Source organism: Olea europaea, chromosome 9 (assembly GCF_002742605.1).
Source record: "Olea europaea var. sylvestris chromosome 9, O_europaea_v1, whole genome shotgun sequence".
In the NCBI taxonomy this organism is placed as follows: Eukaryota; Viridiplantae; Streptophyta; class Magnoliopsida; order Lamiales; family Oleaceae; genus Olea; species Olea europaea.
The window spans coordinates 8,939,874-9,011,962 of record NC_036245.1 but is presented as its reverse complement, the minus strand read 5'-3'; the positions used below and the strand labels follow the sequence as shown (position 1 = coordinate 9,011,962).

At 33.2% G+C, this 72,089-nt stretch overlaps 5 protein-coding genes and 1 long non-coding RNA gene across 7 annotated transcripts; 5 read left to right on the top strand and 1 right to left on the bottom strand.

Moving 5' to 3' along the window:
• The first annotated feature begins 5,957 nt into the window (after positions 1-5,957).
• LOC111399578 (protein DETOXIFICATION 24-like) lies at positions 5,958-11,851 on the top strand. Its single transcript, XM_023026971.1, has 9 exons — positions 5,958-6,272; positions 7,271-7,526; positions 8,429-8,970; positions 9,588-9,674; positions 9,755-9,811; positions 9,894-10,133; positions 10,266-10,383; positions 11,366-11,452; positions 11,530-11,851. Exons 1-9 carry the CDS (start codon positions 6,178-6,180, stop codon positions 11,608-11,610), a joined length of 1,563 nt encoding a protein of 520 aa, XP_022882739.1. The 5' UTR covers positions 5,958-6,177; the 3' UTR covers positions 11,611-11,851.
• Positions 11,852-36,505: 24,654 nt separating this feature from the next.
• LOC111399577 (protein DETOXIFICATION 24-like) lies at positions 36,506-44,969 on the top strand. 2 transcript variants are annotated; one of them, XM_023026968.1, is made up of 9 exons: positions 36,506-36,615; positions 37,215-37,500; positions 37,761-38,302; positions 38,577-38,663; positions 38,739-38,795; positions 38,903-39,141; positions 39,271-39,389; positions 44,636-44,722; positions 44,804-44,969. In XM_023026968.1, exons 2-9 carry the CDS (start codon positions 37,249-37,251, stop codon positions 44,882-44,884), a joined length of 1,464 nt encoding a protein of 487 aa, XP_022882736.1. In that variant the 5' UTR covers positions 36,506-36,615; positions 37,215-37,248; the 3' UTR covers positions 44,885-44,969. The 2 variants fall into 2 exon arrangements, with proteins under 2 accessions (XP_022882736.1, XP_022882737.1); XM_023026969.1 differs by lacking the exon at positions 38,739-38,795.
• Positions 44,970-46,256: 1,287 nt separating this feature from the next.
• On the top strand, positions 46,257-46,563 carry LOC111400052. Its single transcript, XR_002703829.1, has 2 exons — positions 46,257-46,316; positions 46,398-46,563. It is a non-coding gene; the product is annotated as an uncharacterized LOC111400052 (long non-coding RNA).
• Positions 46,564-51,675: 5,112 nt separating this feature from the next.
• On the bottom strand, positions 51,676-52,557 carry LOC111399907. Its single transcript, XM_023027391.1, has 3 exons — positions 52,524-52,557; positions 52,238-52,315; positions 51,676-52,025 (listed from the first exon to the last, which is right to left on the bottom strand). Exons 1-3 carry the CDS (start codon positions 52,555-52,557, stop codon positions 51,676-51,678), a joined length of 462 nt encoding a protein of 153 aa, XP_022883159.1.
• A 6,582-nt stretch (positions 52,558-59,139) lies between these two features.
• On the top strand, positions 59,140-60,043 carry LOC111399576 (UBP1-associated protein 2A-like). Its single transcript, XM_023026967.1, has one exon. It carries the CDS (start codon positions 59,194-59,196, stop codon positions 60,040-60,042), a length of 849 nt encoding a protein of 282 aa, XP_022882735.1. The 5' UTR covers positions 59,140-59,193; the 3' UTR covers position 60,043.
• Positions 60,044-68,866: 8,823 nt separating this feature from the next.
• On the top strand, positions 68,867-71,071 carry LOC111399575 (40S ribosomal protein S2-3-like). The gene is made up of 2 exons (XM_023026966.1): positions 68,867-69,649; positions 70,736-71,071. Exons 1-2 carry the CDS (start codon positions 68,984-68,986, stop codon positions 70,892-70,894), a joined length of 825 nt encoding a protein of 274 aa, XP_022882734.1. The 5' UTR covers positions 68,867-68,983; the 3' UTR covers positions 70,895-71,071.
• Positions 71,072-72,089: the final 1,018 nt, after the last annotated feature.

Below are 72,089 nucleotides of genomic sequence, written 5' to 3'. Positions count from 1 at the left end.
AGAGGATTAAGGGTTGATATTGTTATTTTTTTGCCGCCTTTATATGTGATTTTTAAAGATACTATTCTCTATAGTAAGGATTTTCTGACTATTACGAAGTATATGATGCGCTTTATTCCAATGAGAAGATGAAGCATCTGATTGCAGACATGTGGTCATGGAAGGGGTAGAGTCAAGGAAAGCAATAGTGATAAAGTGTGTTGGTATTGCAACAATAAAAGGCACATGAAGAATGATTGCTATGAATGGTGGAGCATGAATAAGTTTGCTACTACAGATCTGAAGGACAACCGGGAGATTCTGGTAATGCCAATCTTGCAGAAGAAAACTGTAGTGATGAAGATCTTTTGGTGATTTCTGATGGTGACTCCAAACCTAATGATGATTGGATTCTTGATACAGTTTGTATTTTTCATGTGTTTTAATCGAAACTAGTATTCTTTATATGAAACAGTTACAAGGGGTTCCATGGTGATGAAAAATAACAAGACCTTGTAAAATAGCTAGTATTGGTAAGGTCAAAATCAAGATGTTTGATGGGACGGTCACGACACTTGGTTTAATGAGACATGTTCTAGGTTTAAACAAAAATATTATCTCCTTGAGTACACTTGATTTAAAAGGGTACCAATATACCGTGGTGGTGAAGTTCTGAAAGTTTGCAAGAGTGCTAGAGGGCCGGAGAAAGTTCCAGTTATATGTTTTGGAAGGTTGACGGTCACTGTAGAAGCAACTACATCTTATGATTTGATAAGCGGTAACTCAGATAGAGTTGGTTATGATGGGGTTGGTCGTGGTGATTTGAGTAGGTTTAGTGACTTTATTGGAGCAGATAGTAAACCGGATGATTCAAGTAGATTTGGCACGCAAAGTAGTTCTACTAGTAAGTAGGGCTTGAATTTTGTTCATAGCTGCTAAATATGCCTAGAAGTAGCATGGTGAAAGAGATGGAGAATGTTTTGAAGAATGAAGACATAGTTCCTTGCTATAGAATTTGTGTCAAGGTAGAGTTTGTTGAGTTGTGGTTCAAATTCAATGCGATTTGAAAGTTTGATTCATAGAGGAAGCCTAGATAATTTTTGTTTGAAAGTCCAGTATCTCCAAATTAATAATGAATCAAGTTTCATCAAGGATTGGGAATTTGATTAGGAAAAGGACTTTGGAATAGATAAAAATGCATCTGGAAATGTCTGGAACAACAGGCTGGTGCGAGGGCATCGCTGTTCAGGAGGAATCGGATTTGGACCACAATTCTTGTATTCTATTTCATTCAACACACCAAAATTGGGCTACTATACATACTCTGCTTGGTGTAGGCTCTTTATAGGCTCAACTAATAATAAGAACGTTGTTATATACAATAGAAACTTGAGATGATTGTTTAGATTTAGATTGAGTATATTAAATCTTGTAAAACAATTTTAGTTTCTTGATATATTGAAATTCTCCCTTTTCAGATAAATCTTGTGTTATTGTGTGATCTACATTTTTCATATTACTCTTATTTTCTCATTTTTATTATTTGACCCAATTCTCGACAAGATTTATGATTTGGAATGTCCATCATCTAAAGAATTTTTATCTTCTACATCATCTAACGATGAGGTTGGGTATTGAATTTCAGATTTTATGACTGAAATGAATATGCTAGATCTACTATTTTAGGTGGGGCAGTTGTTCAATTCTGTACAAGAATTTAGGAAGGCAATTTGAAATTATGGTGCACTAAACATATATAATGTCAAGTGTAAGGCAAATGAAGAAAGAAGAGTTCAAGGTATTTGGAAAGTATAGTGCAAATAGAGAATACAGGCTTCCAAGATGAATAATTCAGATGGTGCAAGTGAAGTCATATACACCTTAATACACATGAAATCGAGATTAGTACAATCGTCATTGCAACTACTATGAGATTTTCATAGTCCATCGATACATTGAGCAGTTCAAGCTCTCAAACTCCCAATAGACTGAGCTGATAAGGAGCTTATTTACTGTTGTTCCAGGGTGAGCATTTATTAAGAAGATTTTTATAGATTATTCTACATCAACAATCAGCATAGAATTATTTGTCTTACCTTGCTTCAAGAGTACACTCTTAACTTCATCATTTGAATTACATCCAAATTCCAAAGGCACCGATGAAGTCTCATACTCACATCCTATACAGTCAATCAAACAAATTACATCAACAAAAAAATGGTGTGCAACATAGACAAATGCCAAATCATTTTTAATCAAAAAATTTAAAACGTTAACATCAACAATATTGGTAAGAACAATTCAAATTGAAGTCTAGTTCTCATTACATAAGCATGAAATTAAAAGTTAATTCTACTTATCAAGTACATAGGAACACATTCACGAATCTTTTTCACTTTGTTTTCCATTCTCCTCTATATCTCTTTTTTCCTTGCGGATGGTTATATTAAGGGATATCTCCATATCTTCTTCTTCGGCAATTTGAGCAACAAGAATGTACGCGACAGATATTCAATTGGATATCTCGGATTTGATTTTCTCAACCAACTGCATCTTAATTCATGTTCTGCTTAACTCCGTTGGTGTGACCTTCATCTTGTAAGGGTTTTTTCAAGCAAAACGACACTCCACTTGAAATACCCGTAATCGCTACTACAACAAAATAATAATCGACCTATGTTTGCAATCTTCTTTTCAACCTCCATCCATTTCACATAGATATCACCACAGCGTGAACATCATTACTTTCTTGGGCATTCCCACAATTGATGCCTTAGCAGTCTACAAATGTGGCAATCCCCTTGTTTTTTCCTACCAAACAAACAAATCAATTGTTGTTGTAACAAAATAAATTTGGGGGTTAGGTTCAAATATAATTTGGACTTCCAGTTTAGATGGCTTGCATTTTGATTTTCACGTCTACAATTGGAAACGAAATAATTATTTACTAAAAATACAAATATACTCAGTGAATCCGTTTCAACATATTCAGAGCCCTGTTTGATTTGAATAAAATTTAGGTTCTGTTTGACCCATATTCTTTTATTAAAAAAATATATTTTTCAACAGTAATTTGATATCTTTCAATCACACATTTTTCAATAAAATAATATTATATGCAAATTCAAATTTTTTTCTTATTTTTTAACCACAAAATTTCCATTAATACACTATTCAAAAATGCATTTTTACGAAAATAATGTAGCTCAAACAAGGGCTTAAATCCTTCGTAATTTTTAATAAAAATTGATGAAAAGTATGGTTGAAAAATTAATAAAGTTGTGAATACTGTTTTAGTGAAAATAAATTTACAAAAAAATTAATTTTAATAAAAACATGGACTTAAACATTTAAACTCGGCTGTTGGAAATTAATTTGATATCATTAAAACCATTAATACCAAAATTATTGGATTCATCATTTAATTGTTGACCATTAAGTTGTAACCTTGTGGTTTGCACCCGAGAAATGTTAAGGAATTTTAATGTTGGACACAAAACGAATTTAAACTAGTGAATACACTATTGCCATCTCATCATTTGTAATGTTTTCTATCATTTTCATTTGTACAAATAGCTTTATTCTTTGCACGGTTGATTTCAGAGACGGATTTAGGGGGCTGGGCTGGGCTGGCTTAGTCCCCCCACTCAGGCCCAATATTTTTTATTTTTTTAGGGTAAAAAATCAGTTTTTTATGTGTAATTTTTTTTCCGCGTAGTAGTCCAGTTTGAAATTTTATAACCCGATTTTGGATTCAATCCTGAATCTGTTCCTGATTGATTTGTTACCTCATTTTTTTTTTTTTTTATGAAAAATGCTAAGTGTATAGAGGTTTTCTTCACATATTTTTAGGTGTGATGTGACAATATCTGTGATTCATTTTTAGTTATTATTTTTTTTCAACCAAAAATTAGCAAGTACCCCTAAATGAATTTTGTGAACCAGCCCCTTTGTAGCAAGGTTCCATTTTTATTCCTTTCTGCAACTGAAGGAATAGTCTACGCGAATAATGTTCCTTCACTATTCAAGTTTTTCTCATAATTATTTTTTATTCCCATAACGCTTTATATATATACTAGTTTAATGCTTTATATATATACTAGTTTAATGCCCGTGCAATGTATGGACTGTGGTATTTTCTAGGTAATGTTAGCATCGAATATTAATGGGAAGTTAAATTATTCTAAAAGTTTATTAAATTTTCACATAAATCTTATAGAAATTGGCATAATGATTAGTGAAATTGTATTAGTATAATATTCAATTAAGATTAACATGAAAAAAACATGTGATTTTATTTAAACATAGTGAACATGCTACAATGAAATGCCAAGCAGATTGTTTGAGGTGCACCGAAGACTAACCTTAATATGTACTTTGCATTGAAATGACTGTAGTTGCCTCAGCATAGGTATTATATTTCTCAAAACTGAATCTCTCATGAAATTGAATCCGAACCTCCTCAATTGTCCCAATTCTGGGGAAAATTTGAAGGGAAGGAGAGAGATTCTGTCTCGTAGTTAAAGAGAAGTTGCGTTTTTGGAAACATTTCGCCTTATTGATCTATTTATTGTTCAAGGCACAAATTCGATATTAATAAGGACAAGAAAATGATGAAATAACAGAGAACTTGGAAGTATCAAACCCAAATTATTTACAGTACCAGTACTGTGAAAAGCTTTAATAAACAAATTAAGAAAAAATTAATTTACCGCCCATCTTGTAGTACATGGTCCAATACATAGTTTGTATCCACAAGTTTACTACAAGGACTGCTAACATTAAATACATGCAAAAAAAAAATGTTTAAATAATATCGATGATCACTTCGAAGAATTTCAATCAAAATATCTCACTATTTCAGTAAACATAAACCACAATGCATCCCAAAAAATTCATAGAAACGCGTCTGCAGGGATAGTTGTGTATTATCAGACCTGATATTAAATGAGAGCATTGAGTGCCAAACAAATACTTCAGCACGACAATTCATTAAATAGCATTTATTATTTTTCAGAAGTGCTGCATTTATTATATGAAAATTGAAAAGAACATGACACCCTAACTTTAATAATCATTTTGTCAAAAATACCCTTAACTTAATGCTTCACATTATTTTCAATCAATTTTGATATTGAGGATAAAGTGTGAATTCATAACATTTATCAGCACCATGTCATAAAAGTCGAATTTGTAACAAATAATTTTCCTACTCATTGACATTGAGAAATGAATGCGGGCCCACAACAATTGTACAAGGGCAAATGTGGAGACAGTAGAAAAGCAGTAGAAGAAGTAGAGTATGTAGTCTAGAGAAGAAAGCGTGTTCCATTTTCTTACATGAATAAATCATTGTAGCAAAATCGGATAAGTTGGATGTAGTGTGAAAAGCAATATGACATAAATAAATAGTAATATTAAAGCTTCTCTCTTAAGAGGTAATAGTAATATTAAGGTAGTAAATATATATTCCACACATACACAGTTAATTCTCTCATCTTTCCTCCGCCCCCACTTACCTCTTTCCCAGCCTGGCTGCTCCAGGAAGCTGCTACAAGGCTGAAACCGCCGGTCATAAAAAAAGAAGAAGAAGAAGACAAAACAATGTACAAATCTCTCTCTCTCACACACACACACACACAAACTAATAGCATGTTAACCTTATTTACGTGAATTAAAATCAGATTTCAAGTAAATTTTGATAAATATTGATGAATATATGATTGAAAATTGTGAGTTCATGACATATGTGATTAAAATTAGTTGTTAATTTTGAATTAAATTAAAATCTTAATTTTAATTTCTACCAAAAAGGGGTTAAGACTAGCTTCTTGGAACAATCAATAAGCCGTGCTTACCAGTTTTATTAAGAGTTGTCTACCTCAAATTTACTTATATTCATTTTTGTTGATATAAAATTTATCTTTTACATGCTTAGCCGAATATGCTATAAATGTATTTCTATATGTACTTATTTATTAATTGAAGTCTCTCTCTTTAGTCTCAAATGGATTGCACTCAACCGCTCGAACGATGGTTCACTGTCGGGCTTGGTTGGACCATCAATTTGTGCTCGCATGTGGAACGAGCCAAGCGTGAGCTAGCTGGTTTTCAAGAATCCCATCTCAGCTCATGAGCCATTCGACAATATTTTAAGTACATTTTTCGTCCAACAATTTCGAGCCGACTTGTGAATTGATGAGTAGCTTGCATGGGATTTTGCTGCTCGGCTCTTTTGTGGGACGAGACAAGTTGATCAGCGGCTCATCCCACCAAACATCCATACCTTTTTCGTATGTATACTTAGAGCCTCTTTGATATATATATTTTTGAGAAAAGATTCAGTGAATAGCGGTTTATATATATATATATATATATTAAAAAGTAAGAAAAAGTTAAAGAATCTCTACCAAATATGCTTAAAAATGAATTTGAAATTAAATGAATTTTAAAGAATCTCTACCAAATATAAACTTAATCTATTATGATTTTTTTTTTTTGGTCCAACTATGTGTGCGCCTTTTTTATGTGCTTGTTGTCTTTTCTTACAAGCAATTGGCATCATCCAAACTTGGAGATGAATGTATATGAACCATGCTTAGCGTACAATCTTAGTTGACAATATTGTTGATGACATGCAACGTGTCATGTTGTCGGATAGGTTGAAAAACTGTTAACATTGTTATCCAATGTTGTCATTCAACATTATACAAATAGCATAATTGAATTTCTATGTAGATACTTGAAACTTGTCAAGTTCCCGATTTAAATTTTCTTACTTTTGATTTGAATGTGGATTCTTTTCGACCTTTTGGTTTAATATGTTAATCTCCTCCTTACAAAAGGTACAAACAGCGCTTTGTCCTATATATTTCTTTCCCATCTATCTATTTTATCGTGCCACAAAAGCCAAAAAGTAAAATAAAAAATATCAAGTCCACCTTTAAAAAAGAAAAGGGAAAAATTTGAAGTCCTAAAAAAGCAAGAAGAATAATGTTATAAGATTGTAAGTTAAGAAAAATGGGAAATTATAGGATAACGTTGAAGAAATTCTTGATCAGTTGATGATTGATCAAGAATAGTGTATTAATTAATTAGTCATTTGAGTTTAAAAATCTAGTAAGAGATGTTAGGTTGAGCTTAAATGCTAGCTTCTTTTCAGCTTTTCTTGACTGAAAACATACTTGAAAATAAAATGTTACTTTGCCTATTTTAAGCTTAGCCAAACATGCTCTTATATAATTTCTGGAAAAGACATATAGCATGCTGATTTTTCAACCCTCATTCACAGTGACAAAGCCATGGACAATTCCATGCAAGAGAGGTTGATTAGTCCAGAATCAGAACAGGCGGGGAATTTCAAAGGGAGGATTTCTGAAGAATCCAAGAAAATATGGAGGGTTGCCTTGCCAAGTATTATATCAAGAGTGACTTCATTTGGAATCATAGTTGTAACTCAGTCATTTGTTGGACACATAAATTCATCTGATCTTGCTGGTTATGCACTTGTTCAAACCTTAAGCGTTCGATTCGTAAATGGAATACTGGTAACTCCATACTTCTGTTGCATTCCTTATCTGTTACTAATAATAGCTTTTCAATAGAACAGAATCACAAATATTCTTCCACTTCTGTAATAAACTTTTGATGATACGGTTCGTTAGGGATTAAGATCTAATCCATTCCTACGAAAGCAATAATAAACAGAATGATAATTGAAAACAAGCATAGATAAACACAATTCTATGCAGGGGCGGAGCTAGAATTGTAGAGTTGCGGAGCAAATTTTACAAAATTTTAACTGTGGGGACAAAATTGAAAACTATTAAGGAATTTTTTTGAAAATCTTTGCAAATATTGTGAAAAATCTTGAATTTAAAATTTAGTGTAGGGGCAGACGACCCCACTTCCCCTACTGTAAATCTGCCCCGGATTCTGTGAGACTTCACCCTCAATCTAAGAGTTATATCCACTTGTCGTTGCAGATTTTCAAATCACAGTAACATGTTTGGTTTTGCTGTGAAAGGTGTGCTGAATATGAAAATAATAGTGAATGACAAAATTTTGGTATTTGAGGATTTCAAAATAGTGAATGGACAAAAATTTCTGTCTATATTATGTTTATGGAGTGGAAAATTAAAGGCGAAATCACTAGACAGACTTCACTCAGTCTCTAGCTCAAGAGATCAATAATAAGGAACATTTTCTTCTCTAATCACCTGAGGGAGCAAAGAACTCTATAGGGCAATTTACACCTCCTCCTCTCCACTACCTTTCAGGTGCACACGATTATGCCCCTCAAGAAACTGTCGGCATGAGACTTTCCCTTGATGATTAGACACAAACATACAGTTTTTTTGACATTCGACATGGTAGAATAGACAAGACTAAAAAGTTTTCGATTCAAACACTATTGTTGTTTTACTTTTTGTAGTATTTCTTTTTGCAGATAGGAATGTCAAGTGCAACTGAAACTCTCTGTGGGCAAGCGTTTGGAGCAAAACAGTACCATATGATGGGGGTTTTCTTGCAAAGATCATGGCTTGTGGATCTCATCACACTAACAATATTACTTCCTGTTTTTCTATTCGCAACACCAATATTTAAACTACTAGGCGAGGAAGAATCTATTGCAAAATCTGCTGGCTATATTTCTCTGTGGTTCATCCCATTTGTTTACAGTATCGTTTTCTCTATGACGATCCAAATGTATCTACAAGCACAACAAAAGAATATGGTTATTGCATGGCTATCCATTATATCATTTGTAATCCACATTCCCTTATCTTGGCTTTTTGTCTACAAACTGAATTGGGCAATTTCTGGGGCCATGGGGGCGCTCTGCATATCTTCGTGGTTTCTAGTCATTGGAGAATTTGTATACATCTTCGGAGGTTGGTGCCGTGACACGTGGAAGGGATTCACTACAGCTGCATTCAAGGACATATTGCCAGTGGTGAAACTTTCAATATCCTCTGGTGTTATGATTTGGTAAATTTTCCCTAACTATCATTTATTCCCATCAAATGCCAATCACCCAAAATAATTCTCAAGATGGCATGTTTGTGTTTTATTACAAGCTCCTTATAGGTCGAATTCAAACTTTAATTTGTTCACCACTCATTTCTATGACATTATAATTTCAGCAAATTATTCTGTACTGATTAGGACAGTAGCTAGACAGATTGTAATGCTAGTTTAGTATCCAAATTTTAATAGAAAACAAGGATATTATATATACATATAGATTCCCTGATCAGGTTTTACATCCCATTTCAGTACCAAAGTATGCGCTTATTCTCTTAGGATCGGTATTAAGTTCTATTCTGTTTATTTGGACTTTGTTTAAACACTTCTTCTATGGCGCATCTCGATTAAACTTACCACTTTTATGTATGATTTTATCCATTAGCAGCATATCCATGTAGACATTTTCTTGACTTTACAGAATTGACATGTTTGGTATGTCGACTAGAAAAAAATATTGTCCATGCCCAGTTCTGGCCATTATTGAGTGCCCAAGATGTTTAAGCAACAGCTTATATAATCGTTAAGAATTTGCATCTACTAAGGAATCTTCACTATTTGCATTCTTGATTGTTTTACAGCTTGGAGTTGTGGTATTATGCCATTCTGGTTTTACTGGCAGGATACATGAAAAATGCAAAGGTAGCCATATCTGCCTTTTCTATTTGGTAAGGTTTCATTATAATCCTGTCTCATTTTCTGCTACATTATGAAGATAGCTACTAAGTAAATCTAATTTTTTTTGCAGCCTTAATATAGTGGCATGGGAAACTATGATTAGTGTTGGCATGATGGGTGCTGCATGGTATAAAGGCAAAACTCCTCTTTCTCATTACATTTCTTTTATGTTTTTAAAAACTATTTCTCATTGTTTGGCCGGATTTTAGCGTTCGAGTTGCAAACGAGCTTGGGAGAGGAGACGCGAAGGCTGTTAAGTTTTCGATTAAAGTCCTAACCAGTACTTCTGTATCGATAGGGCTATTCTTTTGGATTCTTTGCTTAGTATTTGGCAATAAAATCGGATATTTATTCACGAATGATGAAGAAGTTGCACATAGTGTTGCTGATCTTTCTATGCTACTTGCTTTCTCGGTGTTGCTGAATAGCATCTATCCAATATTCTCAGGTTAGTCATTTATTCTTCGGATTATTTTTGTTTTATTTTCTTGTCTATCCCACCAAATTGTTGAACTATATGGAGTCTAATCGTAGTGTTACAACGTTTTCTTTCCTTACTCTATAACTTGTTTGCTATCAAGGGTGGCAATTGGAGCAGGTTTACAGACAACAGTTGCAATTATTAATATTGTTTGCTTCTATATAATTGGGATACCAGTTGGAGCTTTACTTGGATATGTGACTCATCTTCAAGTTAAGGTAATATTTTGCCTTTTCATTTTGGTAAAAAGGAAACTGATGATAAGGTTCTTCTTGCACCTGAATGCTCTTTGGTTGGTAAAATAACATGTAGCCCCTGTTTGACTTACATTTTCAAAATTTTATTTTTCTTTAAACTTATTTTTTACCACATATTTCATAGGATTCACAATTTTTATCGACTTTTAAATTGTACATCCTGTCCCCGTTTGGTAGGGATTAAAATCAGATTTTTTTAGTAGATTTTGATAAAAGTTAATGAAATGTTATAGATTCTATGAAATTACTTGTTAACTTTGACTTAAACCAAATATGGGTTTCATCAACTTTTATTAAAATCTACTAAAAATTTAATTGTTAACTAAACCAAATAGGGGTGTAGTTTGGTGACATGAATCTCTTACATTAGAGTATGAATGCTCTTGAAACCATGATTAAATATTCAATTGCAAATCTTACACCATATTCGTTACAAGAATCAAGTAGTATTGTGAATAATAAACAGACGAATTTTGTCATGCGTCTCTCTTCTTTAATCCGTGCAATATTTGAGGGTTAGCGAATGAAATATTGTCCATCATAGTCCTCAAATACTGTCCATACGGTCATGTTAAATCCAGAGCCGGTCCTGGACACAGGCAAATGAGGTCTGTGCCTCTGGTCCAAAACCACAAAGGGCCTATTTTGGCCCAAAGTAGTTTTTTTTTTTTTTTGGTTTGAAAGAAGGAAAATAGTTTTTTCATTAATTGTGAGATGATTTAGATATTTGTTTGTTGTTTTAATCTTAAGTTTTAAGTTAACAATATATTGCATAATATATCGTTGAATTTTGTATTTACGTTCATTTTGGGGGCCTAATTTTTGGACTTCGCCTTGGGCCCTGACAATCACAGGACCGGCCCTGGTTAAATCTTATGCATATTTTTCTTCATGAGTCAATAAATATATGTTGTCCTCTTTGAAATTAATAATGAATTCACAGGGCATATGGATTGGGATGTTGTGTGGAGTGGTCGCAGAGACACTTGCATTGAGCTTCATGATATGGAGAACCAATTGGGATCACGAGGTAAATTTGGACAAATTTTTAAATATAAAAGAGAATAAACCAGTTGAATAATTTATTGCTAAATGTTTTTATTACAGGTAGCTAAAGCTTCAACACGCCTCAAAAAGTGGTACTTAAAGTCTCCTGATGAGACTGATCAAAAGTCTGACCATGCTTGAACTTAAAATGCTAAGGATTTTGCTGGCAGCTCGGTGTACATCCCTCTCAAAAAAGAGAGGGCGCTTGCGTCAAATAAAAAAAAATCGCACAAGAGGGGGGCTGGATGTACGAGTAGCAATACCCAAATGTTAAATTCTACAAATTATTTGCACAAAATCTCATGCCTTCTATGTTTATTTAGAGCTTATCAATCTAGTAGTTTTGTATGCATATTGCATAATAGATTGCTGTCAACTACAATTCCCAGTTTTTCGAGCCTTGATTTTTTATTTCAATAATTTCACCCCAACTTTTTAATATGTTTTACCCTGGTAAAAAATTTGATGACCCCAAACTTGACAAGTTGTTCGAGTAATTTTTCTGAACAAATTTCGTTGTTGAAAATTAAAATTTACCAAATAAATATGGTTTCTTGACACGAATCTCATCTTCTCACTCCCAAATTGCCTCTTCCACAACATGACTCCTCCAAGTATCTTTGCTAGAACTATTCTTTTTCTTTTGAGTTCCTTGTCTATTCTCTCTAAGATTTTAGTGGTAACACTTCACAAGTTAAATATTCATGGAGATCAAATTGACTCGTGACTAAGAATATGAGAAGTGTCTGAAATATAATTTCTCAACATACGAACATAAAATACATTGTGCACCCCTTGGCAATGCTAGTGGTAAAGCGATCTGATAGATCAAGTCACCTACTCTTTCTTAATATCTCCAAAGATCCATGTAACGTGCTGAAAATTTGTAACTATTAAAATAAGGTTTTCAAAGTTAGTCAAGTGAGATGAAAAGTCTCGTTATTTCTAATCTATTTTAAATCGAAAATAAAAGGGTAAATTAGAATAGTATAAATCATTTAGGGACTAAAATGAATTCAATTAAGAAGTAATAAATTCATTTTAGGACCCAAAACGTATGTAAAAAGTTGGTTATGGACCGAAATTTTTTGAACGTAAAGTAGGAAGCCGATTTCAATCAAATCGAGCAGCCACGTTTGAGGCAGCCGTACGATCTCTGTGGTTGTCCATAGTTTTCGCCTCAAATTGCATTGTGTAGACCATAGTGAGACATTCAAAATGTTACCAAACATGGATACAATATATATATATAAACCATTTATTTCTACAACACCCTATAACATTATTGTCCAGATTTTGACCAATAGAGGAAATGCTAAAGAGAACGTAAACAACAATGTACACATAGGTTAATTCATACAGATATACATGATCAAGAATCAAGCGTGAAAAATGAGTGCAAAGTTAAGGCCTCGAAACTAAAACGTGGGAAATTTTTGCAAGTTTCAAGCTCCTATTGTTGGAGCAGCCATTTTTGGAACAGTCTTACAATGCTGCATTCATCCTTTTTCGACAAGGAAAGATGTCTTCAAAACAGTATAAAGGACAATAAAACAATCGAGAATCAACTCTCAAAAATCATTGCAAATTTTCACCTTGTTGGAATGTTTTATAAAGGGTAATTAGCACAAAACATCCCTACCTTTCGATGTTTTTGTGGATAACGTCCCTACCTTTCATTTTTTGGTGGATTACACCCTTACCTTTACATTTTTTTGCGCAAAACGTCCTTCTGTCAACTTTCCGTTAAAATGCTCCGTTAAATCAAAAAGGTAATTAGCAGAAAAGGTCCCTACCTTTCAAAATTATTGTGAAAAATGTCCCTACCTTTTATTTTTTAGCATAATTAGCAGAAAAGATCCCTACCTTTCAATATTATTGTGCAAAACGTCCCTACCTTTCACCTTTCATTGCAAAAAGGTCATTTTCATCCATTTTTTCAATAAAATGACGATTTTACCCTCCTATTCAAATAAAACAAAAAGAAAAGATGAATTACCAACTGCAACCATAATCCTTAAATTTTTAAAAAATTACAAAAAATCATAAATTCTCAACCACCACCATTTTCACAACCTATCAAGCTGCCAACTATAAATCCACATAATACCACCTTTCGACCACCATGCCCACTGGACTCCATCACCGTAAATGTGGTTGTTTCGGACAGATTGGTGACCAATACTATGGAGGAGGTTATTGGAGAGAGTGAGGCGACGCTGGTGGTGGTAGAGTCCTATGTGTTGTGGTCGAAAAGTGGTGCTATATGAATCTATAGGTGGTGGCTTGGTGGGGTTGTGAAAGTGGCGGTAGTGGAGAATTTAGGATTTATCTGTAATGTTTTGAAAGATTTAGAACTATGATTGCAATTAATTAATTATTTTTTTCTTTTCTTTTTGTTTTATTTCAATAGAAGGGTAAAATCGTCATTTTATTGAAAAAATGGATGAAAATGACCTTTTGCGCAATGAAATGTGAAATGTAGGGGTAAAAATGCTAAAGATGAAAGGTAGGGATGTTTTGCACAATAATATTGAAAGGTAAGGACCTTTTCTGCTAATTATGCTAAAAAATAAAAGGTAGGGACGTTTTGCACAATAACTTTGAAAGGTGGGGACCTTTTATGCTAATTACCTTTTTGATTTAACGGAGCATTTTAACGGAGAGTTGACAGAAGGATGTTCTGCGCAAAAAAATGTAAAGGTAAGGGTGTAATCAACCAAAAAATGAAAGGTAGGGACGTTTTCCACAAAAACATCTAAAGGTAGGGATGTTTTGTGCTAATTACCCTTTTATAAAATTCCTTTTGTGTTGATCTTCTTGATTTTACCTTCAAATCCTGTGACATTCTCAATGTTCTTCAAGAATCCAAGAAAAAAAAATTGTGGAGATTTTATGTGAGCGCACACAACAAAAAGTTATATTAATTGAACATCAACGAAAATATATATTTATAATATGAACATGCCCTCCCGGAGTATAATCCAGTGGTGTAAAGGATAGGAATAGGGTAATCTCAGCCTTGCTAACAACCGTAGTGTGAGGGTTCGATTCCTGAGATATGGAATTGGATTCTTTGTGAATATCAGTGTACGGGCAAATTCTTGTCCCTTGGCTTGCTGTGACATATTCTACGATTTACATCCCTCACGATATTTCAGAGACGGGACGATTAGAGCCCTCAAGGTTAGAGTTCAACCTTTATAATATGAACATAACTTGGGAAAATGTTCATATCCTTAAAGGAATCTTAGTTTGGATATGGAAACATTCCAGAACCCAATTTACTCTTCTTTTTAGTTCTCATCCAAATCTAACTCTTTCCATGTATGAATGGAACATGAGTAGCACACGTGCACGTCTCAATTTAATTAATTAATTAATTAATTCCACTACAATCAATAATAAGTTATAATTCTTATAATTTATTTCGATTTTATTCTATAGTCATTGAAGGGACCTAATCAGACTTAATTAAACTAAACTTCACTAAATTAATCTTGATCGATCAACTCTAAATCGGTCTAGATAATTATTAATCTAGTTCTATTCTACTAATAGAATGAGATTGTACTCTTAGTTTGATTGAACTTATTGATGCTATATATACAATAATTATATCATCTAATTTCTATTCTTTCTTATTATCTCATGTCTAAATAAGGTAAAATGATCAAAATGTTATTTTCCAAATATGCTTAAATTGTTAAATGTCATTTTCTATGACAATCTCATGTGATTAAGCATTTGTTTGATAGCCATTATTTGGCAAAAATTTTGTTTTGAATAGTACATTTTTGAAAAAAAATGTGGTTAAAAAATTAAAAAAAAAAAAAAAAAGGTTTAGGATTTACGTACAAAATATTTTATTATGTGAGTGTGTTGAAAATAAGTATGTAAAATAAAAAGTTTTGAAATAATGATTGTCAAACAGAGACTAAATTACAATATTAATTTAAAAATCAATATTGAATTGCCCACGTTAGGTTTAACTACTCATTCAAAAATGCTTTGAGGCCGTACCTATTAGATAGATTATGAATAACATACTATCAATATATGTTCCTTGTTATTTCACTTTAATTCCCAAGTAATCGAGATATTGATTAATGATTTGATCTCATTTATTGATATCTCGAAAAATTTCAAGTTAGTAACTAATGTTTATTACCCACTTAGAATTAAAGTCCTATGTACAATAATCAAGTAAAATTATCTATGTGGTCAATTTCATAAATTAAATTTTTCGTGATCCAATTCAATAAATTTCAAAATGTATACTCGGTCTTATTACCATAGTCATAGATGAACTTCAATAAAATTAAGATAAATTTATCAAACTAAAGTATTCATTTTTATTTACGGATCATAAGCAATAAAACATAGATCGAATTATAATCAAATCTTTACATTCTTAACAACTTAAACATTCATTTTACAATATCTAACCGATCCATGAACAAATGCAAGCTCAATTAGTATAAATAATTTATCAAGAAAATATTATTTCAAAATGTTATGAATATAAATAAATTTATTCGATATGCGAAAACCTATCTAACATATTATATGATAATTATATAACGTGTTTCGCAACATTTTAATTATGTACTTTTGTTGTTAAGAACTAAAGCTAGGTCATGTTTAAGAATCCTTGAGAAAAGGAAAACGTTTATGATTTTTTTATTCTTAAACAAGGACATCCACACATCCCCAATAAATGTTTACGCTCCACTAAGAAAGGACAATGAGGTTAAGGTTCTCCAACTATATATGTATATACACACCAGTAAACATGAAAGGAGGGGGCATAAAGCTATTTTTTTTTAGTGCAACATAGCAACAAATGTCAAAAAATAAAAGGAAATCAATAAAATCTAGTTTATAGACATCTAAAGATAGGCAATCCATGTCTGCCAATCTACATTAGTGCCCTAATTTCTCTGTAGGTCAAGTGATCCATATTTCTAATGGAGGTGTTGAACCGAACCTTTGTAGCAACCGAGTCTGCGACCTAGTTTTCCTCTTTATATATGTGAAAAATCACGTCTCCGTTGGAGGAGATGAGGTCTCTGACTAGCTAGGATACTCTGAATCATCCATAGTCCTCCACCCTTGGTGATACAATAAATAGCTGCACTCGAATTTGTCTCAACCCAAATAACTGAAATACCAAGTCCTCTAGACAATATAGCTCTAAGCTCAACCTCCAAAATCATATATGGCCCATTTGATGATGAAAATGTCTTGATGCAGTGCCCTGTATGGTCTCTAATAATGCCTCCATCACTCACAACTTTAAGGGGTACTTTGGCCAATCTATTTAATGTGCAAGACCATTTTAACCGCAAAGCATAAATATATTGTCAATATATAATTTTGATTTGTCCCATCACTTTTATGTATAAAAACTAATTAAATTTGTCTAAATAAATACACTACTATCATTGTACAAATATGGCCCTTAAAAACAAATTAGGGGTGTTCCCTCTCAACTTTTATACATTATTGTTAGAAATCAAATACAATGTGTGTGTGTGTGTATATATATATACACGCCAAAAGTTGGGGGAACGATTAATTATTGGCGTGGCCTACAAAGAGATCTCCAATAAAAATAGAAATAAAACGTTCATCTGTCCAATGATGGATTTTAGTGTTGGGGTAGCGGGCAAAAGTTTTTGGTTGGAATGGCATGATGGAAAATGATACCAATATAGGGATGTTTTGACATATTTTGAGTGAGATTCGTCCTTTCATTTTTAAAGATCAATGTTCTTCTATGTGAGTATTAAATTCATATATTTATTTAGCAAAAACGATAGTCGGGTGAATAATAAATTGAAATTCAAGGTGTACTCAGTGAAGAGAAAATAATTATAGTTTGTCTAAAATAGGAAAATTGATAAGACAAAAGCTAGTTTATGTACAAGCACACTTTATGAATGTGTCTTCACGTGTAGCATATAGGCTCTCTTTCAATGAGCACGTGTTGTTAAATGCAAGTCATGGATCAGTAACGCATTGGGACATTGAACTCGTGCACAAGCGCGACCTACTGACACAAAATAGAAATTGACTCCTTAAAAGAGTTAACGTTCTACTTTTATTTCCTACTTTTAATTTTTGCCTACAATGGACTATATCGATTTTTTCATTTTGTTCCACACGCGAAATTCAATTTTAATTGTCTACATATTATTTTAAGATTTTGTCTGTTCGAAATGTTTTCACTTTTTCCAAGAGTCTTGGTGATAGTTTGGATCAAATTCAATTCGACTAGAAACTTGAGTGTTTAGTTTTTACTGATTTTTTCGTTGTATCCATATAGAGAGATACTTAACATGAAATTTCAAACAATTACTATGAGGAGACAAATCTGTTTTAAGTACTGTGTAATACATTGATTTCAAATTGCAATTCTAATTTCTTGCCTTTAGTGATCTAAATCTTTTTTTTTTTTCCTTCTTTATTTTCTTTATTTCTTTAATACATTTTACTTATATCTCAATCACATACGGCATAACACTATTAGACATACTGCATTTAACGAGAATTGACTTCCACTACTTTCGAAAGTCTTAGGCTTTTGAAGGTGCATTAGATCCAATAATTTGGCTGAAGATGCAATAAAGAAAGTGCGTTCTTAGTGTACCCATTGTATTTGCTTAGAAATGAAGACAGACATTTATAGTATCATCGTTCAGATCGAAAATGATGCAGATGAAACGTCACGGAATTCTCACTATTTTTGCAGTTATGCTGTTTGGACAGGATTTGGCGATAGGATTGATGACAGGGGCTACCAACTTCCATTCTGTTTTTCAAACTGGTGAGTGAAATGTTGATGTCCCACTATTTTTAAAGGTTAAACCCTAACCTTAAGGGTCTCCCACCACCCCTGCCTTGGAGTATCGTGAGGGAGGTAAATCGCAGGTTATGCTTCCAAAGGGTACAGGGTGGAAGGCTGCTTGTACACTTGCACTTACCCAAGAGCCAAATCCATATTTCAGGATTCGAACTCTTGACGCAGCAACCTCAAGTAAAGCTGGATTTCTCCACCCTCCCCTTTTACCACTTGGAGATGTGCCCTGGGGGCACGTCCCACTATTTTTAAATCCTGTTACCAACCTCATTTGTGTAACATAACTCTTAATTTTGTGAATTCTTCAAAATTTGATAGGCAAGAGTGTATTAATTTCTTGAGAATACTGAATAATTTATGAAATTAAAGAAAAATTTCAGTGAGTAATGCAATTTTATGTGACAGCTTATTATATGAGACATTAACTTATTACATGAAACAATCAAATTACAGAATATTAATGTCTCAAATAACAAGTTGCACTACATAAAATTATCACTGCAGTCTCAATTCGAGTAATGTTTATTTTTTTATAAATAGTAAATTCTAAGAAGAAAATCTCACAACTTAATTGTTGATAAATAATTAGAGTATAATAAATAAAAATAAAATATAAATCGACTCCCAAGTTGGATATATATATATATATATTTTACTCAACTCAATCATAATGTTCACTGGATTCGCTGTAATACAACTTTTTAGACCGAAAAGAAAATCCGATTTGAGGAGAATTAGAATTTTTTAATTTCAATTTCACCTACCAATTTCCTCTATAATTAATTATTAGAAAGTTCTATGAATAATTTCAATTATGGTTGTCAGTAGCAAAATCGTAGAAATCATATTTTAACGAGGAAAATTAGCGGCATGGTCCCAAACCTTTCCCCTTCTTGACTTTTTGGTTTCAAACCTTTTAATTTTGGTGCTGAGGTCCTCAACTTATATCATTATATGTGCAATTGGTCCTTTTGGATGGATTTAATTCAAAAATGGCCGTTAATTTTACGAGTGGACTGCATTTTCTTTCCATTGTTTTTTATTGAAGGGACGAATTTGTCAAATAAAAAACAAACAAAAAAAGGAAAGAATTTAAAAAATATTGTAAATATAGTATTATTTATGAATTACTTTTATACATCTACAGCTCTAGTCATTATAACTATTGTATCCCTTGTAACCTTAATTACAAATTTGGAATTTTAGTTCTTAATAAAACACACAAAATCATAGGCTTCTATCTTTTATTCTCTCTTTTTCTCTAGTTTATAACACGTTACTATCATGATTACCCCAAAATTAATGTAAATTAGTTAGAAAGTAATTTTTTTTTTTTTATATAAGTAATCATCTATCATGTACACCAAATTTAATTTGATAAGATGTAAATTTTTTCGATGTACATAAACATCAAAACGAGATTGTTTCTTCTTCTCTACTTTTCTTTTGTATGCATATTAATTCTGATTCACATTTGTATGTGTAATCTGTACATATATTAATTCATGATTTATTAAGTAGTTTCATGCTTTATCGTTAATTCATGCCTTTTGATTCATACACAATGAATTTTGTCAAATATTATTTATTTATTAGTTTTGCCTTTAATTCCACCTTGAATTTCCGTTCCATGTTTGATATCTTTTCGATGATTATAAAATATTTAGCTAATAAAAGATTTAGTCAATTTTATTAACTTTATATATGAATATTATTTTTCCTAATGCATATTTGGTCATAATTTTTTATTTATAAATTCATATCTATCTATTTGGTAATTAATTTTTACATCATATCTTATTTCTATGGTAATTAATATTTTTAACTTGATTGAATATTTTTAGATGTTTTATAAACTTTAAATTGCTAATCTATCATGTTGTTGTTCTTGAAGTAGCATATCATTATAATTAATATTTCAGAAGAATATTATTTGTTCCCGAAAAGTATTTTTTTAATAAAATAATATTACACGCAAATCAAAAAATTCTTTATCTCCTTCAAGAAAATAAAAAATACAATCAATACTGGATCAATATTTATATGCATGAATTGGAAAAGTCTTTAATTGGTGAGATGACTAATCTCTACCTTTTAGTTGCAAATTGTACAAATTAAAGGGTTATGTTGTTTTGAAATAGGTGTGATATTTTGATAAGTTGCAAACTACGCCATTAAATATGAAATATGCGATCAAATTGTTAAAATTAATATTGTCAATAGACACAACTGGTAGGAAAAGACACATGAAAACTTATAAAAGGACTTCCTAATTTCATTTTTTTTTACTCCAAATCAATTCTATATTATTGATTTTTTTTTTCTTTTATGTCAAAATAATTTCCAAATTATTTTTGAGTTTCGTGTTCGATATTAGCATTCGATAACTTCCATTTTAGAATAGTATAGTCAAGCGTTGGTTCGTCCGACAAAATTAATATTGTGCTATATTAATTTTGGAAGAAGCATTGTATTTTGGGAGACGAACGTCTATTTGATTCTGTTAGCACCAATGTAGGGGTGAAATCCGTTTTAAGGAGATTTGCATTCGTTTATTTTATTCGAATTTCTCCATTTTCTACATTTGAGTAAGTAGTGATTTGCTCATTATTATGCACGTACCATAATACTGATAAGTCGTTATTCTATTCATTTTTTTGCATGCACGTATATTTTATTAGTGGAATATAAATTATGAACCAGTTTATCCAACATAAAGATTAGTCTATAAGAAGCTTTGAATGGAATTTCAAGGGAAACAACAAATAACTAGGAAACACTAGAAAATAATCCCACTAGTTATGAAAATACAACAAATAGAAAGATCTCACGAAGAGCGTATGCAAGCAGTCAATGATCTTTTACTTTCACCAAGATTTTGTTGGAGACAACTTATAAAAAAGGGGTTATGTAAGGGTTGGTTTTTAATATATTTGTTTGACCAGTTTTAACCCGCAAGAGCGTGATCAAAACATAATTTATATGAATGAAAATTTGGACAGAGTTTCGGTATAAAGATTATGCAAAACAATGATTAAGGAGTAGAAATAGAGAATAATCCAACGCTAGACGTTATCTCTTTCCTTAAGACAAATTGCCCCACTACTGTGCTCATGGTGAATGACACTTATCTCCCAAAATACAATGGATTCACAACTTGTGGTAGCAGCCCGTCAAACCACAAGAAATCGACGAACTTTTGACGGAATTTCCCATCTACAAAGGAAATGTATAAAATGCTATAGAATTAGAAAGAAGAGAATTGCAAGAGGAGAATGAATGCTCAATGCAATTGGTTAACCTAAAATCATGTCCATAGGGTTCTATTTATAGATGTAGAAAGGGTGCAAATGAAGTAGTGTGGGCCAAAACATGCATCCTTTCAAAAAAGTTGCAACACTTCATTTCTTTCAACTTTGGTCCGCAATTTCTCATTCGTCTGGAATTGGTTTCGAGATTCCAAATATACCATGACGATCTACTCGAAGAGTAGAATAAGTTGGTCTATTTACTTTTGTAATTTGACCATCGGATCAAGTCCGAATATTTGGTCGAAGTTGTCACGTAGTCACACCTTTTCATTTTCCATTTTTTACACACCTTTTCATTTTTCAATTTTTACACACCTTTTCATTTAATATTTGAACCAATTCCTACAATCCCCCACATGGATGAAAATTCGGGTACGTATAGGTAAATGCGATGATATGATGCAATGTAGAGAGGGTACGAAAAAATACTACATCAAGGATGATGGCTTCTGGCCTTGAACCTCCCTTAGTGAAATACTATCGGACTTACTCGGCTAATTGGTGAACAATAGGTCTTGAACCACTCAGCCTTTGGTGTAAGTCAAGACAATAGTACTCACATAGATATCTTCCCTATTCTGTACTTAGTTCTCATGACTTGGTTGATTTTGGCCCTGAACCCTTCTTGGTTTCATAAGTGTTTAAAGAATTCAAATCTTAAACAATTCTTATCAAAGCGGCCCCACTTCACACTTACATAGATGACCTCCTATTAAGAGTATTCTGCCCTACTCCACTTGACTTAATCAAGATATAGGAATCATTAAAAGATAATCTTAGCCTCTATTTACTCTGCAGAAAGCACTTTAATATCATGGGAATGAGTTATGAATTCTAATTTCCTAAGTGCTTCATGGAATTTTCACTAGTTGTCTTTTTGAACCAAGATCTTGGGATCTCTAGTCAACAAGGTAGGGTTACCATTGTAAAAACTCTTACGTAGTAGGCTTTAATCTCATTCCTCTCGATAGGCAACGCATTTGATCTCTAGGCAAACTTTTCGTCAGTGGATCCGCAATATTCTCCTTTAATTTCACATAATTTATGGAGATAACACCATTTGAGATCAGTTGCTTAATGGTGTTGTGTCTACGACGAATATGTCTAGACTTACCATTATACATGCTGCTTCGAGCCCTTTCAATTGCTGATTGACTATCACAATGTATACTTATCGCAGGTACTGGCTTGGGCTAACATGGAACATATTCTAAGAAATTTCGAAGCCATTCTACTTCTTCTCCAGTTTTGTTCAAAGCAATAAACTCAGATTCCGTCGTTGATCGAGCTATGTACGTTTGCTTTGTTAATTTCCATGATACAGCAGCTCCACCAATGGTGAATACATAACCACCAGTGGACTTGGAATCCTTCATATCAGATATCCAATTCGCATCACAATATTCTTCTAGTACCGCAGGATATTTTGTGAAGTGTAATCCATAGGTTAAGGTATACTTTAAGTACCTTAAAACCCTCGTCAAAGCCTTCCAATGATCACAGTTTGGATTACTTGTAAATCTACTAAGTTTATTCACCGCAAAAGCAATATCCGGTCGAGTGCAGTTTGTAATATACACAAAACTGCCAATTATTTGTGATTACCTTAGTTGTGATATGCTTTCTCCCATATTCTTGACTAAGTGCATACTCGAATCAAGAGGAGTTCTCGCAGGACTTTCCTCAAATACGTCAAACTTTTTAAATACTTTTTCTATGTAGTGAGATTGTGAAAGTACAATTTCATCCTGCGTTCTAGAGATTTTAATCCCTGGGATTACATTTGCCACACTCATATCTTTCATATCGAAATACTTTGTTAGCATCTTTTTGGTGTTAAGCAACATTTCGTGACTATTGCCCATTATTAACATGTCGTCCACATATAGACAAACAATTATATAGGCATATGGTGTATGTTTAATATATACACATTTGTCACATTCGTTGATCTTGAATCCATTCGACAACATTGTTTTGTCAAACTTTTGGTACCATTGTTTAGGAGATTATTTTAATTCATACAAGGACTTAACAAGTTTATACACTTTGTGTTTTTGGTTAGGAGAAACGAACCCTTCAGGTTGCTCTATGTAAATCTCCTCTTCTAACTCACCGTTTAGGAAAGCTGTTTTTACATCCATTTGATGAATCTCAGGATTGTATATTGCCGCAATTGCAATTAACAACCTTATCGACGTGATTCTAGTCACGAGTGAGTAGGTATCAAATAAATCAAGTCCTTCATTTTGCCTATATCCTTTAGCAACCAATTTAGCCTTATATTTATCAATGGATTCGTCAGTTTTCAATTTCTTTTTGAATATCCATTTGCATTCTAAAGGCTTGTTACTGGGAGGTAAATCAACCAACTCCCATATATGGTTTTATAGAATCTATCTCATTATTAATAGCTTCTTTCCAATGCGGTGCTTCCGGTGTAAACATCGCTTCATCGAAAGTCTTTGGATCATCCTCTACCATATAGGTTAGGAAATTTGGGCCAAATGTCTTGGAAGTCCTAGCCCTTTTACTACGCCTTGGTTCATCCTCATTTGAAGTTCCATTGATAGTTTCATATGTCCTCTTGTTAGAACTCGTATTTTCCGTATTTTTGCAAGGAAAAATATTTTCAAAGAATGTCGCATTCCTTGATTCAATTATGGTCCCTTCGTGTACGTCTTGTATTTCGGATTTGTGTACAAGAAATCGATATGCACTACTATTATTGGCGTATCCAATAAATATGCAATCTATTGTTTTAGGACCGATTTTCACTTGTTTAGGCTTAGGTACCTCAACTTTAGCCAAACACCCCCACACTTTCAAGTATTGGTAGGATGGAGGATGACCTTTCCATAGTTCATATGGTGTCTCTTCCATTTTCTTAAGATGTATTTTATTAAGAAGAATATTTGCCATTACAATAGCCTCCTCCCACATGCTCAGTGGTAAACCCGAACTTATTAACATGGCGTTCATCATTTCTTTAAATGTTCGATTTTTGCGTTCTACAACACAATTTGATTGAGGAGAGTAAGGTGCCGTTGTTTGATGAACAATTCCATGTTCAGAACAAAAGTCTTCAAACGATGCCCTATATTCACCTCCTCTATCACTACGAATATTTTTTATTCGTTTTTCAAGTTGTGTTTCAACTTCAGCCTTATAGGTTTTGAATGCATCTAAGACTTCGTCTTTAATTCTCAAAAGAAAGACATAGCAAAACTTTGTATAATCATCAATAAATGTCACAAAGTATTTATTACCATCTCGAGTTTGTACAAATTTTAGATCGCATATATCGCTATGGATCAATTCAAGAGGGGTTACGTTCCTTTGTATTGAATGGAACGGTGTTTTAGCCAATTTTGTTTCAACACATATATCACATTTATGATTAGGATTGATTTTATGCGTTGGAATTAAACTTTGATTCATTAGTGTGCGCAACGATTTGTAATTCACATGTCCTAATCAACTATGCCACAAACATGAAGGCTCAAGCAAGTAGACGAAATTTATAGTTTTATTCATAATGACTTGCTTTATTACAATTGTAAGAACATTTAACTTGAACATTCCATCACACATGTATCATTTCACTACATACATCTCATTTTTAGACAACACAAATTTATCGGATATAAATACAAGTTTAAAACCATTCTTGCTAAGTAGAGATTCGGACACTAAATTCTTTCTTATCCAGCACATGTAGGACATTGTTGAGGACGAGTTCTTTTCCGGATGTCATCTTCAAAGTGACTTTGCCTTGTCATTCAACTTTGAAACTTGCAGAATTTTCCATGTATAGTTGTTCCCCATTCAATTCTTGATAGTTGGAGAATATCCCTTGTCCGCAGACACATGGCAGGTAGCGCCGTGTCAATCCACCATTCTCTAGTATTTCCAATCATGTTGCATTCGGACACTACTGCAGATAAACTCATTTCTTGCAGTCCATCGGATAAAGTGTTATTTGCAACCATGTGGACTTGAGGATTCTTTTTTGGTTTTCGACATTCACTTGAATGATGTCCAATCTTGCCACAATTGTAACAATTCCCTTTGAACTATTTAGCCTTCTTGGAATTGTCTCTTCGCAGTGCATAATTAGGAGCCTTTCGTTTCTTGTTTGTTGCCTTTGATTCCATTTCAACAAAATTTACACCATCTTGATCAACCGCCCTCCGTTCGGTTTTCCGATTGTCCTTTTCAATCCTCAATCGCACAATCAATTCTTCCAAGTTCATTTCCTTGTGTTTGTGCTTGAGGTAATTTTTTGAAATCTCTCCACATAGGAGGGAGTTTCTCAATAAAGGCAGCCACTTGGAATGATTCACTCAATTCCATTTTCTCGACATGGATGTCGTGTAACAAGATTTGAATATCTTGCATTTGACTAATTACGATTTTGGAATCCATCATCTTGTAGTCTAAAAATTTGTCAACAATGAAATTCTTTATTCCGGCATCCTCGGTCTTGTACTTTGTCTCCAAAGAATTCCATAGTTCCTTGGCTGATTCCTTTGAACTATACACCGCATATAGTGTATTATCCAATACGTTTAGGATATAGTTCTAGCATAAGAAGTCCGAGTGTTTCCATGCATCTAAAACAATAATCGATTCACGATTATTTTCCCCTTCTTGTACAGTTGGTGCAGTTTCCTTTAGAAATCTAGCCAAATTAAGAGTGGTGAGATAAAATAACATCTTTTGTTGCTACCTCTTGAAGTCTACTCCTGCAAATTTTTTCGGCTTTTCCCTATGTGGGATAGTAGTATTATGCAACGGTATGGTCACGGATGGTACCACATTATTGGAACCATTTTAACTTGAGGAAGTCCCAATGGTAGTCATTTATGTTACACAAACAGAAGTTCAACAAAATGATGATAATATCGGTGGAGGAATAGTACACAAAGCACTATTCAAACAAAATAATATTTGTACACAACCAACCACAAAGACACACAACTTTATCTTAAGATTGTTGGAAACGACTTATAAAATAGGGTTATATAAGGGTTGATTTTTTATATATTTGTTTGACCAATTTTAACCCGCAAGAGCGTGATCAAAACACAATTTATATGAATGAAAATTTGGACAGAGTTTCAGTATAAAGATTACGCAAAACAAGGATTAAGGGGTAGAAATAGAGAATAATCCAAAACGAGACGTTATCTATTTCCTTAAAACAAATTGCCCCGCTACGGTGCTCACGGTGAATGACACTTGTCTCCCAAGATACAATGGATTCACAACTTGTGGTAGCAGCACTACAAATCACAAGAAACTGACGACTTTTGACAGAATTTCCCCTCTACAAAGAAAATGTATGAAATGCTATAGAATTAGAAAGAAGAGAATTGCAAGAGGAGAATGAATGCTCAATACAATTGGTGTACCCTAAATCATGTCTATAGATTCTATTTATAGATGTAGAAAGGGTGCAGATGAAGTAGTGTGGGCCAAAACATGCATCCTTTCAAAAAAGTTGCAACACTTGACCAAAACATGCACCTTTTGAAAAGTTGCAACACTTCATTTCTTTCAATTTTGGTCCGCAATTTCTCATTCATCCGGAATTGGTTTCGAGATTCCAAATATACCACGACGATCTACTCGATAAGTAGAATAAGTTGGTCTATTTACTTTTGTAATTTGACCATCGGATCAAATCCAAATATTTAGTCGAAGTTGACACATAGTCACACCTTTTCATTTTCCATTTTTTGCACACCTTTTCATTTAATATTTGAACCAATTCCTACAATATAGATCCGCTCAGGAATTTTTATTTTCACTAAGATTTGGCCTCAAAGTTTCAAATCTAGGCTCTTATACCACTATTATGCCTAAAACCACAAAAAATAATGAGCAAAAATAAAATAATCAGCTGATCGAAAAATGAAAAGTGAAGAAAATATAATAGAACGCATCAAACTTTCTCAATAAAGGCCGCAGAGGTTGATGACCGCTTCCAACACCTAATCCCTATTGACCAACCACAAAATGAAATTATATCTCTTGTAGAACTAAAATCATGCCAAAATGGCTTTCAAGGTACAACCAATGCTCTAGATTATAGATTTTAAGCTACTCAAGCTTATATACTTCAACATCGAAACAAACCCAAAAGTTACTACTCATCGGGAACTCAAAATAACCTAATCTATGCACTTTATGTATCACGAAGATCGCAGAACACCAAGTTCTATATCTGTTGTAGAAGATGCAAAATCCATAATTATTGGAAGACCAAGGGTTAAGCCAACACAAAAATCTAGAGCCTCATCGACCACAAACAATCAATGTGTTGCAATCTTAGCATAAGTCTTCCACTAACAAAAGTGTATCCCACAAACACAACTTCTCCAATTTTGATAATGCACTTCACATGCGTTTACAGAAAGAGAAAGGATAAAGAGAAAAGAAAAGGGAAAGGCGTCGTGTAACTAAGAATTAATGAAACAAACTTAAGTGGTTATTTATGTCCAATTTTAAAAATACAAAAAATATTAATAAAGCAAAAAATTTTCATGATGGCAATATACTTCTCAAACCATAAAATAGACATACTTCATTTAGCCCCCGTTTGATTCTCATTTTTTGTTTACAAAAAATGAGAAATATGATCGTTATTTATCACATCAAACCACTATATTTGACTTTCTATTTTTTATGTGGGTCCCGTGACGACTATATTTTTCATTCTTATTCTTTCAAAAATGAAAATCAAATGGGCTCAACGAGAAGTGACTTACATGATATATAAAAGTCTTAGGATTTTAAAGAAGAATTGCTTGCTATAAAGAAAGTAGTACCGATTGTATTAACCTAAAAACAAAGAATTTTTAAAGAATTTTTTCAACCTCATCCATCCAGATCTAAAATGACGCAGATGAAAAGTCATGGAATACTCCTAAATTTTATGAATATTTGGAAATTTGATAGGCAAAGTTTAGTAATTTCTAGAGAATACTGAATTATTGTACAGAATTTAAGATGAATTGTCTAGTTTATGACAAGAGTAATGTTACTCATAATGAAAACTATCGATTAATTGTCTTTACGTTTCATACACCTAGGAATTTGTTATTTGATGCACGAGACAATATTACCATATTAATTCATCAAATAACAAACTGTCATGTGTATGTCACGTAGGACGACTAACCATAGTCTTCACCATGAATAAGACTATAAAATGTATTAAGATGAGTCCTACTTTAAAAAGGTCAAATCTTGCTAAGAAGAGTAACTCAAACTCTTAGAAGCTGGTCTATCTTTTTTCATCTTTCTTCAATATGGAATTTTATCCTTTAATATGTTCCTACAAGATGGTGACTCGTTTGAGCAAATCAATCTTGAGATTTATGTGCTCATTTTTTTAGTTTTAATCGAATCGAATTGTTCGTTAGAGTTTTGATGGACTCTAATATCATATTAAGACTTGTGATTCCATCTTAAAAAGTTAACACTGTTAAGAAGGGTAGCATAAACTCTTATAAGTTGATATATATTTTCATTTTTTTCAACGTGAAATTTTATCCCTTAACAAATGGAAAAGTTCTAATTGAGTTATAAAAAGTAAATTCTAAGAAAATCTCGCGACGTAATCTTTCATAAATAACTAAAGTACAATAAATAAAATAAACTAATAAATCAACCCCCCCCCCACCCCCACCCAGTCAGTGAATCATACTCAATCATATTGATTATTTATTTTAACACAACTCTTAATCATAATGTTAACTACTGGGCAAGAGTACTTATTATCCCTCGTGGCAACTTCACTGGATTAGCTGTGGCATTTATTTTATTTTATTTTATATTTATTTGGTATGAGCTGGATCGAATTTGGGGAAAATTAGAATTTTAATTTTATTTTCACTAACCAATTTTCTATATATTATTTCAATTATAGTAGTCAGAAAGAAAAAAAGCTAGACATCCAACTAACACAGATATCATATTAACAAGGAAAAATAGTTGAAATGGTCCCCAACTAGGCTTTTTGGTCTCGTTACCTTATTGTTGGAGCAGAGATACTCAATTTATTTATTTATTTTTTGATATCCAAGTATCCCAATTTACACCAGACTAAATCCTGAACCCCCAAGACCCTTGCCCCTAGAACCTTGGAGGGGGTAAATCGCGGGTTATGCCTCAATTGGATCACAAGTTCCCCCTATTACCTGTACAGTTCTGCGCACAAGAAACTCTTCTCCACGGTGATTGCTCTATACCAAATATTTGGCCGCAGGTTTCCACCAGGAATCGAACTCTCCACCCTGCCGCTGGAAGCAAAACAATGTTGATTGATCCACCAGTTGAGCTGTGTCTCGGGGGCAGAGATACTCAATTTATGGCATTAGGTGAGCAATTGTTTTAGATGGATTTCATAAAAAAAATGGCTGTTAATTTTACGCGTGGACTACATTCTCTACATTGATTTTTGTTGGAGGGGCAAATTTGTCAAATTAAAAAAAGAATTTAAAAAAACGTAATGATTTTTTGAGATCTGCTTTGCAAGTTTAGAATTATTGTAATTTTTTTCCCACACTACCCTACCACAATCGCCATAATTCGCTATTTTAGAACTCTTTGAGAATCTCGGACGACTTAATCAATCACAATCTAACAAGCTAATCTTAAATTTTTATACAATTAGTGTTTGTTTGAGTTCCAATATAATTTTATTATAATGAAGAGGAACAATGGATCCTGCGAAATTTCTAGATAATAAGTGAATAATAATTGCTTACCCACATTTTTATACTCAAAAATAAAATATTGCTAATTGAGCGGATGTCTATTTAACTATTGTAACTATGTTAACTGTGGGAAAAAATAAAGCTCGAGTACAACTGGCGCAAAGAAAGACAATTTTGAGCAATTAAAGCCTAACTAAATTGAGTGTGATCAATAATAATCATTAAGATAGCAATCAGAGGAGATTGACAAGTTTTGATAGCTAAATTCAACATCAAGAAAGTTTATAGACTTAATTGTAAATTTCTGAACTAGAGATGGATTGGATTTAGATGATTTTTGATGATCAAGATCGAAGTGTAAATATTGCAAGATGAAGGATCAATGGTTCAAATAAGAGTTGACTCGAGCTGAACCAAAGAAAAATTCAAGGACAAACTTGAGGATAAAGAAAAATATTGAGCCTTGTGATCACAATACCCATACTATGTGATCACAAGACTAGGATTTTCATCAAGCATGTGCAAGACTTTGACCATGCGATCGCATGGTATTTCGATGCAAAAAATAATTTATCTGTTAGATGGTTAGTTTCAACTTCTACATGGAATTTTTGGGCATGAATTTAACCTAATTATTGGAGCATATAAATAGAGAATATCATTCAAGAGGATAAGTTTTAGATGCATAAAACACATAATCATATACATCAATTCATACAATTTGGTTGGAGTTTGAAGAAGAAAAAGAGATTATAAACTTCAACATTACCTTCCACCTTCCTCTACCTTTAATTCCAAGTGATTTACTATCTATTCAATTTGTGTTTGTGTAGTGCGATGATGCTCGACTAATTGTATAGGCGATGGGATAACGACAAATCTTATATTTTGATGTTTTAATCTTAATTTTTAGATTTTGACTTTAATAATTGTTTCATTTGAATGATTGTAAAAATTTTAATTCTTTTCAATTACTTGATCATTAATTTATTAGATTTGTGATTTATATTTTATTTGAGAGAAGTAATAAAAATTATAGCACGTGGTGACAATAATTGTAAAGTCCGAATTCCGATAGAATATATATGTAATATATCATTATATTTTGCATGATCTTATTGAACATATTTATTGCTTAATACATCTTCATATATTCATATCTTTCATAGAAATATAGTAGGATCATATGTGATGATACAGTTAATATTACTCGAAGAAGATTATTAAATAAAAAATGAACATTGATCTTCGAAAATAAGTGTTTCATTACTTAGTGTTGTCCTAGTTCTTTTCATTAATTGAGTTTCATAAACGGTTCTTACTTAGTTTTAAAAAAATAAAATTGTTCATATAGAATATGTAATAGTCAAATGCAAAAATAAATAAATATATAAATAAATAAAATAAATTCCATCCCTAGTAATAAGATGCACAAAAGTGCTTGTCGGGTATCACACCATTTATATAATCTTTTACAAAATGATGAGATGTCAAAAAGAAATTGAAGAAGTTTTTTTCTTTTTTTTTTAATATTTGGTTAATGAGATTTTGAGTCAATCAAATCTCGTCACATTATTTGTTGATAAACAAATTTATAAATTATGATATATATGTAAAACAATCATAATATACATCAAATCCAATGGAACCATTTTCGTATTGTCATCATCTTGTGTTTTGAATTTCTTAGGTTGAAGAACGAAGAGAACAAGATAGCACATTTATCAATATCTCTCGACTCTTGGAAACGAGTATTATGGTACCCTAGCATAGTGAGGACATTGAAATATCACAAATCCACTCTCGAAAGCGGATATTTCTTGAATCGCAAACATGAAATATGAAGAAGAAAAAGTAATGCCCCACTATAAGGAGGGATATGTGAACAGTCCTTTTGAATGGCATCAATCCAAAGAAATCATTTGGCACTTAGTAGCATAGGTTTGGGATCTCAATGTCAAAAGTGGAAAGTTTGGAACTAAAAACGAAAAAAAGGACAAAGGTTTGAGACTGTATGCATCGATTTCCCTATTAACAACAATAATTTAACTCAATAATAATAATAATAATAATAATAATAATAATAATAATAATAATAATAATAGTAATGCACATCACAATTGTTGTGATTCTAGCTTCTCCTAGATTTTTATGCTAAAAAAAAAAAAGAACGAAACTTGGAAATCAAAATGATTTTGGAGCAAAATTAAGTGACGTTTCTTTCATACTGTCCAGTATTATTCAATTTCATTCCATTTTGTGCAAGAAGCCATGATGTATCGTATAATGACTAGAAGTTCTTGAATTTTTACTGATATTTAAAATTTTATTTTGAATTTCCTTACCAATTTCAAAATTTGATGTCGAGATTTTTTAGCCATGTCGTGGTGAGTGGCCAGTGGGCTTGGTTTCAGCCAACTTTCTCTTTCCATATGGGACGCCATTAACACATAGGCTACTGGATGATAATAATTATTAAATTAGTATGCTAGAATTTACCTCATGAGTCTGCCCATTGCAGCTGCCAAAGTGGTAGAATTTAGTGATGGCAACAGGGCGGGACGGGGCAATTATCTTCATTTAATTTTTTTTTTTTTTATAATTCCGAGTTCAATAAAATACGGATAACATTCAAGCTGATAAAGTTAATATCCAAAATAAACACTACAAATCTTAAATATAATGGTCGTTATTGGCACACAACATTGATTATTATAATGAACAAGGTTTTTTGTGTTTTTTTCCTTTGATATTATTACAAAAGTTGTAACCCCACACACTTTAATTTATAACAATATATAGATTTTCAAATTTGTTCATTTAAACATGTTATATATTTTTATATTTGTTTTTATCAATATAATATCAATTTGACAAAATAGCATAATGATATATATAAATTAGTCAAGTTTGATAAGACTTTTATAATTGAGGATACTAAAAAATAGGTCATCCTTTTATTTGAAATAAGTTGAACTCTAACCTTTTATTTAATAAAAAAATAACAATGGGGAGGATATTGTTTTTACTTTAATGAACCGGTTCGTGGCGGTGCGGGTATGATATTTACACCATCGAACCGAAACCGAACCAATTATCCGCTAAAAAAAATTGAATTGATTATTGAGCTTTACACTACTTTTCTATCTAGCCCAAAACAAAATCTTCCCATTACATCTACCTAACTCAGCCGGCCAACCCACTTACCATTAGCCCATAATAATAACATTAGTATGACAGTATATAAATGCAAACTTTACTCTGCACAAACCACAAACTCATGCACGACTCCTTTTATTATTAATTTTTTTCCTATTGTGTGTAGAAAATTCTACTTCTTCATTATACTCTAGAACTTGTGCAATGTTTAACGAGAAGGAAGCTGACGAAGAAGTACTTTTTTTTAATTTTAATCTTAGTTAAGATCATTCTAGAATAGGTAGTATCGTTGTATTCTCTACTTATATTTCTTATTTACTAGATAGGAATCAATTTTGAGTGTTGATTTATGCTAGTAAGACCTGTGGGGAAGAATGAATCAAGTAATTTCGATGCACAACAATTAAGAATGAAAGAAAAGTTTAATATTGTTATATTTATAATATTGTTTGTCAAATTTGTATTTTACAATTGAAAATTGGGATAATGTTTGCATTTTCGTTTGGAATATTGTATTTTTGTTTTCATTGACATTTTTCATAAATTATTTTATATCAATTTGACGAATGAACTTATAAAAAATAATTTATTTTCGTGGTAATTAACCGAACCGAACCGTGCCGAACCGAACCGATTTACGTGGTTATGGTACGATTATAGTATTGTCAAAAAATTGATGGTGCGGTTATGGTTTTGGCCGAACCGACTCATAACCGAGCCATTGCCAACCCTAGGCGGGGCATCCCCGCCCCTCGACGGGACGAGTTTTTTTGCTTCATTCGGGGTGGGGCAGGGTAAATTGCCATCACTATTCAAACTTGAAGAGATCTAGCCTTATATTTTCAAGTTCCCCCCAACCACCCTGGAATTGAACATAAAATTTGTTTTCGTATTAGAACATTCGAATTCACTTTTATTTTTGAAGCAGCTTAAAAATGCGCACTATTTACACAATCTAATAAAGTGACAAACACTCAAAAATTTATTAAGATAAAACTCGCATTATCTTCTTTAGATTCTATTTGGTTGATCCACAAAAGTAGATTAAAATTGAAATCAAAGTCAATGATTAATTTTAATCACATATTTCATGGATTTCACAACTTTTTAACCACACATCCCCTAAATTTTTATCAAAATTTAACTAAAAGTCCAATTTTTATCTAAACCAGATAGAGGGATTAGACTTAACACACAGTACATAAATGTCATAGACGCCTTTCATCTATGGATTTCCGAATAGCCTTAGGATGTCGACGAAGAATTTTTCCCTACGGAAATTGTGTTTGTGCATTTTTAATAGTGAACGAACACCAGTGTGAAATGGAATGGTAGACGATAAGAATGGTCGTGCCTTCAACAATGGCTACTCATTTTTCCAATTCCCCACTTGAAGCTGGACTATTTGTAATATATATGTCACGTGAATAGTGATGGTTAGGTTTTTTAAATTGTTTATTCAATTTAAAATTCTCAAATTTCAAAACACTAGCTTTAGTTCTCACTTCTCACCAATATATAAAGAGAAAATGATTAGTTAGGGTCCCCAAACTTTGTGAAATAGACCCCATTCAAATTTTCTTGCTATGTATCTCCCCAAACTTTACAATATTAGGGACATAGGTCCTCACGAGGTGAAAACTGTTATTTCTTCTGGCATTGTGCTACATGCTTTGTAAGTGCGATACTTTTTAAGAGGTAATTTGGCCAATCTATTTTATGTGCTAGACATGCCATTTTAATTGCAAAATAGACGTACTTCATTTAGTGAGGACCGACTTGCACTACTTTTAAAAGTCTTGGGTGTCATAAAAAATTGTAGGGTACTTGGTACTATGCATGTAGTGATTCTATATATAGAAGACTTCATATTTGTATGCTTCCCAAGTTCCTCTCCAAATTCCAATAGCATGAAAGAAAGTGCTCTCTCTCTCTCTCTCTAAAATTTGTTTTCGTATTAGAACATTCGAATTCACTTTTATTTTTGAAGCAGCTTAAAAATGTGCACTATTTACACACTCTAATAAAGTGACAAACACGCAAAAAAATTTTAAGATAAAACTTGCATTATCTTCTTTAGATTCTATTTGGTTGATCCACAAAAGTAGATTAAAATTGAAATCAAAGTCAATGATTAATTTTAATCACATATTTCATGGATTTCACAACTTTTTAACCACACATCCCCTAAATTTTTATCAAAATTTAACTAAAAGTCCAATTTTTATCTAAACCAGATAGAGGGATTAGACTTAACACACAGTACATAAATGTCATAGACGCCTTTCATCTATGGATTTCCGAATAGCCTTAGGATGTCGACGAAGAATTTTTCCCTACGGAAATTGTGTTTGTGCATTTTTAATAGTGAACGAACACCAGTGTGAAATGGAATGGTAGACGATAAGAATGGTCGTGCCTTCAACAATGGCTACTCATTTTTCCAATTCCCCACTTGAAGCTGGACTATTTGTAATATATATGTCACGTGAATAGTGATGGTTAGGTTTTTTAAATTGTTTATTCAATTTAAAATTCTCAAATTTCAAAACACTAGCTTTAGTTCTCACTTCTCACCAATATATAAAGAGAAAATGATTAGTTAGGGTCCCCAAACTTTGTGAAATAGACCCCATTCAAATTTTCTTGCTATGTATCTCCCCAAACTTTACAATATTAGGGACATAGGTCCTCACGAGGTGAAAACTGTTATTTCTTCTGGCATTGTGCTACATGCTTTGTAAGTGCGATACTTTTTAAGAGGTAATTTGGCCAATCTATTTTATGTGCTAGACATGCCATTTTAATTGCAAAATAGACGTACTTCATTTAGTGAGGACCGACTTGCACTACTTTTAAAAGTCTTGGGTGTCATAAAAAATTGTAGGGTACTTGGTACTATGCATGTAGTGATTCTATATATAGAAGACTTCATATTTGTATGCTTCCCAAGTTCCTCTCCAAATTCCAATAGCATGAAAGAAAGTGCTCTCTCTCTCTCTCCCCCCACACACATATCACACCTTAGACCTACTCCCTACTCTGCACAAGAAGGCAGAAACAACTGCATCACCAAGACAATGTACAATGCTCTCTCTCTCTCACTCTCTCTCACTCACTCACACACACACACACACACAAAGTGTATGACTAATCATACATGATAAAGTTGTTCATGTAAATTTAAGATGACCGCTGGTCATGTGACAATGAATAATTGCCACATTATTCAATATCTAAAATTGCATAAAATTGAATTCCTAGTTCGAATAAAGTGGTAGTGATCCCACTATCATGTAGACCAATGATCATCCCAAATTTTTCTGAATGGCATTACTGGAATATGATACGTACGTCTACTTATTATCGAAATCTCTCTTTTTTGTTTGATCTTCCCTCTTTGTATTTGTTGTAACCTCAGCATATACATGTTTGTCAATGCTTTTTTAATAAAACTTTGCTAAAAATTTTTATTCACTTTATAACTCTTCAAACTTCAATTTTAACCACATATTTTACATGATCCACAAATTTTATCAAAAGCTTTGTCAAACGACCCTTTAATCTTTTTTGCATTTTGTTTTTTGTTCCACTTATAATCAATCATGCCGAATAATATAATTTATGTATTATATACTAGTAAATAACAAATAACATGCTTATCTTATTTGATAATACCAGCTGATTCTCCATAGTCATTCATTGTGACAAAGCCATGGCAATGGACAATGCCTTAAAAGAGAAGTTGATTAGTCCAGAAGCAGAAGAGTTGAGTGATTTCAAAGGAAGCATTTCTGAAGAATCAAAGAAAATATGGAGAATTGCCTTGCCCGGTATCATATCAAGAGTGGCTTCATTTGGAACAGTAGTTGCTACTCAATCATTTATTGGACACATAAGTGCAGTTGATCTTGCTGGTTATTCACTTGTTCAGACCTTAAGCGTTCGATTCGTAAATGGAATACTGGTAACTAACTTCATCCTTTTGTCTCTTGAAATTTTAATCCAAGAATTCCATGTTAATTAAGTTGGATGTTTGACCGAGTGGTAAAAGATGTAGAATTTATATGCGAGGTCAGTGGTCCGAACGAACCCCAGTAGAAGGCAATCACTGGATGATTTAGTGAAACCATACGGTTTTATTATTAAAAGTTGCAAAGTTTCTTTTGTCCATTCAGACACTATCGTCGTTTACTCTTGTTCATCTTCATTTACTTATTTCTGCAGCTAGGAATGTCAAGTGCAACTGAAACTCTTTGTGGGCAAGCATTTGGAGCAAAACAGTACCATATGATGGGAATTTTCTTGCAAAGATCATGGCTTGTGGATCTCATCACACTTACAATCTTACTTCCTGTTTTTCTCTTAGCAACACCAATTTTTAGACTACTTGGCGAGGAAGAAACCATTGCAAAATCTGCTGGATTTATTTCTATGTGGTTCATCCCATTTGTTTACAGTCTCTTTTTTTCTTTGACGATCCAAATGTATCTACAAGCACAACAAAAGAACATGGTGATTGCATGGTTATCCTCTATACAATTTATAATCCACATTCCTTTGTCTTGGCTTTTTGTCTACGAATTGAATTGGGGAACTTCTGGCGCCATGGGAGCGCTCTGCATATCTTCATGGTTTCTGGTCATCGGAGAATTTGTATACATCTTCGGAGGTTGGTGCACCGAGACATGGAATGGATTCACTATAGCTGCATTTAAGGATGTCTTGCCAATGGTGAAACTTTCAATATCGTCTGGTGTTATGGTTTGGTAAATTCTTTTTCTGATTTATTTCAACTCTTCTTCGATCCTCTCTTGATGATACTTACATCTACAACTTGTAATTTTCTCCATTAGAAGCATATCCATGTAGACATTTGCATGATTTGTATAGTATTCACCATTATTCATGAAGAAAATGAAGCTAAAATCTTATCCATTGTATTTTCCAATACTACCCGAGAAATATGCGTCTTACAGAGCTGTTAAAAATTTGCTACTACCATATTATCTTCACTTGTTAATAGTTTTAATTGTTTTGCAGCTTAGAGTTATGGTACTCTGCCATTCTTGTTTTACTAGCAGGATACATGAAGAATGCAAAGGTTTACGTATCTGCCTTTTCTATTTGGTAAGAATTCATTACAATCTTCTCTCATGTTCTGCCAAATTATGAAAGTATCTACTAATTAAACTTATTTTGCAGCCTTAATATTACTACATGGGAATTAATGATTGGTTTTGGCATTATGGGTGCTGCATGGTATATATATTAATTTTTTCTCTGTATATAATGGAAAAAACTCCTATTTCTTATTGCATTCGCGCTTGTGCTTGATAATTTGTCCTCTTTGTTCACTGGATAAATAGCGTTCGTGTTGCAAATGAGCTCGGGAAAGGAGATGCGAAGGCTGTAAAATTTTCTATCAAAGTTCTAACTAGTACTTCAGCATCAATAGGGCTATTCATTTGGATCCTTTGCATAGTATTTGGCAATAAAATCGGGTACTTGTTCACGATTGATGAAGAAGTTGCAAATAGTGTTGCTGATCTTTCTATACTACTTGCATTCTCTGTGTTGCTCAATAGCATCTTCCCTATATTCTCAGGTAAGTCACATGTTCTTCGGTTTTTGTTCATTTTTTATTTTTCATACCACCAAAATGTCGAATTGTGTAGAGTCTAATCATATTGTTTTAACGTTTTCTTTTCTTAATAAGTTACTTGTTTGTTATCAGGTGTGGCAATTGGAGCAGGTTTACAAACTACTGTCGCAATTATTAATGTTGTTTGCTTCTATATAATTGGAATACCAATTGGAGCTTTACTTGGATATCTGACTCATCTTCAAGTTAAGGTAATCTTTTGCAGTTCAGTTTTGATAGAAGGTGATGTTGCAGAAGCTTGTAGGAAAGAATAGGATTCAGACGTGAAAACTCAAACTTATTATCGCTTACGAATGCTAAGAAAGAGAGAAACTTTGGAGAAAATTCTTCGCCGAAATTATATTCCTGAATAACTGACTGTCATTAAAGCGTACAATCTTACTTAAAAAGTAAGATAATGTGAAAATTAAATCAAGATAATGAAGAAAATTAAAGCCCTAATCTTCATGATCAATCTACAACAAACGGAATTGAATTCCAAATTTATTTACTAAAGAAAAACCAAAATTAATCTCATTCCAAAAAATTATTTCTTTCTACGTCGATCCCATTTTTTCATGAAATCTTCTTGTTTCTGTATGGCATCAAAAAGGAAAGGATTACTCCTAAGATTCTTAGTTTTGCATCTTATTGCTCTTTGGTTGGTAGATTGACAGTTTTTTGGTGTCATGAATTTCTTACATTAGAGGAACAAAAGTGCCCTTTAAACCATGTTTGAGTTCTCAAATCCAACTATATTATAGTGTAGTCATTAATGTATATTCATTTGGAATTGGAGTGTAAGCATCCTATGTGTATGCTTATATATATAAAACTATAAACACGATCAAGCGTGAAAGTTTGGACTATCAAATTACCCCCGACCATTGTTGACATGAAAGCTTTTCGGAACCGAAAATGGCAGCTGTTCCACGAGTTTGGAACTTATAATGCCTCCTTCCAGCCTCTGAATGATGGTGTAGTATAAGTGAGTAGATGGAATGGCATTAGGGACCCAAACAATGTTTCTTTTATAGACTCGGTCCATTACCGATTCTTTCCCTTAACTGTAGGAATTACGAACTGTTCACAGCAACTTCCAAATTGGCCAAACTTATTATTGGAAGTGCAAATCATTGATTAATGGAAGGTTTAGGCCACACACTACTTTCCTTAATTAGAAATGGAAAATTTCTACATTCTCCCACTTGGTCTAATATGTTCCATTATTTTCTATAGTAAGAAACAAGGGTAATTGGCGCAAAACGTCCCTACCTTTCAGCTTCATTGTGGAAAACGTCCTCACCTTTTATTTTTTGGGATTTTTGCCCTCAAATCAACATTTCGTTACGATGAAGGTCCTTCCGTTCAAGTTCCATCAATTTTGCCGTTAATTAAAGAAAGAGAACAATTTTTGTCCAGTCAGCAGGGGTAAAATCGTCTCACCCATTGAACTCCTTATTCCCGCCTTCTACGTAGTCCATATATATAATAGTAGCTGGAAAATGGATGTGAAAATACTTTAAATTATTACATTAAATAAGGGGGGAAAATGTCGTTAATTAAAGAGCATAAATAGTGGTGAAATCCGACCATCACTGCTGCTTTTATGTTGGATTTTAAGAAAAATATAGTAAGATATATATTGAATGGGTGGTCAATTTGTAGAGATGACTGCTAGATGTTTATTTCTAGTTTATGCTTATTGTGACCACGGGGTAAATTGAGAAGATCGAGTAAAAATGGGTGCTGTGAAGTATGTATCGGTTCTATGTATCAATTTAATGGTGAATGGCCCATTTTGGCTTATTGGTGAAGATGAACGGATCCTGTTCACTTCTTCTAGGAGTCGAATGAACCTTGCGCTAATAATCTCTACGTAGTTATAATTTTGGCTTAAAACATCCCTACCTATAAAAAGTTTTGCGAGTAAAGTCCCTACCTTTTAGAAATATTTGCTAATAACGTCCCTACCTTTTAGAAATATTTACAAATAACGTCCCTAACTTTTAGAAAAAAAATTGGTGAGAGAATTCCCTGTTTTCTTCTATATACCACCTGTTGATACATACCAACTCAAAAGTCCCTAAATACACAATTCTATCACAGAATTTGAGACACAATTCATCCACCAATCAATCGAAAATTGAAACAAAAATATCCACTACCTGTTGAAACAAAAATAATCGAAAACTGAAGCAAAATAGATGCAATTCATTTCAAATGTAATCCCAATTTTATTTTTCTTTGTCTACTCACTTATTTCTTGAACTATGCGACCACTTATCACTCTACAAGGCAACTTTCACCAAGAAACCTTCCATTCTCACACTCTTCTCTCTAAAATTCAGTCATTTTTCTATATGTAGCTTGAATATAATAGCTTTCGTTACAGAGTTTTGAAGATCATGTTTTGAAGAGGTTCGTGTAAGTTCTTTTGAAATTAAAAGCGGTTTTATTTGGTTCTCGGAATAATTTAGAGTGTGAATTAGCTTGATTCTAATATTTAGTGTATTTTTGGTTGTTGATAAAGAACTGAAACAACAGAGAGATTTGAGGTGAGAATGGAGCAATAATTGTTGAAATGGAAGATAAATGGGAATTTTCGAAGAACCGAGGGAGAGTGGAATGGGAACCGTTTGGGTTGTGAAGTGTGAAGAAGGAAATTAAGAAAATGAGGGTTTTCAATTGGTGAGACAGTTTTACTTCTGTTGAGTGGAAAAAAATTGGTTCTCTCTCTTTAATTAACGGCAAAATGGATGGAACTTGGACGGAAGGACGTTCATCGCAACGAAAGGTTGATTAGAGGGCAAAAATGCCAAAAAATGAAAGATGGGAACGTTTTCCACAATGAAGCTAAAAGGTAGGGACGTTTTGCGCCAATTATCCTAAGAAACAAATGCATGAATCATGGCGATAGGTCCCCTTAGAACGAGCATTATCTTCCTTTCCATATATCACAATGTATTTTGTATCTTAACTCTAGTCCACAAAACTTAATGAATAAACCATATGTTTATTCTAGATCCAAACTTGATATTTCTCCAACAAGGAATAAATACACATAAAAGAATAAGAGAAAATTATCATTATTGAATTAGAATTTCAGAAAATAACATTTTCATATACAACGAAATCAAACTAATGGACCAAGTCCCATACGGTTTACAAGATCCTTGAACTTGAACGATCCTATATCTTTTGTCAAAGGATCAGCAATCATCATTCAGTATTTATGTGCTCAACGACGATTGTTTTATCTTTAACATATTCTCTTATGGCTAAATACTTAATGTCGATATGCTTGCTTCGAATACCATTTTTGTTGTTTTTAACCCAAAAACTGGAGCTGAATTGTTACAATATAATCTCAGTGGCCTAGAAATAGAATTTACGATTCTAAGCCCAGAAATGAAACTCTTCATGCAATGTAGCCTCAAAACATGAAATGAACTCATCCTTTATAGGTGAAGTAGCAGTCAAAGTCTGCTTTGCACTCCTCCATGACGTAGTTCCATCAGCAAACATGAAAATGTATCCAGATGTTGATTTTCTTGAATCAACACAGCTAGCAAAGTCTAAATCAAAGTAGCCGATTACCTCCAAATTATCAGTTCGTCTATACATAAGCTTGAAATCTTTTGTCCCTTGAAGGCACATTAAAATTTTCTTTGTAGCTTTCTAGTAGTCCATACCTGGATTACTCTGATATCTTCCCAACATTCCAATCGCAAATGCAGTGTCAGGCATTGTGTAGACCTGAGCATACATGAGGCTTTCAACAACTGAAGTGTATGGGATGTTCCTCATTTATTCCCTTTCAAAGTCATTCTTTGGGCATTAATTCAAATGAAACATATCAACCTTTACTATGGGATATATACTTGATGAACAATCCTTTATCCGAAATCTTCTAAAACCTTATTGATATAGGTTTCTTGTGACAAACTTAAAATACTCTTATATCTGTTTCTATAGATCTTTATGCGAATGGCATAATATGCACCACCCAAGTCCTTCATGTTAAAATTTTTAGAGAAAATTTGCTTTACCTCATATAGCAAACTCTTATAATTGGCTGTAAGTAAAATATCATCCATATATAGAATAAGAAAACAAATTTTACTCCCATTAACCTTCTGGTATATACATTGATCAATCATGTTTTCTGCAAAACCAAATGAAGATATAACATCATAAAATTGTAAATACCATTGCCGGGAGACTTGTTTTAGTCCATATATAGATTTCTTAAGCTTGCATACTAAATGCTCACCATTATTAGAGAGGAATCCTTCTAGTTGTTTCATATGCATCTCTTCCTCTAGTTTTCCATTGAGCAAAGCCGTTTTCAAATCCATCTATTGTAGCTCAAAGAATGCCAAAAGCATGCAAAGAAAATCTTTCTTGGACACAAGAGAAAAACTCTCATTGTAGTCGATTCCTTCCTTTTGAGTAAATCCTTTGGCTACGAGTCTTGCTTTATATCTTTCAATGTTGGTAGATGAGTTGTTCCTTATTTTAAAAACCCATTTACACCCTATGATCTTTGCACCATTAGGCAACTTAACAAGATCCTAGATCCGTTGAATATCATAGAATTCATTTCATTTCTTATGGCATTATACCATAAATCAGATTCTTTGCAATCTATGGCCTGTGAAAACGTTTCAGGATCATTTTTTACTCCAAAACTATTGTCCAATTCTTCTAGCTAAATGACATAGTCACTTGAAATTGCTAATCTTCTTAATGTCGGTTCAATATTTTCCAGAGGGTCATGTTGTTCAACCATTTCTAGCATTTCTTGAATAACTTGATCTACATAATTATCATTAGCAGATTGTGGAACTTCATCGACCGATTGTACAACACCCGTTTGAACTAGAGGAATGTTGTGGGCAATAACCTTTCTTTTGCTTCATGTGGAAGATTGATCTTGTCCAGAGACCATATTTTGAAATTGATCACTTCCACTAATTAAGTTATTTTCAAGAAACTTTACATTTCTTGATTCCACGGTCTTAATACTGTGAATTGAATAGTAAAATCTTTTATCCTTAGACCTTTCCAATATCTAATGAAGTACCCACTAATAGTCCTTTTGTCCAATTTCTTCTCTTGTGGATATAAGCTCTTACTTCAGATAGGCATCCCCAAAATGCGCATATGTTGCAAACTTGGTTTCCAACCCTTCCATACTTCAAAAGGAGTCTTTGGAACACACATGATTTTTCTTACTTAGAAATGGAAAATTTTTATTCGAAGTGCAAATCATTGATTAATGGAAGGTTTAGACCACACACGATTTTCCTAAATTAGAAATGGAAATTTTTTACGAGTAGATGACACCAAAAATGTCTCGACAATCATTTGTTCTTACAATATGTTTTTCCTATGAGCTGACATTCTTGAAAATATATGTTGCGCTCTTTGAAATTAATATTAAAATTCACAGGGCATATGGATTGGGATGTTGTGTGGGGTGGTCGCAGAGACACTTGCATTAAGCTTCATGACATGGAGAACAAATTGGGATCAAGAGGTAATTTTGGACAAAATTTTAAATCTGAAACGAAGTGAATTAATGTATTTAATAATTTTTCGATAAACAATTTTATTACAGGTATTTAAAGCTTCATTGCGCCTCAAAAAATGGTACTTAAAGTCTTCTGAGGAGATTAATCAAAAGTTTGACCATGCTTGAAGAACAACTATAATTAATTTCTACAAATTATTTGTACCAACTCCAACTCTTTCCATGCTTACTAATTACGAAAACGTGCAATGATCGTGGCTTGTGACAATGTCATAATTTGAAAAATAAAAAATAAAAAAATTTGAAACTTCATAATATCCTTATTAAATTGAGAGTAAATAATCCATTTTCGACCGCGTATTAGTTGCCTGAATCTATATAATTTTAAATTTTGTTCATCTTTCATTAACAATTAATTAAATACTTCTCTTCCTTTAGAGGTTTGCATTCTTTTATTTTTCTCTGAATATAAAACATATATATAAATTTAAATTATGCATGCCATAACTGCTAAGGCGAATGTCAATTGTAAATGTTAGATAATAATTTAAATGTTTTTGTGCAGACATTTATAAGTTCCTAAAATATACTAATTTAAATATATATATTTTATTATATGAGTTGTGATTTCGTCTACAATCACTACGTTTGTAGCACATATCCAAAATCAAGGCTTTTGTTGTTACAAGTATTAAAGTAATGAATTGGGTATCATTTCGACGATCATTGATTATCTGCCTATTTTTACTTTAGTTAAACATATAATTTAAAATGCACAAAATTATTTATTGGACGTCAATTTTAATTATATCTAATTATCTATGAAAATAAGTAATAAAAATAAGCAATCAAATTCTTTAAATTAATCAATCACAAAAGGCACAAGGATTTCGAATCGACCATTATTAACCTACATTAACCATCAATGACCCCGTTTAGAGTTTCAGTTTTGCTAGAAAAATAGGCTCATTGACAGGGTTTTTTGACAAACATATACTTTGCATATTTTCTTTGGCAGTTGAAAAATAAATTAAATAAGAATTGCCAATAAAAAACTGTCAAATCAGATCCTGGAAAAAGGCCCTGTCTCTTAGCCTGTTTCTTTTGCTTGTTCCTTGGAGTTTATTCTTGTTTTATGTTGCAACTGATTTTTTTATATATTAAATTTTTATCTGGAGTTAAATTTAATTAATTCTTTCTCACGATCCAACTCTATTTCTATGAAGAATGTGAATAGAAAAATGCAATAAAAAAAAACTAGAATATCATTAATATGTAGGACATAACATTGTTTACTACGATGTGCTAATTTATACCGAATCTCTCAAAGAAGTATAAATAAAAAAAACATTGTAATGATGATCAAGCATCAAAATGGAATAATAAAATAATAAACAATCAACTGGAAAATAAGAATTAAATAAAAATGAGCAATTAATTAATCAAAGAGTTAATCAATATTTCATTAAAACCCTAGCCACAAAGTGTTTAGTCAATCATATTTCGATCACAAAAATACAAGATAAAAAGTGAATAAATAGTGGTCGCAGAGACACTTGCATTAAGCTTCATGACATGGAGAACAAATTGGGATCAAGAGGTAATTTTGGACAAAATTTTAAATCTGAAACGAAGTGAATTAATGTATTTAATAATTTTTCGATAAACAATTTTATTACAGGTATTTAAAGCTTCATTGCGCCTCAAAAAATGGTACTTAAAGTCTTCTGAGGAGATTAATCAAAAGTTTGACCATGCTTGAAGAACAACTATAATTAATTTCTACAAATTATTTGTACCAACTCCAACTCTTTCCATGCTTACTAATTACGAAAACGTGCAATGATCGTGGCTTGTGACAATGTCATAATTTGAAAAATAAAAAATAAAAAAATTTGAAACTTCATAATATCCTTATTAAATTGAGAGTAAATAATCCATTTTCGACCGCGTATTAGTTGCCTGAATCTATATAATTTTAAATTTTGTTCATCTTTCATTAACAATTAATTAAATACTTCTCTTCCTTTAGAGGTTTGCATTCTTTTATTTTTCTCTGAATATAAAACATATATATAAATTTAAATTATGCATGCCATAACTGCTAAGGCGAATGTCAATTGTAAATGTTAGATAATAATTTAAATGTTTTTGTGCAGACATTTATAAGTTCCTAAAATATACTAATTTAAATATATATATTTTATTATATGAGTTGTGATTTCGTCTACAATCACTACGTTTGTAGCACATATCCAAAATCAAGGCTTTTGTTGTTACAAGTATTAAAGTAATGAATTGGGTATCATTTCGACGATCATTGATTATCTGCCTATTTTTACTTTAGTTAAACATATAATTTAAAATGCACAAAATTATTTATTGGACGTCAATTTTAATTATATCTAATTATCTATGAAAATAAGTAATAAAAATAAGCAATCAAATTCTTTAAATTAATCAATCACAAAAGGCACAAGGATTTCGAATCGACCATTATTAACCTACATTAACCATCAATGACCCCGTTTAGAGTTTCAGTTTTGCTAGAAAAATAGGCTCATTGACAGGGTTTTTTGACAAACATATACTTTGCATATTTTCTTTGGCAGTTGAAAAATAAATTAAATAAGAATTGCCAATAAAAAACTGTCAAATCAGATCCTGGAAAAAGGCCCTGTCTCTTAGCCTGTTTCTTTTGCTTGTTCCTTGGAGTTTATTCTTGTTTTATGTTGCAACTGATTTTTTTATATATTAAATTTTTATCTGGAGTTAAATTTAATTAATTCTTTCTCACGATCCAACTCTATTTCTATGAAGAATGTGAATAGAAAAATGCAATAAAAAAAAACTAGAATATCATTAATATGTAGGACATAACATTGTTTACTACGATGTGCTAATTTATACCGAATCTCTCAAAGAAGTATAAATAAAAAAAACATTGTAATGATGATCAAGCATCAAAATGGAATAATAAAATAATAAACAATCAACTGGAAAATAAGAATTAAATAAAAATGAGCAATTAATTAATCAAAGAGTTAATCAATATTTCATTAAAACCCTAGCCACAAAGTGTTTAGTCAATCATATTTCGATCACAAAAATACAAGATAAAAAGTGAATAAATAAGTCGGATAATTTAGTATAAACATTGATACAATTTTTAATCTTGAATCTCTTCAATTCAAAATCATTCAGTCTTCAAGAATTTTGTGTAATTTTGCTCCCAAGAATTTGAAGTTTATAATATTGATTTCCTCTACTATAATCCTCCATTTTGTGGTATGAATTTTCCCTTCTTTTTACTAGAATCGCTCTTTATATATCCATCAAGATGCTTTGAAAGTCGCATAAGAAGTATGTACCCTAAATGCTCTTGAATTAGAAAACAAAAATCGCATTCCTTTTGCTGGGCAAATGTGATCAGCAAGCAAAATTTTCCTTTGGTTTCCTCCAAGATTAGCCGCCCCATGAATTTAGGCTGTTCTCTTCCCAAATTACCAAATTGTTATTTCTATGCGCTTCAGTATCTAATTATTGTTTATGTGCAGTCTTAGACCTTGGGCTTCAAACATTAATAATTTATTTTGCGTTAAACTTTAAGGGTACTTTTGATTGTCAATATTTTTCAAGAAAAATGTGCTCTTCCACCCATATTCTTACTTTTGTATTATTTGATTGCCATTTTTTCTATGGAAAATATTTCCATGCTTTTCCTCAAAATCAAGGAAAATATTTTCTTTGAAAGGGGGTAGGATTTTATTTTCCAGAGAATTTACTCTCTTTCTCACTTTCATTTATCCACTCTCTCATCTATCGACCAATAAAAAATGAACAAGTATAATATTTTATAAGTTGAAAATTAAATCAATCAAATACATTTAGTTGATAGTTTCCATGCAAATAAGTTGTAGATTTATTTTTTTCCATACAAATTTCATGCTTGCAATCAAACATACCCTAAATTCAATTATCTTTTTAATGCTATATCATTTTCCCTGAGAACATAAATTTGTATCAAAATTCCTACTAATTTCCTCACATGATCTATACGTGCATTTCTCAATTCACATCTTTTGGTCCTTTTATGCTCCAAATAACTTCCTTTTGCATCATTAATCTTCGAATTTGAGATTTAAACTATAGATACGATATATAATTTAAATGAAGTGAGAATCCAACAAAAAAAAAAATCAAATATTAAGTGAATTTAAAAGCCTAGATAAGCACGTCAAATACACTAAAAAAAATTTCAAACTGACATTTTTGTTCGTCCAAAGTATCACTGTCTACTTAACTACATAAACGCATGCCAAAAAATAAATAAATAAATAAATGGAGGACTCACTTCACTGCTGATAGCTCAAAACAAAGATTTCACATTCAAATTTGAACAGTTTATAATGAGTTTTCGAATAATGCCATAAAAAAGAAATAACTTATTCGATGCTTGACCAATGTGTTCATTGATAGCCAGCTCTGTTTATCATTTAAGTCATGTTGGATAATTACTTACTCACCCAAGTTCAATAGAATCCAATCAATAAAAGCAACAAATTAGATACATGAACATTTTTCATAGTTTTGAATGCCCTAGTATTCAAACTTCCACTAAGCGGTCAAACCCACTAGTTATCTAGATCCACAAATTTAGTATCCAATATTTAGTTAAGCTGATGCGAATCCACATAGCAATAGTAGCTATAAACTCACACAAGATTAATTCAACCCAAAAAAACCAAGAAATTACAATTTAGAGTTTGATCCAAAAATATTGAACCAAAGAATCAACATAATTGCTGATAATATGTTGATCCCGTGATCATAAAACTCAAGAATCTCACCAAGATTATTTGAACGCCACAAAAAAAATCTTGGTAAGTGCGGAATTAGTTCAATGATGAACAAGAATTGAAAGCAAAAATATGCTCACAAATTGAACTCTCATTTGTAAATATGAATAATGTTGTTTCAATGAAAATAATGAGCTCTATTTATAAAGAACTCATAAAACCCTAGTTGAAACGAAATAGAATCTTAAAGATTACAAAAGATACCAAAAATAGTGTTTTAACATAAATAGGAGATTTTCGCAAATTTCGAAAATTCGCGCACAACTTTACTCTGTGCGGCCGCATAGTACAAGTCTATGTTGTCGCATAGACCACTTCAATTCCTCTAGCTGAATTTCTACAAGGAGCTATGCAGACACATAGCTTGGTAAACTATGTGGCCGCATAGACCACTTCAATTCCTCCAACTGAATTTCTGCAAAGAGCTATGCGATCGCATAGCTTGGTTAACTATGCAGCCGCATAGTTAACTCGGCCAACTCCTTCATCCATTACTTGAATTACGTTAAACCATCTTGTTTCTGCCTTCAAAACTAGCATGAAACTTGTCTTTTTGCTTACCACGATCAACATTTCGCCCATCATGGCGTGAGCAAGTAATTTTATCGCTTCTTTAACCCTCTTTGCTAGTGATCTAGTTATGGGCCATTCCTTCAAATCTACGGGTCTTTGCCCGAATTTGCCTTCGTACCATGGTTCACTCCTCTCTCTTTTCGAAAGGATTCGACCTCGAATATGTACCTGTATTCAAGAGAGAAAAATCAAAAACATTAAAAGTGGTCGAAACATTATAATCACCATGAAGATCTAGTTTGTATGCGTTGTCATTAATCCTTTCAAGGACTTGAAATTGACCATCTCCCCGTGGATGCAACTCCAAAATTTCCTTTATTTTGGAAAGTATTCTTTTCGTAAGTATAACCAAACCCAATCCTTGGGTTCAAATGTAACGCTTTTCCTTCCATGTTTGCTTAAAAAGCATAGTGTTTGTTCTTCTTCTCAATTTGCAATCTTACCTTTTCGTAGACTGATTTCATCAAGTCGCCCTTCTTCTTCCTATCTAAGCTACATCTTTTATCAATAGGTAAATGAATTAAATCCAAAGGTGTTAGTGAATTAAAGTCATATACAATTTTAAAAGACGAACAAGAATTAGTAGAATGCGTGGTCATTATATACAAATACATTGAGTGGTAAGCACTCCTCCTAACTCTTCAAGTTCTTATTAAATATAGTGAATAACAATTGTATCATGGTCCTATTAACAACCTCAATTTGGTCATTGGTTTGTAGATAACAAGTAGTAGAAAACAATAACTTAGTGCCTAACTTATTCCACAAAATCCTTCAAAAGTGATTAAGAAATTTAACATCCCTATCTAATACAATGCTCCTAGAAATCCCATGTAAGCGCACTACTTCCTTAAAGAATAGATACATTATAATAATGGCATCATCAGCTTTATGATATGGAAGAAATGTGTCATCTTACTAAATCTATCTACCACCACAACTATGGAATCTTTTCCTTTCTTAGTCCTAGGTAAATCCAATACGAAATTCATGGATATGTCAACTCAAGGTTCACTAGGAATAGGTAATTGTGTATACAAACATTGAGGTAAAATCTTAGACTTAGCCTTTTACATGGGATGCATCTATTACAAATCCGATTAACATCAATTTTCATCTTAAGCCAATAAAAATGTTCACCTAACATCTATAAGGCCTTCTTAACACCAAAATGTCTCATTAAGCCTCCACTATGTGCTTCTCTTGTTAACAATTCTCTCATCGAACATTTAAGAACACGTAACTTGTTTTCCCAAAATAAATACTCATCATGCTTAAAGAATTTATCTATAGTCCCTTTATCATATGATTCGTATATACTAGAAAAATTCGGGTTATTAGTATACATGTCCTTAACATATTTAAATCCCAGCAATTTAGCACTTAAGGACATACACTCGTGACAAAGCATCTGCTGCCACGTTTTCTTTACTTTGTTTATACCGAATGACGTACGAAAACGTCTCAATGAATTCAATCCACCTTACATGCTTCTTAATTAGCTTACCTTGACCCCCCTCAAATGCTTTAAAGACTCATTGAACTTCTTTGGCCATAGATAGTACTGTCATGTGCCAACGCTCGAGCAAGTGCATACAATTTCTTGTCATTTGTATGATAACTGAGAGTTGCTCCACTTAGCTTTTCACTAAAGTAAGCTATCAACTTTTTATTATGCATTAAAACAACACCAATACATATACCTGAGGCATCACATTCAATATCAAAAGTTTTGTCAAAATTAGGAAGTGCTAAAACTAGTGTTTTACATAACATATCATTAATAGTGTTAAATGCATGCTCTTTGTCAACGCCCCATTGAAATTCGAGACCTTTTTCGACAACTTCCATGAATGGTGTGGCAATTGTGCTAAAGTCTTTAACAAAATGCCTGTAGAAACTAGCCAAGTCGTAAAAGCCTCTTATCTCAGTTATGTTGGCTATTCCTTAATAGCCTTGATTTTTTCCTCATCAACTTCTATTCCCTTGGCACTAATAAAGTATTCAAGAAAAATAACTTTTTCCATTCAAAATGTACACTTTCTAAAATTAGCATAAAATTGTTATTGTCTTAAGGCCACAAGCACACATCTTAAATGCTTTATATGCTCATCAAAGTCTTTAATATATACCAAAATGTTATTGAAGCAAACTACTACAAATTTACCTATGAATGCATCAAAACATGATTCATTAATCACACAAATGTGTTAAGTGCATTAGTAAGTCCAAATGGCGTAACTAACCACTCATACGATCCATATTGAGTTTTAAAAGTGATTTTTCACTCATCTCCTTCCCTCATCCTAATTTGGTGATAACCATTTTTAAGATCGATTTTACGCATGAGCCATGTAATTCATCTAACATATCACCTAACCCCAGAATAGAATGATGATACTTTACCATTACAGCATCGAATGTACTCCCATGTATAAAAACTTGCTCTTGATAGTCCGACAATCCACACACATCTTCCAGGTTCCATTTTTTTTAGCACAAGTAGCACTGACACGATATATGGACTCATACTCTTCCTCACATATCATTTGCTCATCAATTCCTCCACCTTTAAAGCTCCTTGTTCCCCTCAAGATTACTTCGGTTGACCTATTTGGAATGACAGCTCCGTGTACGAAATCAATTTGATATTCAATACTTTGAATGGGTGGTAACCCACTAGACATTCTTCCAGGAACACACTTCAAAGTCTTGCAATAAAGAAGTAGCCAATGGTGTGTTAGGTTCCTCAGGATTGAGAAGTGGCTCATTATAAACCAACAGGATCGTTGGTTGCTTCTCAACTATTACCCTCTTCAACTCACTTCCTTTTGCAAAGAAGTTCACTCTCGACTTTTCTCTCCTCTTGGGAGACTCTTTTTCTTTTCTATCTTGTGGCTTTACTCTTTTGTTTTTACTACCAATCGCCTCTTTGTTTTCTCTCTTGCTCTCTATTTTTCTCAATCTTTTTTCATCCTCTTAGATGTCACAACTTGATCCCACCAAGTATAGCATATCGGTAAACTCAAGCACCGCAATATTTACCTTCTTATCCTTCGAGGAGCTGTGGCAATCAAATATCAACTCTATCTTCTTCTCCCACTCTAAGTATGTCTCCGGACTACTCTTTCCTTTGAATGAAGGAATTATCATTTTGATATTGCCCATACTTCTATCAACTCCATTTCCAATAGTTTCTATACCCCTCATTTTATGCCTAACTCATCTATCCCTCATTCTTCCTAACTCTTTTCTTCCTCATCAATATCACTATCGGCTTCATGTTCATCACGAACCTCCATCCTACGCTCCAGCCTGCCTTACCTCCTTGCATTGGAAACTCTTCTAGGTTGTTTCCTATGTACATTAGCAAACAATGGGGTCTTGTTTCTCCATCCACACCTCTTGCTTATCCAACCTATCTCTCACATCTTTGAACATCGCGAACTGTCGCATAACCTCATTTGACTTGATTATGATTTTCGCTTGACATAGGTTCGTCTCTGTTAGGCATCGTAAATCTAAAATAATATTTGCCTCACGTGTATATGCTCATGTATCACTCAAGTTTGGCTCTATTAGTCTCACCACTCCTGCCTTTATCCACTCAATGCTTTTGCCCAATTGCTTTAAAGAACTAATTCGATCTCAACCAAGTTTTATCGTTGAAGAATTCAAACTAGGATGTGAGTGAGTTATTATAACTTAGAATACTCAAGGAAGGAAAGAAAAGAAGTAAAGGAATTTGACACTTTGAATGAGAACAAATATTAATTCAAGAAAAGTGGTTTTTAAATTTTGATTTGACACTCCTTTTCTAACTCAAAGAAAATAAAATTATATACTGCTAGTAATTTCTAGATTTTTTTTGCTTGAAAATTCAACTACGATACCAGTAAAAGAAACAGATTTTGATTTGGGTGTTAAATGAGCACATAAACAACTTTTAATTTATTTTATTTTTTTGGTATATTTATGGACTCAAAAGACGAAGAACACGAAGAAGAAAAACAAAACAAGACAAAAGACTCAAATAAAAAGAAAAATGATATAACCTTGATTTTTGGACCCTAAGCTCTGGTACCGACTGGTGTGAACCTACGAAGCAATGGTAGCTGTGAAATCCACACAAGATTGATTCAACTAGGGAAAGTCAAGAAATCAAAGCTTACAGTTTGATAAAATATATTGAACTAAAGAACCAACACAATCGCCGACAATATATTGACCTCGTAATCACAAAACTCAAGAATCTCACCCGAATTGTTTGAATGCCACAAGAAACAAATCTCGATAAATTCAGAATTAGTTCAACGAAGAATAAGAATCGAAAGTAAAAATATGCTCATAAATTAATCTCTCGATTGTATATATGAATAAAGTTGTTCTAATGAAAATAATGAGTTCTATTTATAAAGAACTCATAAAACCCTAGTTGAAACGAAATAGAATCCTAAAAATTACAAAAGATGCCAACAAATAGTGTTTTAACATAAATAGGATACTTTCACGAATTTGGAACATTCGAGCACTTTACTTTATGCAACGGCATAGTACAAGTCTATGTGTTTGCATAGACCACTTCAATTCCTCGAGCTGAATTTCTGCAACAAGTTATACAGTCGCATAGCTTGCTTAACTCGACCAGCCTCTCCGTCCATTACTTTAATCACGTTAAACCATCTTGTTTCTTCCTTTGAGCCAAACATGAAACTTGATTCTTTGCTTGCCATGATCAATTTTTCATCCACTGCAACTTGAGCAAGTAATCTCATCGCTTCTTTAACCCTCTTTGCTTGCTATCTAGTCATCGGCCCTTCTTCAACAATCAACGGGTCCTTGCTCTAACTTGTTTTTGTGCCTTGGATCATATCATAAGCTATGTGCATCTTCTGTTTCATGCTCGTTTTTATACTTGTTTCAAACATACTTTATTTGTCTTTTTGTTTCATTGGAATTTATTCATTTGATGTACTCTAAAAGATCTTTTAGAGAGTATCCTGGTAACATGGCTATTTTTCCCCCCTTTTGCTATGACTAAAGTAATAACTTTTGAGGATGAGTAGTTGGTATTAAATCCCCAGCATACCTAGTTTTCACATGTTACTTAAAATCACTCTACACAAATAATCATTCACGGATTTAACACATATCTAACTAATCACATTTATCAATTCTATCACCCATGAACTGTTATTGCACGTTGGTTAAGTGAGTAAAGTTTAGAATAGACTTGTAGGACAAAATTGCAACATAGTGCTACCAACTCAAACAATTCAATCTAGTACATGAAAGTTTTCAAACCTAAATAACAATTAAAAGTGCATGTGCTCAATGATATGGTCTTAAATGGATAAGAATTATGTTTACAAATAAGCACAAGTAGCATAGTCTAATCACAAGTCATGAATTAATCATAATTTCACGTACATATAATCATTATTAGGCGATAGGGCAATCTAATTGACACACAAGCAAGCAATCATCTAAAGAGAATTAAAAATAATAATAATAATTTTTATTTTTGTAATATTTAATTTTTTTTGAATTTTCTTTTAAAATTTAATCTTTTTTATTTTTTATTTTCACTATATCCATAATAAGACTGAATATTTAACAATTTAAGTACAATGCATAAATAAGAAAAACAAATATAGTAAGAATAATACACACCACCACAAAACTTGATCAACACATTTCCCTTGATGTGTAAACGAACAAAACAAAAAGAGAGAGAATATTGTACATCCTAGATGTCTTCAATGCTGTGATCACTTTATGCAGTGGAGGTGGATGGAAGTCCTACTATAGGAACAATCGAGCAAATTAGCCCGTTAATGCCTCGTGCTCCTATCACCTAACGATTGCATTAGTTTTATGCCATTTGATGTACTCCTTGTGCTGCCTCTGGCGAGCTTGTGCCTCGATATTCTACATAAGAAAATGTTCATGTTGCAATCAATGAGCCAGTGCCTTAACTGCTTGAGTATCTTTTACTTTATGCAATGTAGTGCGAAACTCTTCCAATTATCCATCTATTAAATTTTGAATATTTTGTAAATGGAACCATTCAATTCCATGTAATTTTTGGTATCAGACCAGAACTATTGGTTTGATTTCAGTTCTACTATAAGTGTAGCAAAAAGATAGTAATCAATTCTTTTCATTAGTTCATTCAATCGTTTAAATTTTTAAACAAATGGAACACCTTTGCTCCATGTTCATTTTGGCCCTTGAATTCCTCCTTTTGTTTAGCTTGAGTCCCCTCTTATATGCATCATGGATCCTTTATCTTTAGATCTTTATATTTTGATCCTCCTAGTTCCATAATTATCCGTAATTAAGTCTCTAAACTTTTTCGAATGTCGTATTTAGCTCCCAAAACTCTTGAATCTCTTTCGATTTCTCTATTTGCTCTTCTAATTGATCGTATGTAATTGGTAGATCTTCAATTGTTTCGAATCAACTTTAATTGAGTTCACAATCATATTTTTTTACGTCAAATGCATACTAGGTAAATATTCACTCAATAGTCTATAAATAATCAAGTTTAAAAACACGAATAAGTGTATTTTTCACTTATCATTTGCCTTCATTAAATATATGAGATCTCACTTCTCATATTTTTGCAAAGAATTGATGTTTTCCCTACTTGAGAAAATTTATATATCGTTTATATGTACTTTGTGCACTTTATTGGTATACGTGAGTGCACATAGCTTTACTATTTCTACACTGATATAGCTTTTCCATGTGTTTGCTATCACCTGCTAAGAATTATAAATGTGTGATTCGGGAGCTTTAGGTACAAACAAATGCTAATTTAAAATTTTTATGTATTTTGCTATTTCCAACTTTTTTGTGGGAACATTTTGTAATTTTTGAATTTTGAATTTTATTGTGGTTTAGTTTTTTCAACTTGCAATGTCAATGTAGTGTTCTTCAATACATTTTGCACAACACCCATGGTGATGTTTGTTGGATCAATTGTACATGAGCACATAGTGATGTATGTTGAAAACTTTAATTGTGAGATGGTTGAAATATTTTATTATTTTTTTTTTAGGCTAGTCATTGAACAATTGTCATATCATGCCTTCAAAACATGAGTACAGAACTCAAAATGAATAAATGAATGTGAAAAACAATAACAATGTGAATAAATCAATTGAGAATGAGGAAATGAATGAACTTGCCAATGTAAATGAATTGAATTGCTACAGATGAAGTGAAACAAATGGCAAGTAAAATGAGAATTAAAGATGTATTTCTGCAACATTTTATGATTTGAAAAAGGAAGAAGACTGATGGAAGTGAACAACTAGCGTAAGGATCTTTATAGTTGATTACTTCCTCTTTATCATTGATGTAGCTTGATCTTCACTTAAAACTAGATTTAAATAATTTAAATGTTATGAAGAGACCTTTGAGTTTTGTTTTAATCTAGAGAGGATATATTATGCTATGGAAGTTTGTTGAAATCTTAAGTAGTATTTGAAACATAATGGACATTCGAATATTAACGTAGATAAATTATGTTTAGAGTTGACAATCTTGAGCTATAATTTATCAAGTGAACATGGAGAGCAATTAATATACTAAAATATTTGAAGACATGTGATGGTTGTTTTTCAAATGCCTATATTGCTTTCAAATTCTACTAGCCATACATATTACAGTTGCATCTGTAGAAAAATGTTTTTTCAAGTTGAAGTTGATCAAGATTTATCTTCGATCAACTATATTATATGGAAGCTTGAATGGATTAGTAATATTATCAATTAAGAAAGATATGGTTGAACAACTAGATTGTTCAATTTGACTAATATTTTTGCCTATAAAACCAAGTGCTTAAGTGATCATTTGAAAAAATTTCACCTTGTTATTTAATAATAATAATAACAATAATATTTGATAAGTATATTTTATTTGTCGTTTTAGTGTTGAGATTTAAATTAATAGTCAGTTCTGTAAAACTCTTATGGATACAAAATGTTGAATGCATCCTATAATTGAGGATCCATTAGGGCCAATTTATGAAGTTAGCCTTATTAAGGTAGAGAGGAGAGGTATTTGGCGGCGCCAAAGGAAATTTTGTCATGGAATTTTTTGAAATTTACATACCCTAAAAATCGTAAAGAAAAGTTGTAGAAGAGCGAAAAGGGAGAGGGGGGAAGGAAATTCGGAAACGAATGTAAGGAAAAGGTGAAAAAGAAAAAAGAAATTAAAACAGTCAGATTTTTTGACATAACGGGCCTACATTACACAAATCAATAATTAAGTGGTTTAAATATTGAAACTAGAAAATTTTCTCCTAATCTACATGATTTAGCACCAACAGTGTACCGGTGTTACAACACCGATTTAGGTGATCAAAAAAGAGATTAAATGATAAATATAGTTAAATAAGTAACATAATTTACCTTTAATTCAATTTATTATACAATGTTATCTAAACTAATATTCTAACGGACTTTGCTACACGTACATTGACGTGTACATAAGTGCGTCCATTATGGATACCCTTATGTACATGCCAATGTACAACAAGAATAATCATATTCTAACATCATTGGTGTTTGGCAACATTATTCAATCTACATTTGCAACTACGAGGAAATAATGATGGACCAAATTATTGGTATAATTATTAGTGATGGCAATAGGGCCACCCTCGCCCACCCTGCCTTAGACAGGGCAGTCGCAAGATAGTGGCTTGCCCCATTTGTCAACCTATTTATTTTTATTTTTATTATTATTTTATTATTCTTTATTTTTAACTTCATAGGACGCCACAGGGCGGAGAGTTACGCCCCCCTCTGCCAACCCGTCGGGGCGGGGAAACTTGCCATCCATTAATTATATATGAATTGGGTCGAATCTATGGGCTTATGATGACTGACCAGTCAAATGTTTGGTTTAGGCCCAACAAACCCAATCCAGATTCCACCTTACGCCGCGTTCGACATTCTATGACAATATAATTCCTAAATTCAAAACACTAAAACCCTAATTGATAGCCTCCTAATTGGTAACCTTCTTCCAATGGCCAGGAAACGAAAAGCCGCTTCCTCTCAACAATCGCAAGTACAAAAACCCAAAGTTGTGGCAGTAGTACCAGAAGAAGTGGAAGAGGAGGAAGAAGAAACCTCTGAAGAAGAATCAGAAGAAGAGGAATCGGAAGAAGAGGAGGAAGAAGAGTCCTCATCCGAAGAGGAAGAAGAAGAGTCCTCATCGGAAGAGGAAGAAGAAAATGATGAGGAATCAAAACGGGCCACCATCCGAGAGCTATTAGAACCCTTTGGAAAAGACCAAGTAATAGACCTCCTTAAAGAGGCGGCTACGAAGGACACCGTGCTTTTTGACAAGATTGTCCAAGTAGCCGACTCTGACCCGACCCACCGGAAAATATTTGTCCATGGGATCGGCTGGGATGCCACCTCCGACCAGCTCCTCATGGCCTTCAAGCCCTTTGGAGAAATTGAGGACAGCAAGCTAATTACAGATAAGAATACGGGTAGGGCAAAGGGCTATGCATTTGTTCTCTTCAAGACCCGGGCAGCTGCTAAGAAGGCATTGAAAGTTCCCCAGAAAAAAATTGGGAACCGGATGGTATCATGCCAATTGGCTTCAGCGGGTCCTACGACCCCAACTCAGTCATCGGAGCCCAGTAGCTGGAAGGTTTTTGTGGGGAATGTGGGGCCCAATGTGAATGCGGAGAAGCTTAAGGAGTTTTTTAGGAAGTTCGGAGAGATTGAAGAAGGGCCAATAGGGCTTGATCCTGCAACTAATAAGTTTAGAGGGTTTGCGGTTATTACATACAAGTCAGTTGAAGGGTATAAAAAGGCATTGGAGGAGCCGTTTAAAGTGCTTGAGAACTGCCATTTGCAATGAAGATCTAGTTTTTCTGCGTTGTCATTAATCCTTTCAAGGACTTGAAATTGACCATCGCCCCGTGGATGCAACTCCAAAATTTCCTTTATCTTGGAAAGTATTCTTTTCGTAAGTATAACCAAACCCAATCCTCGGGTTCAAATGTAACACTTTTCCTTCCATGTTTGCTTAAAAAGCAAAGTGTTTGTTCTTCTTCTCAATTTGCAATCTTACCTTTTCGTAGACTAATTTCATCAAGTCGCCCTTCTTCTTCCTATCTAAGCTACATCTTTCATTAATAGGTAAATGAATTAAATCCAAAGGTGTTAGTGGATTAAAATCATATACAATTTTAAAAGACGAACAAGAATTAGTAGAATGCGTGGTCATATTATATACAAATACATTGAGTGGTAAGCACTCCTCCTAACTCTTCAAGTTCTTATTAAATATAGTACATAACAATTGTATCATGGTCCTATTAGCAACCTCAATTTGGCCATTGGTTTGTGGATAACAAGTAGTAGAAAACAATAACTTAGTGCCTAACTTATTCCACAAAATCCTTCAAAAGTGATTAAGAAATTTAACATCCCTATCTAATACAATGCTCCTAGAAATCCCATGTAAGCGCACTACTTCCTTAAAGAATAGATACATTATAATAATGGCATCATCAGCTTTATGATATGGAAGAAATGTGTCATCTTACTAAATCTATTTACCACCACAAATATGGAATCTTTTCCTTTCTTAGTCCTAGGTAAATCCAATACGAAATCCAGGGATATGTCAACTCAAGGTTCACTAGAAATAGGTAATGGTGTATACAAGCATTGAGGTAAAATCTTAGACTTAGCCTTTTACAAGGGATGCATCTATTACAAATCCGATTAACATCAATTTTCATCTTAAGCCAATAAAAATGTTCACCTAACATCTATAAGGCCTTCTTAACACCAAAATGTCTCATTAAGCCTCCACTATGTGCTTCTCTTATTAACAATTCTCTCATCAAACATTTAAGAACACGTAACTTGTTTTCCCAAAATAAATACTCATCATGCTTAAAGAATTTATCTATAGTCCATTTATCATATGATTCGTATATACTAGAAAAATTCGGGTTATTATTATACATGTCCTTAACATATTTAAATCCCAGAAATTTAGCACTTAAGGAAGTTAGAAGTACATACACTCGTGACAAAGCATCTGCTACCACATTTTCATTACCTTGTTTATACCGAATGACGTATGAAAAGGTCTCGATGAATTCAATCCACCTTACATGCTTCTTAATTAGCTTACCTTACCCCCTCAAATGCTTTAAAGACTCATTGAACTTCTTTGGCCATAGATAGTACTGTCATGTTTCCGACGCTCGAGCAAGTGCATACAATTTCTTGTCATTTGTGGGATAACTGAGAGTTGCTCCACTTAGCTTTTCACTAAAGTAAGCTATTAACCTTTTATCGTGCATTAAAACAACACCAATACATATACCTAAGGCATCACATTCAATATCAAACGTTTGTCAAAATTAGGAAGTGCTAAAACTAATACTTTACATAACATATCATTAATAGTGTTAAATGCATGCTCATGTTGAACGCCCCCATTGAAATTCGAGACCTTTTTTGACAACTTCCATGAATGGTGTGGCAATGGTGCTAAAGTCTTTAACAAAATGCCTGTAGAAACTAGCCAAGTCGTAAAAGCTTCTTACCTCAGTTATGTTGGCTATTCCTTAATAGCCTTGACTTTTTCCTTATCAACTTCGTACCTCAGTTATGCTTTTAGGTATTCACCATTCCTTGATAGCCTTGATTTTTTCCTCATCAACGTCTATTCCCTTGGCACTAATAAAGTATTCAAGAAAAATAACTTTTTCCATGCAAAATGTACACTTTCTAAAATTAGCATAAAATTGTTATTGTCTTAAGGCCACAAGCACACATCTTAAATGCTTTATATGCTCATCAAAGTCTGTAATATATACCAAAATGTTATTGAAGCAAACTACTACAAATTTACCTATGAATGCATGCAAAACATGATTCATTAATCACACATATGTGTTAAGTGCATTGGTAAGTCCAAATGGCGTAACTAACCACTCATACGATCCATATTGAGTTTTAAAAGTGATTTTTCATTCATCTCCTTCCCTCATCCTAATTTGGTGATAACCATTTTTAAGATCGATTTTATGCGTAAGCCATGTAATTCATCTAACATATCACCTAACACCAGAATAGAATGATGATACTTTACCGTTACAACATCGAATGTACTCCCATGTATAAAAACTTGCTCTTGATGGTCCAACAATCCACACAAATATTCCAGGTTCCATTTTTTTTAGCACAAGTAGCACTGACACAATATATAGACTCATACTCTTCCTCACATATCATTTGCTCATCAATTCCTCCGCCTTTGAAGCTCCTTGGTCTCCTCAAGATTACTTCGGTCGGCCTATTTGGAATGACAGCTCCATGTATGAAATCAATTTGATATTCAATACTTTGAATGGGTGGTAACCCACTAGACATTCTTCCAGGAACACGCTTCAAATTCTTGCAATAAAGAAGTAGCCAATGGTGTGTTAGGTTCCTCAGGATTGAGAAGTGGCTACTTATAAACCAACAGGATCGTTGGTTGCTTCTCAACTATTACCCTCTTCAACTCACTCCCTTTTGCAAAGAAGTTCACTATCGACTTCTCTCTCCTCTTGGGAGACTCTTTTTCTTTTCTATCTTGTGGCTTTACTCTTTTGTTTTTACTACCAATCGCCTCCTTATTTTCTCTCTTGCTCTCTATTTCTCTCAATCTTTTTTCATCCTCTTAGATGTTACAACTTGATCCCACCAAGCAATAGCATAATCGGTAAACTCAAGCACCACAATATTTACCTTCTTATCCTTCGAGTAGCTATGGCAATCAAATATCAACTCTATCTTCTTCTCCCACTCTAAGTATGTCTTCGGACTACTCTTTCCTTTGAATGAAGGAATTATCATTTTGATATTGCCCATACTTCAATCAACTCCATTTCCAATAGTTTCTATACCCCTCATTTGATGCCTAACTCATCTATCACTCATTCTTCTTAACTCTTTTCTTCCTCATCAATATCACTATCGGCTTCATGTTCATCACGAACCTCCATCCTACGCTCCTGCCTACCTTACCTCCTTGCATTGGAAACTCTTCGAGGTTGTTTCCTATGTACATTAGCAAACAATGGGGTCTTGTTTCTCCATCCACACCTCTTACTTATCCAACATGTCTCTCACATCTTTGAACATCGTGAACTGTCGCATAACCTCATTTGACTTGATTATGATTTTCGCTTGACGTAGGTTCGTCTCTGTTAGGCATCGTAAATCTAAAATAATATTTGCCTCACGTGTATATGCTCATGTATCACTCAAGTTTAGCTCTATTAGTCTCACCACTCCTGCCTTTATCCACTCAATGCTTTTGCTCAATTGCTTGAAAGAACTAATTCGATCTCAACCAAGTTTTATCGTTGAAGAATTCAAACTAGGATGTGAGTGAGTTATTGTAACTTAGAATACTCAAGGAAGGAAAGAAAAGAAGTAAAGGAATTTGATACTTTGAATGAGAACAAATATTAATTCAAGAAAAGTGGTTTTTGAATTTTGATTGGACACTCCTTTTCTGACTCAAGGAAAATAAAATTATATGCTGCTAGTAATTTCTAGATTTTTTTGCTTGAAAATTCAACTACGATACCAGTAAAAGAAACAGATTTTGATTTGGGTGTTAAATGAGCACATAAACAACTTTTAAAATTTTTTGGGTACATTTATGGACTCATGTACCCAAAAGACGAAGAACGCAAAGAAGGAAAACAAAACAAGACAAAAGACTCAAATAAAAAGAAAAATGATATAACCTTGATTTTTGGAGCCTAAGCTCTGGTACCGACTGATGTGAACCTACGAAGCAATGGTAGTTGTGAAATCCTCACAAGATTGATTCAACTCGGGAAAGTCAAGAAATCAAAGCTTATAGTTTGATAAAATATATTGAACTAAAGAACCAACACAATCGCCGACAATATATTGACCTTGTAATCACAAAACTCAAGAATCTCACCCGGATTGTTTGAATGCCACAAGAAACAAATCTCAATAAATTCAGAATTAGTTCAACAAAGAATAAGAATCGAAAGTAAAAATATGCTCATAAATTAATCTCTCAATTGTATATATGAATAAAGTTGTTCTAATGAAAATAATGAGTTCTATTTATAAAGAACTCATAAAACCCTAGTTGAAACAAAATAGAATCCTAAAAATTACAAAAGATGCCAACAAATAGTGTTTTAACATAAATAGGATATTTTCACGAATTTGGAACATTCGAGCACTTTAATTTATGCAACCGCATAGTACAAGTCTATGTGTTTGCATAGACCACTTCAATTCCTCCAGCTGAATTTCTGCAACAAGTTATGCAGTCGCATAGCTTGGTTAACTCGACCAGCCTCTCCGTCCATTACTTGAATCACGTTAAATCATCTTGTTTCTTCCTTTAAGCCAAACATGAAACTTGATTCTTTGCTTGCCATGATCAATTTTTCATCCACTGCAACTTGAGCAAGTAATCTCATCGCGTCTTTAACCCTATTTGCTTGCGATCTAGTCATCGGTCCTTCTTCAACAATCAACGGGTCCTTGCTCTAACTTGTTTTTGTGCCTTGGATCATATCATAAGCTATGTGCATCTTCTATTTCATGCTCGTTTTTATACTTGTTTCAAACATACTTTATTTGTCTTTTTGTTTCATTGGAATTTATTTATTTGATGTACTCTAAAAGATCTTTTAGAGAGTATCCTTGTAACATGGCAATTTTTTCCCCTTTTGCTATGACTAAAGCAATACCTTTTGAGGATGAGTAGTTGGTATTATATCCCAACATACGGCTAATACCTAGTTTTCACATGTTAAAATCTCTCTACAAAAATAATCATTCACGGATTTAACACATATCTAACTAATCTTATTTATCAATTCTATCACCCATGAACTGTTATTGCACGTTGGTTAAGTGAGTAAAGTTTAGAATAGACTTGTAGGACAAAATTGCAACATAGTTCTACCAACTCAAATAATTCAATCTAGTACATGAAAGTTTTCAAACCTAAATAACAATTAAAAGTGCATGTGCTCAATGATATGGTCTTAAACGGATAAGAATTATGTATACTAATACAATTAAGCACAAGTAGCATAGTCTAATCACAAATCATGAATTAATCATAATTTCACATACATATAATCATTATTAGGCGATAGGGCAATCTAATTGACACACAAGCACGCAATCATCTGAAAAAAAAAATATTATTTTTATTTTTGTAATATTTAAATTTTTTTGAATTTTCTTTTAAAATTTAATCTTTTTTATTTTTTATTTTCACTATATCTATAATAAGACTGAATATTTAACAATTTAAGTACAATGCATAAATAAGAAAAACAAATATAGTAAGAATAATACACACCACCACAAAACTTGATCAACACATTTCCCTTGTTGGATCAATTGTACGTGAGCACATAGTGATGTATGTTGAAAACTGTAATTGTGAGATGGTTGAAATATTTTATTATTATTTTTTTAGGCTAATCACTGAAAATTGTCATATCATGCCTTCAAAACATGAGTACAGAACTCAAAATGAATAAATGAATGTGAAAAACAATAACAATGTGAATAAATCAATTGAGAATGAGGAAATGAATGAACTTGCCAATGTAAATGAATTGAATTGCTACAGATGAAGTGAAACAAATGGCAAGTAAAATGAGAATTAAAGATGTATTTCTGCAACATTTTATGATTTGAAAAAGGAAGAAGACTGATGGAAGTGAACAACTAGCGTAAGGATCTTTATAGTTGATTACTTCCTCTTTATCATTGATGTAGCTTGATCTTCACTTAAAACTAGATTTAAATAATTTAAATGTTATGAAGAGACCTTTGAGTTTTGTTTTAATCTAGAGAGGATATATTATGCTATGGAAGTTTGTTGAAATCTTAAGTAGTATTTGAAACATAATGGACATTCGAATATTAACGTAGATAAATTATGTTTAGAGTTGACAATCTTGAGCTATAATTTATCAAGTGAACATGGAGAGCAATTAATATACTAAAATATTTGAAGACTTGTGATGGTTGTTTTTCAAATGCCTATATTGCTTTCAAATTCTACTAGCCATACATATTACAGTTGCATCTGTAGAAAAATGTTTTTTCAAGTTGAAGTTGATCAAGATTTATCTTCGATCAACTATATTATATGGAAGCTTGAATGGATTAGTAATATTATCAATTAAGAAAGATATGGTTGAACAACTAGATTGTTCAATTTGACTAATATTTTTGCCTATAAAACCAAGTGCTTAAGTGATCATTTGAAAAAATTTCACCTTGTTATTTAATAATAATAATAACAATAATATTTGATAAGTATATTTTATTTGTCGTTTTAGTGTTGAGATTTAAATTAATAGTCAGTTCTGTAAAACTCTTATGGATACAAAATGTTGAATGCATCCTATAATTGAGGATCCATTAGGGCCAATTTATGAAGTTAGCCTTATTAAGGTAGAGAGGAGAGGTATTTGGCGGCGCCAAAGGAAATTTTGTCATGGAATTTTTTGAAATTTACATACCCTAAAAATCGTAAAGAAAAGTTGTAGAAGAGCGAAAAGGGAGAGAGGGGGGGAAGGAAATTCGGAAACGAATGTAAGGAAAAGGTGAAAAAGAAAAAAGAAATTAAAACAGTCAGATTTTTTGACATAACGGGCCTACATTACACAAATCAATAATTAAGTGGTTTAAATATTGAAACTAGAAAATTTTCTCCTAATCTACATGATTTAGCACCAACAGTGTACCGGTGTTACAACACCGATTTAGGTGATCAAAAAAGAGATTAAATGATAAATATAGTTAAATAAGTAACATAATTTACCTTTAATTCAATTTATTATACAATGTTATCTAAACTAATATTCTAACGGACTTTGCTACGAGTACATTGACGTGTACATAAGTGCGTCCATTATGGATACCCTTATGTACATGCCAATGTACAACAAGAATAATCATATTCTAACATCATTGGTGTTTGGTAACATTATTCAATCTATATTTGCAACTACGAGGAAATAATGATGGACCAAATTATTGGTATAATTATTAGTGATGGCAATAGGGGCACCCTCGCCCACCCTGCCTTAGACAGGGCAGTCGCAAGATAGTGGCTTGCCCCATTTGTCAACCTATTTATTTTTATTTTTATTATTATTTTATTATTCTTTATTTTTAACTTCATAGGACGCCACGGGGCGGAGAGTTACGCCCCCCTCTGCCAACCCATCGGGGCGGGGAAACTTGCCATCCATTAATTGTATATGAATTGGGTCGAATCTATGGGCTTATGATGACTGACCAGTCAAATGTTTGGTTTAGGCCCAACAAACCCAATCCAGATNATAATTACAATTAATGATCACGTGCACATAATTATAGGTCACAAATTTATTCACAGGTCATATGTCATGAAATTAATTGGTTACAAATTATGTCGAGGTTACGAATTAAAACTTTGATAGGTCATAGATTATTTCGTGGTCACGGATCACAATTTATCTATATAAGACACAATTTATGTCATTGGTTACAAATCCAAAAAATTATAGATCACAAGTCATATATTTTCAAATTTGATGGTCACAAATTACTTTTTTAATTACAAAATAATCAAATTTTAAGTCACGAATTAATAATCAATCACCGGGGGACCAAATAATTGGTCACTGACATCAAACACCAAATCCCGATCAACCATAGCACTTGGTCACAAACACCACCCCGGCCACAACACCATCACAACCACCGCCAACACCAACTCCACGACATCACCAGTACCACCAACAAATCACCGCCACTAACAACCACCTCCACCGTCGCCAGAATCCACCACGATCTCCACCACCAAACACACCAACGATGCCCAACCCACACCCTGACCATCGTCTCCACTGTCAAAAACCACCACAGCCACCAGGACGACAACCACTACCAAACACCCAACTATACACCATTCCCATCCTCACCAGCACCACCCAAATCCCCCCTGCCAACAGAAGCATTGCCGCTACCATCACCACCACTATCGTCCTACCAAGATCCACCTCACAGACTCACCACCACAACACACCATACTGCCACCACACCACACCGTTCACAGCAGTGTCGGCTGGCAAACGCTGAACAGAGAAGAATCGGTGCTCACATCCCCGGACAAACGAATGGCGCCGACACAACCATGATCGTCGCGATCTTTTTTACAAACTACACCACTGATTCGCGTGCAATAGCATCGGCGATGGAGTTTTGCGAATGGTAGCTGCACCTCCGATGTCGTGCCTCAACGCTTAAGGTGCCATGTCGTCGGAGAGGAGAAACTCTTTCAGAGAGACGGGAAATGTCGAAATGAGAGTGAGCTAGAAAGGGGGAAATGAATTTAGTGCGGGGGGTGGGCTAATTATAAGATTATTATTAATATTAAAATATATAATTAAAATCTAATTTATGCTTAATTGAACTTTATACCTTAATTTTTAAAAGTAATCTTCAAAGACCTGCGATTGTGTAATTTTCACTAAATTAAATTCTGATCTTCGAAATGAAAAGATAAAATAGGGATGGGCGTAATTTTCGAACCCCATGTTTGTTGAGCTTAAACCCACAAGGCCCTTATGAACTTAGTAGGTCCTCAGAAGATAAAAGCCCATATTCAGTTCACCCTCATCATTTAGGGTTTCTGTCTACAACGCAAAGTACACTCTCTTTCGACAGGTCGACCAAATTACTTTTTTACCTGGAGATCGACTCTTTCCACAAACATGGCGGAGAGAGGCGCTGGAGATCGTGGAGGCTTTGGCCGTGGATTCGGAGGCCGTGGCCGTGGAGGGGATAGGGGAGGTCGTGGGCGAGGTGGCCGCCGAGGCCGCCGTGATAATGAGGAGAAGGATTGGGTGCCAGTGACAAAGCTCGGCCGTCTTGTGAGAGATGGAAAGATCAAATCTGTAGAACAAATCTACCTACATTCTCTCCCAATTAAGGAGTATCAAATCATCGATATCCTGATAGGTCCCAGTCTAAAAGACGAGGTGATGAAAATCATGCCGGTGCAGAAACAGACCCGGGCAGGACAGAGAACAAGGTTCAAGGCGTTTGTGGTTGTCGGCGACGGCAACGGGCACGTAGGACTCGGGGTCAAGTGCTCGAAGGAGGTGGCTACTGCCATTCGTGGCTCTATTATCTTGGCCAAGCTGTCGGTTATTCCAGTGAGGAGAGGGTACTGGGGGAACAAGATTGGGAAGCCACACACTGTCCCCTGTAAGGTCACCGGAAAGTGTGGTTCTGTCACGGTGCGGATGGTTCCTGCTCCTCGTGGAGCTGGGATTGTTGCTGCCCGGGTTCCCAAAAAGGTGCTCCAGTTTGCTGGTATTGAGGATGTCTTCACGTCCTCGCGTGGATCCACGAAAACCCTTGGGAACTTTGTCAAGGTCCAAATTTTTCGCTTTACCTTTTTATTACACGTATATAATGTCTTTCAATATTTAGTTTTGCTTAGGTATGCTCTACATATACAAAGAATTTTGTATATACTAACAAAGGAGTAGATACAAACTTACATTCCATAGTTTTGTGTTCAAGACCGAATTTCGAATCAAAAGGTGTGAGCTAATTTTATTTAGGTTTAACATTTATAGTTTGGTATTAATGCTAGTATAGTACTATACATTCGCATCTTGTTGTGAAGGATTTATAGACCCCAAGACAAATTCATGTTCAATGTTCATGTATGAAATTTGTTCTGGGATGATCGAATGGAAACATCATGGATATGCTTGCATCTTCGACTGGTTCAGTTATTTTTATAATGTTACATTTCCAATCGACACAATTATGGTTTATATTGGTCTTATAAACTTTTCAAAATAATTGCAGTCTTGTCTAATCTTTTGTAAACCGTGAATGCTTTTGTGCGACGTGATATCGCGTATGTTGCATACAATCAACTGATCAAGATACAGCCTTAATTGAATACTTTATCGGAACACAATAGCTGTAGTATACATTTTTACATTAATGTGGATATCTTGTGTGGTTCATATAGGGCTCGTTAGATTCTATGATTTTGGCAATTTCATTGAATTTTGAAATGTTAAGATAAACGTAGGAATTCACTGTTTGTGACTGTGTACAATACCTAAGCTCGAGGTACCAAAATTTTTCGTACTTTGTGAATTTGCGATTGATGATAATATACACATACTCAGGGTAACATATGTACGTTCAGGACATTTTGATGCTCCTTTTCATTGTTGTATGGTTTTGTTTTCTTTTTTCCTATGTAGTGATATGCCAATGCTTGGTTATTTCCATTCCTAGGCTCTTGGAATTAGTATAGAACTCCATATCATGTCTGTGGGTAACTGATGAATTTGTTAGTTTCTTACTTCTAATTGCGATAATTGAAGAATCCTGTCCCTACTAAGGTTTAGACTACATTTCTCTGTTATTTTCTCAGTTCACCTTATAAAGTTATGTCTTTTTTGACTAATAATACATTTTCTTTTTGTTTGCAGGCAACTTTTGATTGTCTTTTGAAGACTTACGGGTTCCTTACTCCAGACTTATGGAGGGAGACTCGGTTTTCTAAATCTCCTTTCCAAGAGTACACTGATCTTTTGGCTAAGCCAACTGCCAAGGTTGTCCATGTGGTGGAGGATGCTGAGGCTGCCTGAGCTTAGAGTGCTGTGTTGTTATGGTAGGATTTTTCATTATCAAATATCAATTTAAATTTTCATCTATTTTCAAGAGAGTGATAAGTGTACTGTTTTATTGAGGAACTGTTTGTTTATCCAAATTGGACAGGATACTTGATTAAGTTTTGCCTTTATTGTAGTGATTCTTTTGGCATATATTGGTTTGTTACTTCTACGTAGGGAATTGTTTACGGTTTTTGTTAATATTTTTATTTCCCGTAAGGCAAGAAATTAGGAGATTCCCATCTTGGCAGGGAAAATGCCAAATGAACATAATGTTTGACACAAAGGATGACACCACACTCACAATCGAGGCATGGGTCCCGTGCGAATAAAATAATGCCGACCTCCCCACGTGTGCTATGTCAGTCGTTTTGTCAACCTCTATGTTCGTGTAGCGGGACCCATCCTACAGTTTTTCTCCACGTCCTGAAGCCTTACAGGTGCTGCCATGTACCAATAAGTGTGTGCCACATCCTACTCTGTAAAAGGACTGTACATATTTCACTGTACACCAAGCATGGCTCACTATGTTAAAACTCAAATAGAGTCTGATTATGATACTTGGCCAAGAAAATATCAGTTGATTGCAACGAAAAAATGGTATATCTAATTATTGCATGCCTTCGTCAACCCTTCCCTGTAAAAATAACGTTTTATAGCTTTAGCTGAAAATTTCTGACTAGAAATGGAAAATTTACTAAGCTTATGTTTGGCTGTGTTTATAAGCATCTTTAATTACTTTTTATTAACATATTTGAGTAACTCAACCCGAGTAATGTTATTTAGCATTATTGACGTTGTAACACCAGTCTAAGTTCCTATTTGGGAGAAATTAAATTTAGATTTTAATTTAAGTTAAAGTTAACAATTTTTTAATTACACATTTAATTTTTTTTTTAATTTATTAAAATTTTGATTTTAATTCTCATCAAATGGGAAATAAGTGGCACTAGGTATCATTAAATGAAAGTTATATTTAAATGGATTATATAATTTTACCTAATGTTGTGAAAATTAGACTGGACTGATTGGTTCAATCGAAAAAATCGTGAACTAGACCAAAATTCAGTCCACTCATAGTGCAAAAACCGATTGGGAAAAATGCTGCGTGTATAAATTGATGGTGGTTTTAGCCCAAAACCCTGAACCGGTTATGATTTATGCGGATTTT

Bases quoted from the DNA above. Each gene is read 5' to 3' on its own strand.
- LOC111399575 (XM_023026966.1), top strand. From the start codon at position 68,984: ATGGCGGAGAGAGGCGCTGGAGATCGTGGAGGCTTTGGCCGTGGATTC. The intron at 69,650-70,735 runs GTCCAAATTTTT...TTTTGTTTGCAG, and splicing joins CCCTTGGGAACTTTGTCAAG to GCAACTTTTGATTGTCTTTT.
- LOC111399578 (XM_023026971.1), top strand. From the start codon at position 6,178: ATGAGTAGCTTGCATGGGATTTTGCTGCTCGGCTCTTTTGTGGGACGA. The intron at 7,527-8,428 runs GTAACTCCATAC...TTCTTTTTGCAG, and splicing joins GATTCGTAAATGGAATACTG to ATAGGAATGTCAAGTGCAAC. The intron at 8,971-9,587 runs GTAAATTTTCCC...ATTGTTTTACAG, and splicing joins TCCTCTGGTGTTATGATTTG to CTTGGAGTTGTGGTATTATG.
- LOC111399577 (XM_023026968.1), top strand. From the start codon at position 37,249: ATGGCAATGGACAATGCCTTAAAAGAGAAGTTGATTAGTCCAGAAGCA. The intron at 38,796-38,902 runs GTATATATATTA...CTGGATAAATAG, and splicing joins GGCATTATGGGTGCTGCATG to CGTTCGTGTTGCAAATGAGC. The intron at 39,142-39,270 runs GTAAGTCACATG...GTTTGTTATCAG, and splicing joins CATCTTCCCTATATTCTCAG to GTGTGGCAATTGGAGCAGGT.
- LOC111399576 (XM_023026967.1), top strand. From the start codon at position 59,194: ATGGCCAGGAAACGAAAAGCCGCTTCCTCTCAACAATCGCAAGTACAA.
- LOC111399907 (XM_023027391.1), bottom strand. From the start codon at position 52,557: ATGGTAAAGTATCATCATTCTATTCTGGGGTTAG. The intron at 52,316-52,523 runs GTGATATGTTAG...ATGCATTCATAG, and splicing joins TCATTCTATTCTGGGGTTAG to GTAAATTTGTAGTAGTTTGC. The intron at 52,026-52,237 runs GTGTGCTTGTGG...ATTTTGTTAAAG, and splicing joins GCATATAAAGCATTTAAGAT to ACTTTAGCACAATTGCCACA.